Here is a 61,185-nt window from a genome sequence, read left to right on the forward strand (position 1 = left end):
AGAGAGAGGAGACAGAAAAATAACTGCCTACCTAATCACCTTAGCAGATGCATGGCTTGTTTCATGGGAGCAGAATGGCATGTTCGCTAATGGCTCTGGTTACAAAATGTGTCCTAGGGTCATTATTTATAATGGGCAGCAACAAAAAAAAAGCAGTAACAAAGCCTGGCACACAGCAACGGGCAGTGTAAAATTTTAATTGAGAGGCATTTTCTGGATTTTGGTTTTAAATGTCCTGTTGTTAAAAAGGAAAGCAGCTTTCCAGAAGATGGGCGTTCCGACAGAAGTGAGTGCCTGGCATTTGTTTGCTTGAGACACCAAAGAAAGGGATGCTCGCCAAACCTCTTCACCCCCCACCACACGCACACTTCAATTACATCACCATCAACGATAACATCTAATTATGTACCATCTGGGAGCAACTGACCACTTCCCGCGCATACACCACGCGCAGAATAATACAGGTTAGCATTCCTGTTCCAAGATCAACTCCAAAGAGCCCTTCTGACACCTACTCTGTGTTGGGCATGTGTGTGGTCCTGCAGAGACAGTCACATCCACCTGGGATCCCACACTGCTGTACGGGATGGACCCTTGGCTCTGTAGGATGCAGAGCAGGTGCTTATTCTGGAAGACAGTAGACTGGGGATCCTGAAAGGGGGGCAGGAGGAGCTCACAGAAAGTGGAGATGATTAGATGATCAGAACAAAAACAACAACAAATTTACTGTAAGGGATCTGCCTTTGGTCAGGACTAAAGAGGAGAATCTGAGGCGAGTGAGTAGAGAAAGACAGGAAATGGCGGTGATACACTACAGTGTGGTGGTTAAGAGGACACACCGTGTGTCTGTCACGCTAGATGGATAAATAGGAGCCACTGGTTTAGTTCTAATCCAAACCCGGAGGCCTGAGCCAGGGGACTGAGGGCCAAAGGACAACAGAAGATTGTTGTCCCAGCTCAAGAACGTGAAGTTGGCCTCCTCTTCCTCCTCCTATTTGTTTAATGTGGGAACTAAATGGATTGCATGATGCCAACTGATACTGAGGAGGGTGTATGTCTGTACCATATACTTTTGTGATTCTTTGCACAATCTGGTCTGAAAGCACACACACACATACTTTTTCCAGCTGTCTGGGCATCCCTTAGGCCTGTCAATTTGGTATCTAAGATGAAACCATTGCAAAAGATATATATATATAATCATGTTAATATATTGTATTAATATATTAATAATTGATATTATGAATTTTAATTAATTAATTATTGATGTATTATATATTAAAAAATAATTACTCTTGGCTTTCTATTTGTAAATTTTGATTCATTAGCAGACTGTGAAATCCAAGTAGAGTTTTTAGAAAAAAAAAAAAAAAAAAACAATACAACAAAACAGAAAGTACCCGTGTGCAGGGTTTGTATTAAGGCCAGTATTATTCCATTAGCATCTGGATAGATACCATGTGCCTGGCTCACACTGTGTATTTCTTACTGTAGGTGACAGCTCAAACAAGAGTGTAGGGCTCCGACTTAAGGTCAACTCACCGTAAAACTGCAGGGCCTGGTTAGCAAGCCCATTACATGAGTCTCCTCCTGCTGAAACGGAAGTCGCCAAGCGCTTGGCTGGCAAGCAGGGACACTTCCCCTGTGCTCTGCCATGGAATAGGCACACCTGGTATGTGATGCTGTTAATGACAACCAGCATCGATGGATGGACAGCCCATCTTCTAACTCCCCTACAAAGGCGATCAGATTGTCTTATTTTATAGATGTAGGCAGGAGGGCATCACTTTCCCAGGGCTATGGAAGTTATAGATGGTACAGTGCACCTTGAAATTCAGCAGAACCCCTGCTTTTTAATTCAGCTTGTTTCCCATGGGGCCTTGCTAAGACTGGGAACTCTGTGGTATAAATTCTCTCCTTTGGCAAAAGTCTGCATGTTGTTTAGTATTCCTGCTATCACTCCGACTATCCAAACTTCATGGCATTAAAGCAACCTTACTTCACCATGCTTAAGGAGTTGGGGGATCAGGAATTTGGTCACATTATCAAGGGGGTGGCAGTTCTCTCTATGATACTTGGAAGGTACTGGAGGGTTTGGGCATACCAGTCGTCTGGAGGCATCTTTACTTCCCTGTCTGGTGCCTGGACTGAGATGCCAGCAAGGCTAAGAGTGTTGACCTCAATGTATCTTCTCGAGGTCTTCATGTCCCTGGGCTTGGTTCTGGGACAGGTATTCCCCTTGAGAGGGAACGCTGAAGGCAAGCATGGCCATTGAGTCAGATGTACTGCCAGCCTTCTACCAACTAGCCTCAGAATGTTGCCTATCAATTTTTCCCATTGTTTTTTCTCTTGGTTGGCAAATCCATCCAGACCACCGAGGAGGAGATGCAGGCTTCACTCCTTGACATAAAAAACACCCTCTCTGACATTCTCAGTCTTCTTAGTTTCCAACCCGTGTGTGCAAGCTTCCTTGTTGTTGGGACAACCAGATCTCCCTGGGTGTGCGAGAGTACGTGGCTCAAATTCTTTGTGATGCATAGGGCACTTTGTGGTTAATAATCTACTGTTCATTATAATGATCTGTAGTCCCTATAAGAGTAAATGAGCTGGAACCACAGATATATTTACTGCCTTAATTTAGTCCCTAGCATTAGGCTTATTTTAAAGTATTCTCTCTCCGTTTGGATGGAATTTCTTTTATCAGGGCTTATCTTCAACGTCAATAAGTTTAGCACTCCTCAACAGCTGGAAGCCCAGATATTATACATCTCCCCTCCTATTAATCTTCTGTAAGTTGATCTTTATAGCTACAGAGCCCATTCATCACTGCAAGCTGTCCGCTTACATTTGTACGGTCTTCCATTTAGCTAACTGAACTCTATTTCTTTATCTAGACTAAAGTTCTTTGTCATTTTAATAGTTTATAGAGTTCTCCCTCAGAGCGGCCTCTGAGTGTCAGATTGTCCACAAAGAACAAATGGATGCTAATAATGTCCCTCGTTAAGTTTCGTCTTAACCCGTTCCTACGGCTCTTTGGTAAAGTTACCTCCAAGAATCACAAGGCATCCCGTGTTCTGTAAGACCGATTACAGTCTGGCAGTTTCTCTCTGAGGAGAGAACCAGACGCCACCCTTCATTTATGGATCTCATCCTACAGGATGTGAGAGTTGGCCTTATTCACCTACATTTTCCTGAATTTTTACAGACACTGTGCAATGGAAGGGTTTAAAAAGAATTCAGTGCAATAGAGAATTCAGTGCACAGTGAGGGTGATGGGGTCCACAGAGCAAAGTGGGGGAGGAAACAGCAAAGACAGAAGGGCAGAAGGGGCAGGGGATGGGTCCTTGGTCCAGCTCTTAAAAGCCCACCAGAGGCCCACATGCCTAAGGTTTGGTCCTCACCAGAACCCCCAACGTGTGGGAGGGGATAGCAGGAAGCTGGGGGCGCTGGGGATGTGCCCTAGAAGGGGACACCATGACACTGTCCCATCCTCTCTGCTCCTCAGCCACCATGAGATGTGTGCGTGCCTTCGCTGCGTGCCCTGTGAGTTCCCCCACCACGACCTCCAAAACCACAGAACCCAAGGGACCGTGGAGAACCTCCAAAACCTTTCTTTCTCTAGACTGGGGTTTCTCCAGTGCTTTTCCACAGTGATGCAAAGACCACAGACAACGCAGCGCTCATCAGAAAAAGCTAGGGAAGTCCCCGTCGGGTAGTGGTGGTGGTGGTGGTGGGGAAGCTGTGGTTCTCACTACAGATGAGAATGGAGCGCAACGAGCACGTGAAAAAGCCAAACCAAGGTGGAGGGTGTCTGGGTTCTAGGGCACACATGCCTCTGTCTCTCTGGACCCCAGCAAGATTGAGCATGGGAGCAAGTTCAAGTCAACCGGGGCGGGGCCAGCGTCTGGGCTGCCTAAGGATTGGGAGTCACACAGCACAGGGCAAACCTTCTCGGGAGAATGGTTTCTGCTAGCTCATTCTGAAGTAGTTTGCCTAGCATGGGTCTGGGCAATGGTGAGAATGTCTCAAGGAGAGCTAAGACTTGAAGACGGATCCCAGCTCAATCCTTACAACAGTCTGCATGCCTGACAGCCGCCCCCACGAATGTGGGGTGGGCAGGCTGTTGGGGACAGCTCATACGGAGTCGGGGCAGCAGGGCGTTTGCTGGACCTGAAGGCTGTGCCCTGGAGTCATTCGATAAGGAGAGACAGACAGGTCCAGAGGGTTAGCGCCTGCATAAAGTAAGCTCTGCAGGCCTCCGCCGAGAAAAGCCTTTCTGCTTTCCGTATTTTCATTCAGCTTCTTCCGAAGACAGAGTGGGGGTGGGCCCCTACGAACCTCTGAAACCGAGGCTGCAAATCCTTTGGAAAAGCCAAGAGCTGGGTTTTCTTCCATTGCTCCCCTCCCCCACCCATGGAAGGCTAAGTGCTCACGGGGCCTTCTCAACCTTTCTAGGCCAAGCACTCTACATACTTTAGTGCCTCCCCAGCAGACTCCAGCCACACTCCCAACGCTCCCCCACCCACCTTGAGAAAATGAGGTGCAGAGTTGCCAAGTTATTTGCCCCAGGGCACACAGCTGGAGATGAAGGGCTGAGAGACTGCAGTGTTTATATTGACCCATCTACCCAACTACTGTGGACCCCAGGCCCCACCTTCCAGACCTCTGTGGCCCACAACCTGAACTTGGGTTCCGAAAGCGAGGAAGCCCTTGGACTGTAATTAGACATTCTCTTGTTCCTTTTTTTTTTTTTTTTTTTTTTTTTCTGGAGGGACAGGCATCAGTCACACTTGGCAGAGTCTGGGACAGAGGCACGCAGTTTGGCCCTTGGTGGGTCAGTGTTGCTTAGCTCGTGGTGTATCAACAGCCCTCCTACCACCAACTCGGGGACAAGATTTTTGGTTCCCACCCAAGCCAAGCAGCACAGGTGAAACCCTTAGCCCAGGGACCAGGATGCTCAGAAAATAACATTAGTTAAGAGGACACGAAGGGATGGAAGCTGACATGGCCATCGTGTTGTTTTGAGTGCAGTGTATGACAGAAGGGAAAATTCTGACATCTCTCGAGGCTGGCGATGGCTTGTTACACTATTCTCCTCCTTTGACTTAAAAAAATAATAATAAAAAGTTTTCGAAATATGAAAAAAAGAAAAATCAAAATCTTTGCACCAAAAAGAGGCAAATGACTGAGTTAAGCCACGGAGTTACTTTTCAGAAAGAGAGGCAGATCTCACCTGCCCAACTCCACAACCTTGGCGGTCCCCTAGGTACTAGAGATAGTGCTAGAGGAGCCAGAAGAGGCGGGTCCCAAAGGGCTCAGACCCCACTAGAAGGCTCTCTCTCCCTCGCCAGCGCTTTCGGGCACTTAGCCTTCAGGTCTGTTCGCCGGTGGAGGTGGATCGGGCTGCACTGGTCTGGAGCAGAGGTGTGTCGGCACCGAGGGAGGCGGGAGCGGGCGGCTGGGAGCCAGGCAGCTGATGCGGGGAGTCTAGCATGTTCCTGGGGTTGCTGGCGGACGCGGGGGTGGGGTGGAGACGATCACGATTGAGGAGGAGCACACAGGCGCACTCACCGCCTTCCTCCTTCCCTTCCTCTTCCTCCCACCCCGCCCCCGGGGGGCGGTACCCACCCCCGGAGGGTGGCGGCCGGCCCGGAAGGAGGGCTGGGGTTGGGGCGGCTGCGGTGGGTGGCGGACGCCGCGGGCCCCTCCCCCGCGCTCCCTTGCTGCCTCCCCCAGCTCCCCGCCCCTCCTCCTCTCCATCCTCCCCATCCTCCTCCTCCCGGTCCCCGGCAGCGGCGGCTAGGGGAAGCAGCCGGCGGCACCGGGGCCGCTCAGCCTTTGTCTCGGGCCGCCGGGCGCGCCGGGCCCAGCGCCGCGTAAGTGATGGGGGCAGGGACCGGGCCGCGGGGGGCTCGGCGGGGCGGGCCCTGGCGCGGGCGCTGCCGCCGGGGGAGGGCGGAGAGGAGGTGGGGAAGCCGGGCCGGAGGAGCCTCGGCCGCGATGCGCGGGCGGCACCAGCGCGGGGGGCTCGGAGGGGCGCGTGGCCGGCTCGTGGGGGCGCCGCAGCCTCGCGCCCGCGGACGTGCGGCTTGGGTGCAAATCCTGTTTCTCCGGGCAGAGGCCACGCGGGGACGGCGGAGGCTGCGAGGACCGGCAGTCATGGAAAAACGGGAGAGGAGCCGGCCCAGCGTCACCGCCGCCACTGTCACCACCATCACCATCACCACCAACCATCACTGACCGTCGCCCATCCCACTACCCCGCCTCATCCCCACCCCCACCCCCATCTCATCTCCCCGTGCACTGCCAACTTTGTCAGCCCATTTCCTTTGCATCCGGTAACACTTGGACAGAACGGCCGCGAGTAAGCGCAGCTACTGTGCGATGTTCATCTAACAGGCCACTGGGCTGCCTCGGTCTTCCTGGCAGGGGAAGGGGCCTGCGATGCCGCCGCCCCGCGCAGACACTGATGTCTGGATGTTTAATCCTGGCGGTAGAAGGGACTGAGACACGTCTCACTTGTTAATGATGAGAGTGGCACCATAATATGTCTTCATCAGACCACAGAGTTGGGGCTTAAGACTTCATCGTTTATCTTCTAAGTGTCGAAGTATTAGTAGCAAATGAAAATTAAAGAAATGAAACTTTGACAAAACTATTCCAAAAAAGAAAAAAAAAAAAACGGGTATTTTGTAGGAAAGTCACTTCAGCAGTCTGGAGTGGACAGCGTCTTTCTAGTGCAACATCTCTGGTGAAGCTCATTATTTTGGATAAGTAGCCTGTTGTACCCCCCGGGTGCTTTCCACCCGAAGTATGTTGTAATTGCTGGGTTTCAAAACAGTCTTTTTGGCAACTCAGCACAGAACAGTGGGGACAAACATATTCCTAGAATGAGCCTGGTCATCTGGCTCCCTTTGAAGACACAGTGAGATCCTACGTCCAGTCTTTATTTCCCGTTTTTATGCGTTGCCACATGTTATGGGGAACAATACGGGTTCCTTTTTAAGAGTCTTAATCTTTTTTAATTAAAAAAAATTAAGAAGGAACTCAGAAGGCAACTCGAAGACAATTTTGAGTTCATTTTATTTGAAGTCCAGGGCAGGCAAGGTGTAAATCTCAGCAGTTTCCAGGAGAAGGAGGAAGTCGGAGAAGAGATAGAGACATGGCTGTCCCATGTGAAGGAAATGGGTCTCAGCGACAGCTCCACAGAAAAAGAGGGAGGAAGCCCAGAGTGTTCAGGGCATCATGCTGAGGCTTTTGGCAAGTATCTGAAAGAAGAAAAAAGATGAAAAAGAAAAAAAAAAAAAAAAAAAAAAGGAAAGCTATGTTTTTGTAAGTAATTCAGTAAATCCATAGCAGAGCCACACAGCCAGGAGTTTCTGGGAAGGAAAAGGAATAATTATTCCTCCCATCTCTTTGGTACAACTTAAGGTGAATCAGCCTTCCTGAGGGCTGGTCTCTTTGGCTGGATAACCAATGGATCCAGCTGAATTAACTCTTGTGTTCTGTGTAGCTTGGAACCTTCAGTTTCCATCCAAGGCCAGGGGTAGATCCCTCTTCTTTGACCAGGAGGAAGTATCTTTTCCTTAATGGCCTTGACATATTCCCGATCCAGGCTACTGAAGAGGTAGCCCTAGCTCTGTGAGGGTGGCCCTCTCCTGTGGCCTATATCCTTCACCAAGTAAAAATAGCATTTTAAAAATAATGCTGTGGCAAGAATGGCCAGCATCCCTTGTGTACATGTGTGAAATTATCCATGGACTGATTTGCTTGTTTGTTTGTCTTTGTTTTTTGAGATAGGGTTTCTTCTGTGTAGCTCTGGCTATCCCGGAACTCACTCTTGTAGACCAGGCTGGCCTCAGACTCACAGAGATCCACCTGCCTCTGCCTCCCAAATGCTGGGATTAAAGGTGTGCACCACCAATGCCTGGCTTCCACGAACAGATTTTTAAACTTTTAGAAAAGAAAAATGTCTCTGATGCTGAAGTGTAGTTTTGTTTCATAGACATCCCTGGTTTACGAAGCGGGATTTCAAAATAGTTATTTTTGTGGAGGAAGGTTTTTCTTGTCTAAAAATGTTCCAAATCCCACATTTAAGTGAGACACAGTGGGGGACACACAGGCACACTTCAGAGTAGAAACTACCTAACTGTGTTTGAAATTGTGGCTCTTTGGGGAAAATTTGGCATCTTAATGGAGTCTCATGCCTTTTTCTGTTACTGTAAATACCTTAGACAAGACACTTTATAAACAACAGGCACTTTTTTGTTTATTTTTTATTATTGAGCTATACATGTTTTCCCACTCCTCTCCCCATCTCCCCTTTATAACATGGAAAATAAAAGACCCCGGGACATTTAATGGGGTTCAAACTTCAAGCTGAGGATTAGGAAAGCAAAGTATCGGGCTACTACCTCTTACTGCTGGCTGCCTCAGTCTGAATGGGCTGATCCTGCTGCCTCTCCTCAGCATGGCTGTAGAACCCTCAGACTGAGTGCCTTCCTATCCTCAATGTGGCTGGAGAATGAATGCCTTATACTGAGACCACGTTCCTGTCTTATCTATCTCCCTAATGCTGGGATTAAAGGCATTGGATCCCAGGTGCTGAGATCATCTCTGTGTGAGCTGTCTGTCTTTAAGACTGAATCAATCTTGTGTAGATCTGGGTGGCATTAGACTCCCAGAGATCTGTATACCTCTTAATTCTGAATCCTAGGATTAAAGGTGCGTACCACCACCTCCTAGCTTCTGGGTGCTGGGATTAAAAGTGTTGTGCCTGACTTCTATGGCTTGTGGCTGACTTTGCTTTCTGAATTCTCAGGCAAGCTTTAATAAATCATAAGTAATATATCACCACACCCTTTATACCCCCTTGCCCCTCCCATGCTCCCAACTCACTCAGGAGATCTTGTCTTCTTCCCCTTCCTAGGTAGATTCATGTTCATCTCTCTTTGTTACCTGGGTTCTCTGGGGTTGTGGCCTGTAAACTGGTTGTTCTTTGCTTTATGTCCACTATCCACTGGTGAGTGAGTACATATTATATTTGTCTTTCTGGGTCTGGGTTACCTCACTCAGGATGGTTTTTTCTGGTTCTGTCCATTTGCCTGCAAATTTCAAGATGTAATTTATTTATTTATTTATTTATTTATTTATTTATTTATTTTTGCCACTGCATCATACTCCACCGAGACAACAGGAATTTATCACTCACAGATGGTACACAGTCAGGGCACTAGGTAGCATCTGGTAACAGTTTGCGCTCTGATTCGTAGATGGTACCTTTAGTCGGTCCTTGTGTGAGGCAGGGGCCAAAGGAGCTCCCTCCGGCATCTTACAAGGGTGGCAGTCCCATTCCTTAGAGTGAACTCTTATTAGATAATCATCCCCTATGAGTTCTCTCTATTGAGGAATAGACTTCAACACATGAAAGCAGGGAGCACCCAAACCTTCGGTCCCCAGAGGACTATCATTGTGTTCCGTTATACATAATGTGGTAGAGGTTTTAGCCTGTATGAGTTTTTGTATACTCCCCCCCCTCAAGAAATACCCTACAGATTAAAAAATAACCTTTGTTTTATTTTGGAGTTTGGGGCACTGGGAATTGATCCCAAGATCTCATGTGTGCTGAACACACACTCTTACCACTGAGCTATAGCGCCATATTCTCCTTTTGTTTGTTTTTTTTTTAAGTGTTTAAATACATAGGAAGCACAATCCCTCACATGCCACTTGATGCATTTTTGCTTATGCGTCTTCTCTGCCTTCAGATTACAAGCAATTCTTTCAAAATAGTTTCAAACCGTTTAACACCCGTTAGTCATTAAGTTTACTTGGCCCACAAAGGGTCCGGGGCTCTGTGTTGTATAGGTATGGGCTTTGCTACGGTGGGAATGGAAAACCGATAACGTGTGGGCAGTGCCCGCCAGGTTCAGGGTGTAGGACTGGAGAGGAGGTGGATTGTAATTGAGATTTGTTTGGAGGGGGAAATGGGGGGCTTCCAAGAAGCTGTGAACTTTTCAGCTGGGAACAGAGAAGTGAAAATTGACCAGGTATAACACAGAGGAGGAAAAGGGAAGGCATTCTCTATATGGAGGGCTCATCTGAAGTCATTGGTTCAAAGGAGCAGAGAAACAGAGGACTGAAATCATTAGAGATAGTTGGTGTTGGGGTGGTGGGACCGTCAAATGCTCAAAGGTCAGCCCTTGGAGGCTTGCAGTGGTACTCCAAAAACTGGGACAAACTTTAATGGCAGTCGTGGCAAGGACATCAGACTGAGGGCTAGTATAACTGCCCTGGGTGGTAGTGATGGATTTGAGATTGGAGGGGAGAATTAACTCAACCTCTTGCTTGACAGGGGGAATTCATGGATGACTGTTGGGTTTCTTTGGTCTTGGGAAATGCATTATGAAAGTGCTGGGGTATGGAGGAAGAATCTAGTCTACATGGTACTTTGGGCTTTTTAAGGATGACTGTGTTTTCTTTTTGATTGACAACAGCAATTTCACCTGAAGCGGGACAGGGAGGGCCGTGTGATAAGTCATTACACCTGTAGGTAAACAATGACGAGCCAGGGTAAACGACTCAGTGTCGGGAGCAGTTACATTCACTGCACGTTAGAACCTCATGGTATAGCTCTTCATTTTGTTGTTGGTTTGCTTCTTGAGAAGCTTCAGGCCTCGGCTGGCCTGAAACTCACAACATAAATCGCACTGACCTCGACCCTGAGATCCACAGCCTCAGCCTTCTGAGTGCAGACGTTAAAGGTGTGCACCACCACACCGGGTGTGTCTTGTATTTTGAGACAGCGTCTCACTCTGGACTGGCCCCAAAGTCACTACGAAACCCAGACTGACCTTGAACTCAAAGCAAGCCTTTTGCCCCCATCTCCCTAGTACGGAGATTTCAGCAAAAGCCACCGCATCTGACTTTGACACATCCTTCTGTAGATGCATGTAGCTTTGCTTGCTAGTTAGCATGTGTGGCTTCTGGAAACAGTATCTATGAGGAAGCCCTCTGAGACGCCTAAAGATTGAACACATTCTCTGCTGTCGTGCTCTGTCTGTCATTTGATGGGCAACCAGGTAGGAAAGGAGAAACAGCTTTGCAACTACGGGGTATAAATGTGAGTTAGTCTCCAAGGGAAGCAAGCGGTGGTCCACAGAGATACACTGTGCAAGAGCAGCGGTTACCTGGGTGAGATCTGAGGGACACCAAGAGGAAGAACTGTTAAAAGTTGTATGTTTGTTTGTTTGAAAGTTACAAATTTGGAAAATGCCAAAATTTGTTTGGCACGTTTGAGTCCGTTCCTTCTCTTTTGTATACGACTCAACAATCGATCCATGTTCGGTCTGCTCTGGTTTTGCTGACCTACTGAAGCCTCTCCCTTTATGGGGATTCTGTATCCTAAAGCACCCACACCATTGACACTGGTTCACCATCTTCAGCTCTGACACTGAGGGATGAAAAACCCTAGACTGCTCTATCCAGCAGATAAATGCAGCTTGAGAAAATGCTTAAATTAGCACATCAAAAAAAAAAAAAACCCGCAAAAACTGTACTAGGGATGAATTTCTAAGTATTTGAACTTGTTTGTGTGGAGCAGCTGGAAGTGTGTGTCCACTATGTCTGAAGTGCCCCAATTACATAAGTGCAAGTTACTGTACATCCAAATGACTCGGGGAGGGAAGGGCTCTTAGGAACCGTGTGATTTTGTTTGTTTTGTTTTCTTCCCAAGTTTCTTATCTCAGCTTTCAAATAATAATTAGAGCATCTTGCTTTGTTTTGCCGTGATCGGGGAAAACCCGTGGAGGGGGGAAGGAGACTTGCAAAGGCTTCCCCTTTACTGCTGTCCAAAATGAAAACGTTTCGGCCGTTTGTGGGGAAGGTCCAGGACTTTGGGTGTAGAGAAGGCACGTAGATACTGAGTGGATGGATAGACGGATTAGGAAGGCAGGCAGGTTGATCGGTGAATGAGTTGATAGATGAGAGAGAGAGGGGGAGAGAGAGAGAGAGAGAGTGTGTGTGTGTGTGTGTGTGTGTAAGTGCCCTGCTGGTGATGACATAGCTCAGTGCTTCCTGGCATCAGTTAAATTGTCACCCCTGCACATGTGTGTACAAGCTCCCATGGACACCACACACACACACACACACACACACACACACACACACACACGATGATGGGTGGACTGTCAGACGAGTGGATATATGAACGGATGTGGATTGACTCGGACGCCTCTTGTGGGAGAGGGTGAGAAGATGCAGCAAGCACCATCGACTCAGGCACCAGGCACCAGGGGAGTCAGTGAGTAGCGGAGTGTGGTGTAGACTCACTTATTAAGGAAGTTAGACCCGCCTTTATACCCCGAACCACGGTCCTATTGGCTCAGGCGGCTGACTCTGCTACTACATAGGCCTCATTGGTGTCACTGGGTCAGGTGTCTGGGCGTTGAGGCTTGGCGGCTTGGCTCAGGGAGGGAGTGCCTGCTGTGCACGCATGCCGGCTGGCCTAGACACCAGGGAGGCAGGGCGACTGAGGCTTGGGGCTTGGGTAGGCTGTCCACAGTTTCTCCTACAGCAGGTGAAATGGAGAGGTGGATGAATGAATAGATGGATGGGTCAGCCAATGGATGGGTGAATGGATGGATGGCTCAGGGGATGGATGGATGCATGGATGGATCAGCCAATGGATGGGTCAGCCAGGTAGAAGAACAAACGAATGAAAACATGGTGTGAACGTTCTGCCTAAAGAAGGAAAACAGCAGGTTTCCTTTAAAAAATAGAATTTCCCCTAAGCCGCGCCGGGTGAAGATGGACGTTATAGACATGCCGAGTTTCATTCCTGCAGAACTCCTCTGGGGATTCTCTGTTGCCTTGGGCTCCTTGTGGAAAAGGGAGGCATTACCCACCACACCAGCTGTTCCGTCTGCGATTGGGACCACGCTGTCTCATGACCACGGACATGTTAGAACTGTAACAGCGCTGTGGGGATGCATGTTAATTGTGGTTACGTAGTGAATTATACTCCGTGGTTGCCTTTAAATCTGTCACGACTGCACTTCTGCTCTGCTGGGGACATCCCAGTCATTTCTGTGTATGTACAAGACATTGACAGGCCTCTTTACGAGGAAAAGCAAAATAAAACAAAAAACAGCAAAAACTTCTGTCTGCAGTAGGCAGCACACTGGTCTTTGTCCTGCTCCTCCTGCATGAATGGCGAGTGTGAGAAGTTCATCTCCAGTATGCCAAACCTGTGAATCACTCATTAAGACAATATAAAGACACACACAGAAATAACTTCAGTTTGATGCAAGAGGGATATGACTGTTGCCACAGAGAGGACCCAGCTAGCTGTGGCAGGAAGAGGGAAGGTGGTGGGCGCATGGATGATGGACTCTGCAGAAACTCAGCCTCCTGTTTCAAAGAGTGAGGCGCAGAGAGGGGATCTGAAGTTGCTCGCGGTTGAGAGCAAATCCTCGGTGGCTTGCTTTCTGGTCCCACCCAGGGCGATGACTTAAGACAGTTGTTTATGTGGTCGCTGTTGACAGTGCCGTTACCGGTACATTCTGTTCCTACATATTCCGTCCGTTCAGTAAGTATTGCTGTTGCTATGTCTGCAGATGAGACGGGAAGCTTGTTGGGACTTACAATTGTTTCGATATGGCTTATCCCACAGGCTTCATGTGTGTTTAGAAGCTTGGTAGTCAGTATGTTGATGTTAAGAAGTAGTAGGGACATCAAAAAACTGGGTCCTGAGGGAAGACTTCAAGACTGGCCCATCCCTGCCCTCAGCTGTGAGTCTTGCCATGGGTGATTTTTCTTGCACAAGCACGCTCTCTCTCTCTCTCTCTCTCTCCTTTTTGTATGTTTCTGCCTTTGTAATGTCATCTGTCATAAATTCCTCACCAAAATCAGTCATCCCCACACCCCATACCTTTTGAAGCTCCCAAACTGAGGATTATATAAACATTTCCTTTGTTTGGGAAGCTCTCGGCCTCAGGTATTTTGTCATAGTAACAGAAAAATGGGCAAATAGAAGACCACAGAGCCAAAACCAACCCGGGTATGTCGATGACTCCAGCTCTCCCCTGAGAACTCACTGATGAAAAGTTTTTAGGAAAAAAAATGTACACAGTTATCTCAAGAGCTGTCAGCCTATGAATCCTGCCATCTTGAATCTTGGGAAGGATTGTCAGATGAGTAGAAATAGGTTCAGAGTTGGCAAGTTGCTAGCAAATAGCACATCATGTATGCATTGCCTTAAAGACAGTGTAGCTCATGGCTGGAGAGAAGGCTCAGAGGTTAAGAAAGTGTAGCCCACCACCCCCACTCCCTGGCCCACCCCCACACTTGCTGTTGATCCTGGCAGAAACTTAGGGGACCTCCCACTCAAGCCTGGGTTGTATCCTTGCAGCATCAGCGTGAGCTGTGGCTGAGCTGGCACTCTGCTGTGTTCACGAGGTGCCTCCTTGTATCAGGGACATCGAATGTGTGAAGGTGACGTTTTAGCCAAGAACCAGTGGAAATTCTCTGGGTGCAGTTCACCCAGTCCCTGTAAACCTGAGTCTTTGGAGCCATCCTCGGGAAGACAATAGCTGCATTCATTTCTAATCAGTTTACTAGTTCTCCCTAAAAGCATTTATGCAATGTCTGACATAATGCAAGGAGCCAAAGGAGAAAAGGAAGCTTGCTGGAAATTATATTTTTTTTTCTTCTGTGTCCAGTTAACCTTTTCCCAAAAAAGACTGACGTGCAAATTAGAAAGACAGATGACTTTTGAAACGGCAGTGTTGCTGAGACATCCCCTCACTTTCCTGTTAATTCCTAGACACGGACAGTCAGGATCATGCGGAATTGAATCTCTGCTCTGGGGACTTCTGTGAGCCCTCAGCAATAATGTAGAAGTCAGTGAGCCTGGTGCTTGGTTTTGTTTGGGAAAAAACGACAAATCATTTCTATTCAAAACAGGTGACGATACAGTCTAAACGAGACTGCCCAGAGCAGGTGACTTGGGGGGTGGGGAGGTGCCGGAGTGCTAGAAAGATCGTATTTATGAGTGAGTGAAGAGAGTACGGACCAGCAACCAAGACCTCTTGAGGCCATTTTACATGGTGGTTGACTCACACTGAGTTGTATTCCCTTTGTGCTTCTGTTTCTTTATCCACAAAATGGAGATTGCTTGTTGGTTTATTTCCCCAATCAGCTCTCTGCATGCTTAACTCCCCAGGGATTTGGGTGTTTCATGAATCAGTGATTCCATACTTACCATTGGTTGGTAGACTTGACATTCACGTCGAGCTTTGGCCACGGGTGCTCTCTGAGTACTGGTCTCATCTCTATATCCGGGGTGTGTTTCCTTTCCCTTCTTGACCTTGGAGTGAGGCCTGCCCACATTCCAGATACGGAGAGGTAACCCTGGGGGCTGGGAGTTCATGAACAACTGGTTAACTTTTCTGTGGTACTGCTGTCTCCATTTCTTGTTGACCTGCTTCGTTTTGCCAAGCGAGCACCTGATCAGCAGATGGGCAGGCATTGCATTTCTTCATGGATCTTTCCAGACCGGTAGAAGTAGGTTGTGCCACATGTGCTTTGGTCAGATGGGGAGGGGTCTTAATGTCGAACAGGGGGTGTATTTTATTGACAGTTATTGTGCAGAGTGAGGAGGAAGAAGAACTGGATCGGTCACCCAGAGGCTGGCTTTCTAGACTTCAGGAGCAGGGAGTGTGTGGGAGGAGTCTGTGCTCTGGTCCACAGGGCATCAGCCTCTCCTATAGGAAGGAGAAGAGGAAGGGCAGGCACATGACTTTGGCTGAGGTCCGTTTAAATTCAACAAGTCAGGTAGAAAGCAGCATACCACAAGTGGATCTGGATTACACGCTGTGGCCTGGAGTCTTGTTCCCAGCTGTACTGGGAGGATAGATAGTGGCTCAATCTCCGCAGGGACTCCCCAACAACCAGCATTTACTTACATTATGCAGAGCCCTTTACCTGATGCTCTCAATGTCACTACAGAAATGAAATCTAGCAAAGTTAAAGGTGATTGTATGTACACAAACAGCTTAAAGGATAACAAAAGAAACAAACACTTATTTGTGACGCAAATAATTTTTCTTCTCTTAACAAATGGGTATGATGAAAAATTGTTCTTTAGGGCTGGAGGATGTAGCTGAGTGGTTGTGTACTTTCTGGGTTCAGTCCTCAGTGACAAAAAATAAAATAAAACAAAATCAATAACAACAACAACAAACAAACAAAAACAAACCTCAAGACTTTTGTCAAGTGCCGTAACATGCATGGAAAAGACCAGCAACATCTATGGCTCACAGAATCTATGTTCTCTACTTTAGGTGTTGTGCAGCTCAGCCAACTCAACGTGTGCAAAGCTCTCTAGAATAGTCCATCTTACAAAGTTTTTCAGAGGCAATATGGAGGGTTGGAAAGAACAGAGTAGGAAAGAAGGGCCTGAGTGTTGGGTGTGTGTGTGCCAGGCACCCTCAGGTCAATTGCCCCTGCTGGGTCTAGGTTTCCTCTTTGGTAAAATCGGGTTTCTCAGCTCGGCAAGGCTGGCTTCCTGTACTTTCTAAGCTCTGCATTCATTAAGTGTTCACTGTGAGCCTAATTTCCCAATCACCGAGCACCACATGATGGAGACGAAAGTCATGACTATTTATATTAAACTGTTTCATTATTTCAGAGGGAAGGCGGGGAAAAGCTGTATGCATGAAGCTGTAATTACAGTAATATGGTACATTAGATTACAGCTCTCTTTTGCCCTAATTTATTGATGATCATAGCCCAAGAAAGCCAAGACTTTCCTTTCCATGTTCCCATTGCCCATACCCCACGAATCTTACCAGAGACCTGTACTTATGAATGAAAAAAAAAAAACAAAACAAAACAAAAACAAAAAACCAGAAATGGACTGAAATCATGAGCTGTGTTTCTGAAGTCATCGGTGAGTGGCACGGCGACAGGGTCTGTACCCACTTTACACCGCTCTCAAAGTGGCGCGCACCTACTCTCCCTCCCTCTGCATTTGGTGTTCGAGGTCCGTAGAGACTGTTCTCTCCAAATCTAGGAGTGAGCCGATAAGGGGCTCCACCCTAGGCCAAGGGGACGGGGAAACATCTTTACAGAGCTAACATGTTCCTTAAATATTTGTGGAGGAGATGGATTAGCCATAGAGTGAAAGAATCCCCAGTCTGGGGAAGGCTCAAGGACCTACCTACAGTGATGGTCCTCTCCCTGCTATAGGATGGTAGAGAAAGCAGGTCTATATTTCTATCTCCTGCCTCTCACCCTCTATTTATGAAGCTGCAGGGGTTGAATCCTGAGACCCCCCCACACCATGTTGATCTCATCCTAATCTTCATCACCTCCCACAGTCCCCACATGTAAGCATCAAGGTTGAATGGAACTTTCGCCCTCCTGGTAACACAATAGGGGTTAAATTTCAGGCTCTAAATAAAGCCTTGGGAGACTTATTCTCATGCCATGTAAACAAAGGTCCCAGAGGTCCGCAGCAGGCTGAGCAAGATCCAATACCAATCCCAAGTAAAGGTATCTTCCTCATAGAATGCAGCAAAGAACAAAAAACATTGTGGCCTCTGCCGGGTGCAGATGCTACCAATATAGTGTCACCAGAGAACTCACCATAGTGCCACTGGACAGAGCTTCACTCACAGAAAGGGGGCAATAAGGCCAGCATGGTCAAGTTCCTCTTAGCAGCTGACATAAAGCATCACCTCAAAAGAAGAAATGAATGCATAGGAAGTGAGGAGAGAGGGAGAGAGAGAGAAAGAGAGAGAGGACACAAAAGAGGAAGGCTAAAGTGTAGACTCCAGGACTCCAGTCCTAATGCCCGTGATTACATTAAATGTAAATGGTCTAAATATGCCAAATAAAAGACAATTGGCAGAATAGATTTTAAAACATCATTTACCTATATGATGTCTATAGGAATTCTACTCCAGATGTAATTAGATAGAGTAAAATGATACAATTGCTAATATCAAATTAAGTTAGCTCAGGTCAAAACAAGAGAGAAACAGAGAGGGGCATTACACAAAGAACACACATGCACATGCCAAACCTAGAGTAAACCCTATACAAAACCAGTAGACCTGAACAAAAATTGATACAGAAATAGATAAATCCACAACTCTAATTGGAGACATCATAAATATTTAATTTTTTTAAAAAAAGTTATGGATCTATATGTGTGTTTGTGTATGAGTTTGTATACATAAGTGCAGGCATCCAGGGAATCCAGAAGAGGATATTGGATCCCCTGGATCTTGAGTTATAGGCATTTGGGAGCAGCCTCAGGTGGGTGCTAGGAACTGAGGTCTATCACAAGAGCTATCTATACATGCTCTTAAAACCCGAGCCATCTCTGCAGTCACCACAGTTGGAGACTTCAATACTATCTCTCAGCATCAAATTAAATAACTATATGAAAACAAATATAAATGTAGGACAGACTAAATACCACCCTGTCAACGTTTATAAAATACTCCATCAATAGCAAAATACACATCCTGCTCAAGCCCCCAGGGAATGTGAATGGGGATACCTGCACCTGTGTGATGAACTAACCTGAGCAAACTTTAAAGAACTGAAAGTTTAAATGTATTTCTTTGATAAAAATGGAATCAGACTAAAAAGTTGATAATAATAAAATATTCGAACCCTTATAGGCCAGACCTTATATTTTAAAATAACTCCTGCATTAAACAAAAATAGACTAAGGCGAATCAAAATGAAAATGCAAAATAGCAAAATTTATGGAACACAGCCAAATCAATTCTGAAAGGGACATTTGCACATGGACACCTCTCAAGTCAACATTCTAAATCTTCATCTCAAGACAGTAAAGGGAAAAAAAATCTATATAAAAAGAGTGAGAGACTAAAGATCTCAGGGCCAAGCTGGCTAACTAGACTGGCCAAATCAACAAGCTCCAAGTTCAATGAGAGATGCTGCCTCAGGAAGTAAAGTGCAGAGTGATTGCAAAAGATGCCCAACACCAACCTCTGGCCTTCAAAGGTACACACACGTGCACACATACCCACACACATGTGAGCATACAAATACACACACTCATACAGAACATAGATTTTAAAAGGTTTATTTTATTGTGTGTGTATGGGGTGGAGGAGGTATACTTATCTGAGGAAGGGTGCCTGAAGAGACCAGAGGTGTTGCATCCCCTGAAATTGGAATTAGAAGTAGTTGTGAACCACTCTGTGAGTGCTGGGAACCGAACTCAGGTGCCTCTTGACTACTGAGCAATCTCTCTAGGCACACATTTTATTTTTTTCTAAGGTGTGTGTGTGTGTGTGTGTGTGTTTATGCACACTCAAATGTGTCATTACATGCATGTGGATGTTAGAGGACAACTCATGTGAGTCAATTCTCTGCCATGAGGATTCTAAGGATTCAACTCAGGTTGTCTGGCTTTGGGGTCATCAGCCTGGCCAACTAGTACGTTTACCTGCCACATTGTCTCATCGACTCCTCCTCCAGTTTCGTTTCAATTCTGCAAATTTGGAAACAGGAAAAAACAAATGTGAGGAAGACAATGAAATAAATTCTTCAAACCCGATTCTTCAAACAAAACGGTAAAAAGAAACTGTCCAGATTAGAAAAGGGCATAAACCGCTAAGAGGGCAATGAGGGAATTGCAAGAGCTATTCCAGTCAAGAAAAATGAAACCTAGATGAAACAGACAAGTTCCCAAACAAAAGGAAAAAGAAACACACAGGCCACAACAACTTCCCCTGTGCTGGACTGACTTACCAACCTGAAACAAACTATAGCCACTTCAGAAGGAGAAACCTCAACTGGTTCTGTAGGTGTTTCTTGACTAAAGACTGGTATGTAATGGTCCAGCCTGCAGTGTACAGTACCACCTCTGGGTACATGGCCCAGATTTTGTAAGAAAGCAAACTGAGCAAGCCATGAAGATTGAGTCAGCAAGCAGCTTCCCTCCATAATTCCTGCCTCTATTTCTGCTTGAGTTTTTGCCCCAACTTCTCCAATAATGGTCTGTAGCCTGTAAGCTAAATAAACTCTTTGCTGCTCGGGTTGTTTTGGGGCAGTATTTCAACACAGCAAGAGAGAGTAACCAGAATGACCTCGATATGAAATAGATCCTTCAAATGGCTCTTTAATTCTTATAATTGATTCCTAATTTAAAGTCTGTCAAAAGAGAAATCTCAGGTCAAGATGGTCTCACTAGGGGGGAAAAAAAGCTACTGAAATTTTAAAGCAAAATCGACAATTGACACCAGTTCCACTCAATGACTTCCAAAAAATATAGAAAAGAATATTTCCATGTTTAATGAAGCCATATTACCCCAATACAAAAAAACAGTCAAGAAAAATACAGGGAACGCACCATAAAAATAAGTAAAATACTGAATCCAACAGTGTATGAAAATTTTATACCTGCATCATGATTGCTTGAGGTTCATTTCAGGTGTGGAAGACTGGTTCAATTTATTAAAGCCAGTCAATGAAATATATACCATATCAACAGACGAAAGAAGACAACTCACATCAACATGTCACCTGATGTAGAAAAAAGTATCTGACATAACCCAATACCTACTCGCATTCAAGACAACTAGCGTAATTTTCCCAATGGGGCATCTGGATATCCAGAGAGTCTTAGAAGTATCAGCACATTTCATATCGAAAGCCTGGATGTTTCCCTCCTCCAACTCCGTCCCCACCCCTGTGCTCATTAGTTTTTCTCAACCTGACACAAGCTGCAGTCATTTGGGAAGAAGAAGTGTTAACTGAGAAAACACTTCCACCAGATTGTCCTGTGGGAAGCCTGTGGTGTGTTTTCTTGATGGTGATTGAGGTGGGAGGACCCAGCTCTTGGTAGACAGAGTTGAGCTGGTGGGTCTTGGGTTCAATAAGAAAGCAGGCTGAGCAAGCTATGGGGAGCAAGTCAGTAAGCAACACTCCCTCATGACCTCTGTATCAGTTTCTGACTCCAGGTCCCTGCCCTACTTGAGTTCCTGCCCTGACTTCCTTTGATGATGAACTGTGAAGGGGAAGTATAAGCCAAATAAACCCTTCCCTCCCCAAACTGCTTTGGTGGTGGTGTTTTATCACAGCAATTGAAACCCTAACAAAGAGCCTCTAAGATTAGAAGTAAAGAAGTCTATGTTCATCCCCCACTAAGAAACTTAGTACAGGGAACTCTTACCTCTGTAATAAGACAAGAAAGAGAAATGCAAGACTCACTAATCACAAAATAAAAATATCCTCTAGTCTATACTTTCCTAGAGCTAGCAAGTGACATAAGGGACAAGATTAGAACTAATGAAGTGGCATTTGCTGCTAAGCCTGATGACTTGAGTTGGACACATGTGATGGACAAAGAGAACGGATTCTTGCCAGCATACCTGTGACCTCCACATACATGCCCTGGTGCAAACTCTCCCCAACACAAAACAAAGAAAAAAAAACAATCTCTAGAAGAAAAAAATAAACACTTAGAAACTAGAATTAAGAGTGTAAAACCATCTGTAGTCATGAAAAACATTGAAATACTAAAGCCAATATAAAATACTTCAGCAAGCTATAAAATACTGATGAAAGAGATTGACGAAAACCTAAATTAATGGAGACACTCACTGTTTCCATAGATTTGAATAATCAATGTGGCAAAGCAAAGTCTCTTGAAATTGATACTTATTTTAATGTCGTTCCCTACCATATTATCAAGATGATATTCTTGTGGATAAAGATATCATTATGCTAAAATGCAGAAGGGAAGAAAAAAGAGAATCCTTTAAACAAATTTTAATTTTTTAATTAAAAAATTTCAATATACTCAACATCATTTCCTCCTTCCTTTTCCTCCCTCCAAGCTCTTCTATGTGATCCTTACCCTTGCTCTCTTTCAAATTCATGGTTCCTTTTTGTTTCATTATTGTTATGTGTATGTTCACACATTCCTAAACATATAAATACGCTGTGCTCAGTCTGCATAAAACAAATTTTTGAAAGGAATAAAATGGAGGATGGAGCCAGATGGAGCTCTGCAAATTCTAAGCCAACCTGGTCTACAGAGTGAGTTCTATACCAGCTAGGGATACATTTTTAAAGGGATAAAATGGGTTAATTACTCTACTTCATTTCGAGATTAATTACTTACAGCCCTCAAGCCTGCAGAATATTGGTAGATGATGGACTGAATTGATCTGTGAAGTACGACAACAGATCTTGGACAAACATAGTAAAACAGTTCAATGGTAGAATGATTTTTTTTCCCCCAGTAATTGGTTCTGGAGCAATTGAGTATCCACAGGCAAAAAAAAAAAAAAAAAAAAAAAAAAAATAGTGGATCTTGACTTGTCTCCTCTTCTCTCCTCCTCCTCCCACCTGACCTCCTTATCCATCTTTGAGACAGGGTTTCTCTATGTAACAGCCCTGACTGTCCTGGAACTCACTCTGTAGGCTGGCCTTGAATGTACAGAGATTCACCTGTCTCTGTCTCCCATTATTGGGGTGTCTCCCTTGCCTGGTTTGATCACAGATTGTATTGTCTGTGATTAGAAGAAAACATAACAGAGCTTTGCTGAGAACCTGGGTTTCAGAACATGAAGGGCTTTTGTAGGGGAAGGGGGACTTAGCTAACCGGGTCTGATGGGCTGACAAGTCACCTGACAACTTTCTGAGCCGCTCTGCTTTCTGTCTGCATGAACTTGAGTAAGCTAGGTACCACGGCATGTGTGGGATCGCAGTATTTGTTCTTCGGTGTCAACTTTATTCTATTCCCTATTACACTGTTATAGTTTAAATCTGAAATGCTCTCCCAAGTCTGTAGTTGAAGACATGGCTGCCAGCCTGTGGTGTTATTATTGGAACACGTAGGAGTGTGACCTAGGGGAAAGAATTACAGTCAGTGTAGGGATCAGTATGGTCAATATGCCCTTGAAAAGGAATATTGTGACCCCTGTCCCACCTCTTTCCTAGAACCCCTGTGTAGTGAGGGGTTTTCTCTGATCCCTTCATGATGCTGGTACTCTCAAGCAACCATGGACACAGCCATGAATCAAAATAAAACTTTCTCCATTGAAATGGATTTTCTCAGCTATATTGTCACAGTAACAAAGGCTGAAACAGGAAACTGGTACATACAAAAGTGGGGTTTTTGCTGCGACTATAGTAGACGATCTACTTTTTGGAACTAGTGTACGGGATTAGCATCGTTTTAAAAAAGGCAGTATGGTGGTTTGAAAAAAAATGGCCCCCAAAAGGAGAGGCACTGTTGAGAGGTGTGGATCTGTTGGAGCAAGTGTGTCACTGCGGAGGCGGGCTTTGAGGTGTCATGTGCTCAAGCTTTGCTCATTGCGATGCTCCATTCATTTCCAGCAAGTGCCAAGGCTGCCTGCACGCCGCCATGCTCCCTGTCATGATGGTAATGAACCGAACCTCTGAAGCTGGAAGCCACTGCCTCAATGAAATGTTTTCCTTTATAAGAGTTGCCATGGTCATGGCGTCTCTTCTAAGCAACAGAAACCATAACTAAGACAGCAGGAGTGCTGGACATGATGGTGCGTGCCTATAATCCCAGCATTTGCGAGGGAGGCTTAGGCAGGAGGATTGCCATGAGTTTGAGATCAGCAGGGAGTATGCAGCAAGCATCACTCTAGCCAGGCCTACACAACAAGACTCTGCAGCAACACCAAACAAAAGCACTTTGTTCCAGAACGACAGGAAAAGTGCTTTGAGAGCATCTCAGGATTCAGAGGGCTGAGGAGTGTAGAAATGTAGATTCATTTCAAAGGCTGACTTGAGAAGAAAGAAGAGACAGGGACACCCAGTTCACAAAAAGGGACCTAGGGAGATTTTCACCAGGATTTGCCTTGGCATTCAGCCACCCCCAGGAACTCCAAAGCTATTTTAAGCAGACTCGGCTACTGCTCCAGCTGGTGGTGGAGTTGGCAGTATCCACACGATGCTGATTTTCAGTCATGTAGAATATGAGAGTTGTGGGGCCGAAGAGGCTTCCACTGAGGTTTTGAAGGAGCAAGTCTGGGGGTCTATAACAGCCACTCCTGACAGAGTGAAAGGGAAGGCTCATGCTTCAGTGGAGACTCCAGCAAGATACGGGTACCATGAATAGCTGCCAAGGAAGCCATATGCAGTGAATGGAGCTTGAGAGAGAGCCACAGCCAGCATAAGGTCTAGACTTCCCAACTTTTTAGAGCCCACCTCATGCAACCATGTGCCCTGGTTGCTGGATGTTACAGGACTTAACGCTCATCCATCCAAGTGTCTCTTTCTAAGTCCCTACTCTTCCTATTGTTGTAGATGAGAGTCTCTGTAGTGTGTTCTGCTTGTTTGTCGTTTTAAACTCAGGCCCAGGTTGGTTGCCTTGAGTTCACGGGTAGAATTTGGAGAACTTCATAAACAGTGCAGGGACTTTTAAGGCTCCGGGAACACTCAGAGATGGGTTAAATGCATGTTACATCAAGACATGGAAGCGAGTTTAGGGGACCAAGATGCGGGCTGCTGAAGTGTGGAACTTAAATATCTCCCAAAGACCACATGGTAAATGACTGGTTATAGCCTGGAAGGCGGTTATAGCTGTTGCAAGGTGGACAGAATCTTTAGGAGGCTGGGCTGTTGGGGATATGCTCTTGGAAGCCAAATTGGACCCACTCTTTGCTTCATGATAGACATGAAATGGGTAGATTTGTTTCTTTGAAAGACCCTGCTGTGTGACGTTCTGCCTCAACTCAAGTCCAAAATCAATGGAGCGAATCTTTCCTCCTCCTCCTCCTTTTATTAAAATTATTATTATTATTATTGAGATAGGAACTCTCTCTCTCTCTCTCTCTCTCTATATATATATATATATATATATATATATATATATATATATATATATATATCACTGGTTGTCCTGGAATTCACTATATTGAGCAGGCTGGCCTAGAACTCACAGATACCTGCCTGCTTCTGCCACCCAAGTGCCAGTGTTAAAAGAATGTGCCACTGCACCTGGCTGTTATCTTTCCCTCTTATATGTTGATTTTCTTAGTTTTTTTTTTTTTTTCAAAATACAAAGGGCAAAAATTCAGATTTTACCTCAAGGGAGTTAGAGTTTATTCTTGAGCCAAATATGAGTGACTGTGGCTAGGAACACAGATTTAGGTGACTGTTAATCCTAAAGATTCGAGGAGAAAGAACGCCAACCCAAATCATCACGGCCAAATTAATTAAAGCAAGCAGTTAATATAAAACAAGTTTAATTTACCGGTGTACATGGGCTGCTTAAGATGGTGTTCAAGAGGTCAGCATTGGGTGTGAGAGAGACAAAGCTTTCACAGCTCAGGAGTAGGGGATTTCCAACTGGGGGATTTGGCAGGCAAAATAGACAGCTAAAGGAGCAAAACATAAGCATTACAAGTCAGTCATAATGACCTCTTGAAACAAAGATATGATTGCAAGCTGGGCAATAGGTATTCATAACAACCTTTTGAAACAAAGGTAGGGTTTATGGCTACCATTTTCTGAAACTAGCAGTACAGAACCATTTGTAGTTAAAAAATTACAGGTAGGACCTAGCCCAGTCCTTGAGAAACAAATTTAGTTGTAAACATGAATGAGCCTAGTTTGTCTTTCTTTACATCTTTCAAGCCTAGGAAGGAGGAAGCCTGGTTTATCAGTGATACCAAATTCCATCTCTCAGTGTGCAAGTGATTTCATGAAGGTTTTATAGTAGCATAACAAAGAAAGTCATACATCATATTTAAAAAAATTGTTGATGGAAACATCAGAGAGGTAAATTGCAGCCAGGTGTAGAAATCTCAGCTGTTGGCCCTAGATGCTATCTGATATCGTTCTTAATCTTTTGATGGTGGAGAACAGGGTTTGTTAATACATTCCAAAGGTTTTGTTTATCACGATGTTAGGTCTGCCTTTATCTACTAGTTACAGGGTGCTAGATCCAATACAGGAGTAGACCAGGAATGGCTTTTTAGGGGGCTAATGACAGCCCAAGATAAACTGTCATTAGATTCAGGGTCTGCAACATTCCAACCTCTCCATATTGCTGAAATTCTAATTAATCAGCCTTCGGAGAGACAGTGTCTTTGCAGGGGTTCTCGTTTGCAGCCCGTAATTTTAAGAGCTGACTAACAAGTACCATGTACCAGCAGCTCCTTTCTTACAAGGACTGAATAACAACCTATTATATATATGGCCATCTCTCAATGTCCATAGAGATGGGCTCTAAGCTAAATCCCCTTCCTTAGATACTAACATCCAAGCATGCTTAGAAAACAGTACAGTATTTGCACAGATTCTATACTCATCTTCTAGTCTATTTAAATCATCTCTAACTTGGTTAAAATACCAAATACAGTTCAAATTCTACATAAGTAGTTGTTTTGCTGTATCATTTAGGGGATAAAGTCTGAATGTATTCCACAGGGACACGGCGTTTAAAAATGCTTTCAATCTGTGGTTGATTGGATAGCTGTGGAGCCCAAGGATACAGAGGGCTAACTGAATGGCCTGCATTTTGATTGTCTGTTCTCTCACTGATGAGCACTTGGATTGTATCCACCATTGGATGTTGTGCAAAATGGTCTATGGAATGTGAATGCATGGATACTTGCTAGAAAAACATTCTTCTTCTTAATACTTTTAGGTTGGTGGCCACAGCCAGAATTATTGGACTACCTGATAATTCTGTGTGTAGCTACTTGAGAAACTTCCATACTACCAACAATACAAAAGAGTTACAGCTTGGGCACATCCTTGCCAACATTTTTTATTTTAAGTAACTATTTTTTTTTATGAGTGTGAAGTGGTATCTCACGTGGTTTTGCCTTGCTTTACTTAATGATCAGGGAGTCCAAGTGTCTTTCCATGTCAGTGTTGGCCATACCTTTCTAAGAGAAATACCTATCTGAGTCCTTCGATCATTTTCTAACAGGGACATGTTTGCTACCATTGAGTTGTGGAAGTTCATCAAGTGTTCTAGTTATCAATCTCCTGGTGGACATAAACTTTGAAAACATTATTCCTAATTTGTCTTCTCACTGTTTGGATAGTGTCCTTTGATGCACAAGAGCCTTTAATTCTCATGAAGCGTCATCCATGTCCCTTTCTCCTGCCTCTTGGATATAGCAACAATGTAGTATCTAAACCATCTTTCCCCCAAAGGCTCCCAGACCTTTTCTTTGTGGTCCCACCCTACTTTCTCTGCGGGTCATACTTGGTAAATTGTCTTTTAGCACTCCTGTGTTCCAGGAGACCAGCTAGCTTATTCCCCTGTTTATCCAGGAGCCTTGCAAAGCCCTGGGCAGCAGGGCTGTATAAACCGTGGGTAAATTAGCAGAGGACAGACTGAATAAAGGGCGACCTGCAGGAAGAATTTGGCCTCTCAGCAGGGCTATAGAGCCTCAGACCTGGCTGTTTACAAAGCTCTCTCTTCTCATCTTTCTGTATTGTCCCAGGAGGTTGATTCTCAGTGGGGCCCGGCTTTTATATAATTGTTTGCAGCATAACAATTCCATTCTGTGGCTCTCAGGCAGTGACCTAATGTCCCTCCTTCTTTAATGAAAGGGAGATGTTTTTCTGTGGGAAATCAGTGATCCACTGAGCCACCCGGGACTGCTGGTGACCCTCATAGATACCAAGGTAGACAAGCCACTTAGAAAGGTAAAGAGGGAACATGACCAGCTATTTCTGAATAGGAAATTAGTTTTATCACCCCTGGTGCGCCCTGGCTAATTTGGAGATAGGTTCACCTTGTTGTTCCGTGATAGACAGACGGCCCACCTTAGGACATCCAGTTTCAAACTCCTTTTAAATTTGACCCCCTTGTGAGACCCCAAGGCCCTCAGAACACAAATACAATACGAGATCAGCACTGGTAGCACTTATTTGAGATCAGCACTGGTAGCACTTATTTTTAGGACAAAAGCAAATGTACTGAATAGAGAATGAAGGGTTATTAATTATCCTTCCCAAACTTTCAACTCATTTTTGGATGGCTGATTCTGATATCGCTGTCAGATAAGGGATTATAGGTACCAAAGCTTAAGAACAGATAATAGGAGAAAAAAAAAATTCTTTCAATTAACTTCTTAAGCAAACTGGCAAAAGGGTGTTATAAATCTTTAACTTGATGTCTGAACATCCAAGTTAAACTTCTACTGGGCCATTCTATCCTGCCAAAACTAGTGTAAGAAGCCGTTTAGGGACAGTCTAGGGACAGAGGGCTTTGGAGTTGGCCAAACCTGGACTCAATTCTTACAACGGCTTTCCTTTACAGTTTGTTCGTTCCTGGAGGTGGAACTCATTTCTGCCTCAATTTGCCCATCTCCAAAAACAGAGAAGATGATGCGTGCCTCAACAAATTGCTATAAAACTAAGTGGAACAACACATATAAAATATATAGCTTTTGCTCACTGGGCATTAGCTCTCTCCCTCAATTCCATGGGCACCAGTAAAATGGAAAGAGACAAGGATGCCCCAAAACTCTTCTCTTAAGGTTGTGGGGGCTTGGGGGGGTTTGTTTTCAGTGCTAGAGACTGAACCGGGGTCCTTTTATGTTAGGCAAGTGTCCCACTCCACCTCAGAAGAGTGGCATCCCCAGGCCTCTTAAAGGCCATGCATGACCTGCAATTCGTTCACATTTGTTCCCGTAGTACTTAGTCACATAACTATGCCTACCTGTGGAGAAATTGGGATGTGTTATCTGGGGCCCTGCTGAGATTCTGGGGGTGCTATTGCTAAAGGAAAGAAAGCAGGGAGAGATTGGGGGGGCGGGACAACTTTGAGGACTGGATGAATCTTGAAGGAATGTATTTTATTGACAGGAGCGAGCACAGCCATGTAAGGACCACATTGCCTCAGAGCCGTGAGTCAGGTTCTGTGCTCCTAGAACTGGTGGTAACTCTCAGTTGGCCATAACTTAAACCAGGGTGTATGGAAATTGTCAACTGCAGCCTCCCGGTCCTGGATAGTGACACTGTATGCAGGTTACTTGAAGGAGCCAGGTGTTGAAGGACGATGTGTTGGGAAAGACGTTGGAAGAAAATGCTGCCATGAGGTTGAAAGAAGGAGGCCTTTTTCTTGGCTTCTTCCTGCTGTGCTCTTCCCCAAGGCTTAGTAAAGAAGCAAAAACAGTTCCTTGAGAAGCAGGCAGCGAGGCTGATCTGCTCACATCGGTAAGCAAGAAAATAGCCATGGGGGAATGACTAATCTGAAGCCATTGTACATGTTTGTGTGGCTTTCCCTCCAGTCTTCGGGTCATCTTTCAGGGACTTATCCATGAAGCTTCGTGGAGGATAGCTCCTAACTCTGAGTACTTGTTTACTAAGACTGCCGAGTGTTTATGAACATAACGAATGACTCCAGTGACAGGGAAATGATCCCACTGCTCTTGCAAGAATGAAGAAGGCCGAGCTGTGCACTCAGGGCTCCCTCAGCAATCCATCATTGTCAAGGCTTGCACTGAGGCCCTGGTGTCCTACTTCACAGCTGTGGCTGCCAGTCACTCGTCAGTCTGTCATGGAATGGGAGCAGCGGGCCCATTTAGAGACTATGAATATCTAACATTTGTGTGTCCCAAATATCTCTTCCCCACGTAGTAGGAGGCGAGGCCTTTGGAAGCTGGGCAGGTTGCAAAGGTGGAGGTCTCACAAATAGAATTAGAGTCCTTAAAAGTGAACGGCCAGCAACTCTTTCTGCTGTGTGGAGATGCAAAAAGAAGTTTATGACCAGATGAGAACGCTCATCACAATTCGGTAATACTTGTACGTACCCTGACCTCAGACTTCCTGGCCTGAGAACTGGGAAGGGTGAAACCCCGGTGTTGTAAATAGATCGATCCGCAGTAAATTGTCCGAATGAAAGAAATAAATAAGGAGGGAAAGACATGCCTGCTGCTAGGTATGGGGGAGAAAGTTCACTGTACGTATGAGAGAGACGGAGAGCATAGCCAGAAGCATCTGAGAGAGTCCAGAGTGAACACAACCCTGGCCATGTGAGGAGAGGGAGAAGGGAGAGAAGAGAGGAGCTACCCACCGAGAGACCAAGAGATTGGTCAAGAGACTGGCATAGCCAAAATGACCGAGTTATATAGGGGCCAGAGGAGTTGGAAGGAGGGAAGGCCAGCCCAGTGCCTGGTCTGGAGAGTTTAGCGTAGGGAGCAGGTTTTGCCATCCAGGAGGGCTCCGTGACAAGTAGAGACTGAGGGATTCTGGGAGAACCTGGCAGCCATGGTCCACTTTGGTATGTCAATGGGCACCTCAGTTAGGTCTGAGGCCTAACGGTAGTGGTAAAAACATCTCAGGAATGAGGAAACCGCCCTCCATCGTGCTTGTGTTTCTGCTGGGTTTCCTTCATGTGTGAGTTCCACGAATGTAAGTAGTTCATACCAGCGTCTATATTTCCGTGTAATTAAATGATTTTATAGCTAAAGTTACAGCTGTATGCCACATCGTGAGTTTACGGATGGCACTAGACTGCACACCAAACGGCCTCATAAGATTACAAAGGAGTTGAGGAATTCTTATTATATGGTGATGTAACTGTCATCACAGCATAGCACAGTGTATCCCTTGTGTGCTTGTGGGAATCTGAAAAGAAACCTACTAAACTACCAGAGTATAACAACAGAGCCCATCACACCATCATATATGGTACTTTATATTTGGTGACTGTGTTAGTCGGGGTTCTCTAAAGGAAGAGAACAGACAGAATGAATATACATTCATACATTCAATGGGGATTTACCAGCTTGGCTTATGGGATGAGGTCTTGGTAGTCCGTCAGTGTCTGGAGAGGCTGACAGAGGATCTAGCAGTTGTTTGATCCATGAGCTCGGGTGTCTTATCAGACCCCATCTGGCACTGGAGGCCCGAAGGATTCCTGGAGAGTTGCTGGTCTTCAGTGGATGGGAATTCCAAAAGTCTGTTTCTAGTACCGGTAAAAGGATGCTTTGGCGATAGGGTAGATAAACGTCCTAGCGACAGTGGGGGACAAGCAGGCAAAAAAACAAATGTCCTTCTTTGTTCTTTTGTGTGGGCTGCCACTAGAAGCTGCCACCCAGGTGTAGGGTGGGTGTGCTGACTTCAAAAAGTCCAATCAAGAGAATCCTTCACAGGTGTGCCAACAACTTGGGTTTTAGTTGATCCCAGATGCAGTCTAGTTGGCAATGAAGGTTAGCCATTAGAATACTGTTAATGACCAACCGTGCTGCTAGTTAATGAGTTACTAGGCTATTCTTTTTTTATCGCTATTTTAGATTTATTTTTCATTTTGTTCATTTTATCTAAATATTTTCTTATTGAAGTTCACTGTTGAGTGATATGCTGTGATGTACTATCCTCAGCCTCTTGCACATAGTTTCTACAGCATTTGTTATTCACACTGTTTCCATGGAGTGGCCACCTGGCCAACGTAGACCTGTGCACTGCAGCTCTCACGAAACCGTGACATTGCCGAGTGACCCGTTTCTCAGAACACATCTCCATCCTTGCCAATTGGCACGTGAATGTTCTTAGGTCAGGGTGTGCTTGAACCTAACTTGAGTCTGATGCTAAATTGAAAGGAAAAAGGAAAACACAAAAAGACTCAGAGAGAAACTGGAGATTAGGACGGAAGTGCCAAGACCAGGGTTTCCAGTGAGGATAGGATACTGTGATGGCCACCATCTTTGCAGGACTCTAGGCCTGCATCTCACAAAACACAAAAGACTTAGATTTGACCTGTAGTTTTGGACTTGACAAGCTCTCCCTCCACAGGTCGTAAGTGTGCAAGCTGTAAGAGCCAAATCTCTCACAACTCAGTCATACATCTAAAAGGTTCCTTCCCTCCAGCAGTGTGCTTAGGAGGAAATGGAGGGGTGTGTGGGGCTGGATTCTTGTTTATTTAGTCTTTACCTACTATAGGATAACTCCTCTACAGTGTCTTCCTGAAGCAACTGTCGCATCATCTTCATGATTCTGTCTCTATACCGTGTGTCCCCCTCCTTCTCTTCCAGCCCTTTCTGTTTGGTTCCACATCTTCCTATTGGAGGAGTCAACTGGAGATTTCCTTTTTATAACCTTTTTTTTCATTCTGGTTGAGTTAGCTATTATTGCACCATTTTTTATTTCTTCCTAAACCATTCAGACTTAATTACATGTTTTTCTTCTGCCTTTGGCTCAAGTGTGCTAATTAGGTAGTATTTAGTCTGTCTCAAGTTTATTATTAGACCTTTCATTGTCCCTCCATTTGCTAAATTGCAGAGAATTTGTATTTTTAGGGTTCTTTCCATTCATGGTGTTGTTATTTGAGGAAGCCAAAGAAAGCCTATTTAAAAGTAGACTTGCTTCAATATGTCTGATCCCAGGTACAAAATTCCATGTACCACACTGAGGCTGGTTAATTCTGTTGTTGCTCCCTTTGGTAAAGTTAGCAGATTCTAGAGCTTTCTCTTACATAAAATGACTTATGAAGCCACGGGCTGCGAGACCACCATGTTGTAACTCTCTCCTCCTCTCTGTGGCTTCCTGCTGTCATCATCTGAGATGTCTTGCAGTCTGTTGGTGAGGTTTACCGTGTAGGTTTTTGTTTGACGCCTTAAAATTTTCATTTCTAGTTTTATTTAATTTTGGGTTCTCTTCAATGATTAAGTTTCTTTATAAATTCTACTGTCATGTCTTGAATCATTTTCATTATTTCATTCAATGGTTTTATGTTTTCATAGACTTCACCAAATAATTTATTTTGTATCTTCTTTAAGGTCCTTGAACACACATACACAGAGATACACACACACACACACACACACACACACACACACACACACACACACTGGTTATTTTTGAGGCCCTTGTCTTATGCTTCAGACATATTACATTTCTAAGGGCCTACTGTAGTAGGGTTAGTGGGTTCTGGTGGAGGCATCTTGTCTTGGCTGTTAATGTTGCAGTTTTGTGCTGGTGTCCAAGCATCTGGAGTTATGATGGCTGAGATGGTTCTAGATCTTGTCTTTGTTGGTTGGGTGTCCCATTCTTTGGTTGGTATTGAGGTCTTTGGATCTTAGAAAACTATGGTGGTTGAAGGTTGCACCATCAGGTTTGTGAGTGGGGGTAAGAACAGAGATGTGCTAGGAGATAAGGCTGAGGGGGTGTTGGAAAGATCTAGGGGAACCAGGCTCACACCAAGAGGCGGGGTCGCCAGGGAGTTGGAGTAGGAGGAAGAGGCTCCTGCAAGTAGGCTGTAGTAGGACAATGGCTATGTCCAGAGAGACAAGGATGAAAGATCTAGGGGACCCTGGGTCTGTACCAAGTGGCGATGTCTCCAGTGAATGGCGGGCAACATGTGAGAGGGCTGGTAGTGAGACTGGAGAGATCTTAGTGGAGGACGAGAAGAATAGTGAAAATCTCAGTCTCCTCCTCGTTTGGCCACTGGGGGTCCTTGGTAGAAAGTGTGTCTAGGTACCAATCAGCATCTGGCACACAGGATGGAGATGGGCTATAAGGAAAGTGTGAGAGCATCAGCTGGGTCCAGTGCCTGGAGTTTTTTTGTTTTTTTTTTTTCCAGAGTTCAGTGTGCATGTATGGTTGGTAATTATTAGTCATGTGACTGAACCTAATCCCCAGTCCCATCTTCATCATGGAGATCAAGTTGCAGAAAGCCCAACCATCCTTAAGTATCCAGAGCTCAGTGAATTATTTTGTTAATGGCAGAGATGTCACTATCATATATTTCAAGGTCCTTTTAAAGCTCTGGGCTGGGAACATGGAAATGAAAATGGGTGATCCATGTTGCCCAAAAAGACCAAGCAGCAGAATAGACTCAGTAAAAGAAAGATTTGTAAACAGGAAGAAAAACCTAAGGAGATCACCCAGAGTACACAAGAGAAAGATATCGAGATAAAAAATAAGAGAGGGTAGAGAATACTGAGGGCTGTCCCCCATAAGAGGTACCAAGAGAGGCAAAGCATGATGACATCACGATTGCAAATGTTTAGGGAGAGTGGGGAAAGTATAGAGTTCTCGTTTCCAGAGGCCTAACTTGGATCAAACAGGACACCACAAAAAACAATCCACATTTGAGTATAACATAAGCTACAGATTTCTCAAAACGAACATCTTTGAATTGCCCAGAGAGGGAAACCAGTGAAGATTACTCTCTGCACTGTGCGATGCTCACAACTGGGTTTTCAAGCAACAATCAAGCAAGTAGACAGTGGACTGATAACCAGCAAGGGTCTAAAAACAGTTGACGTAAAACTAGAACAGGAAAGAAATTGACTCCCACTATTAAAACAAGGCGGCAATACAAGCCTCAAAGGGGATTTTTTTGGTTATTGTTGTTGTTGTTGTTGTTGTTTTTGTTTTTCAGAGACAGGGTTTCTCTGTATTGCTTTAGAGTCTGTCCTGGAACTAGCTCTGTAGACGAGACTGGCCTCAAACTCACAGAGATCCTCCAGCCTCTGCCTCCTGAGTGCTGGGATCAAAGGTGTGTGCCACCAATGCCCAGCTCTCAACGGGATTTTTAAAAAAGGAAATGGCTGGCAGACCCATGGGTTGCAGAGCAGATAATGTTCAATCATCACTCCAAGAGTTTCTTAGGGATTTCCTCTCCAGATACAACCTAGCCTTATCTGGGAAGAAAACTTCTGTAAGGGATTCCTAGATCAGGGTAGTGTGCGTAGGATTGTATTGTAGTCAGTGTGGGGAGCCTCATCATGAAAGTGAGTGGTACTGTTGCCAAGTCTGGGCTCTGGATTTTATAAGAGTACATGAGAAAGGAAAGGAAGGAAGGAGGGAGGGAGGGAGGGGTGGGGGAGAAAGGGAGGGAAGGATAGAAAAGAGAAAATGAACCCATCAGTGAGCATGAACTCATTCATTTTCTTCTGCTCCCAACTGTGATGTGACTAGTTGCTTCACAATCCTGCCTTGGTTTCCCTACAGTGATGGGCTGTATAACCTGGAATCATGAGCTCAAATCAACCCTTTCTTCCATAAACTGCCATTGGTCAGGGTATCTCAGCAACAGAAGTAAATCAGGACAAGGATTTTATTGACATTGCTATTAATGCTCCTTATTAATATAAAACAAAGCCCTTGGAACATACACAAGTGTTCATTTTAATAACTGCAGCTTTCAGTAGGCTGAGACAGTTCATATTTTTTTTTTCAACAGAACGGCACACATCTGTGGACAGATATTTAAGTCCCTCCCAGAGACTTAAGTCCATCCCAAAATATACCCAGAGAAAACTTTTCCGCTGCGACTAAAGGGTTAAAGCTCTGTGGTCCTTGACTTTGAGCACCTTGGTTCCCAGTGCCTGCAGAGCAGAACACACAGGCAGGCAAGCCTTCCGACCATGGGAGATATTTGCATGCTGATTAATTTTTTGATGGTTGGCTGAACATTTGTTTAATCTCTGGTTGAGACTTTTTGCACTCCAGGCAGAGAGGGAAAGCAGGAAAGGATGCTCTCAGCATTCGTGCCCCCCCAACCCCCCTCCCACTCTATGCGGGGCTGCAGAGGACTGGGATTGACATGGCAAGGGTAGGCATGAATGTATTAACCCCGTTTCCTTGGGAACCACAGAGTCGAGGGGAACGTGTCAGTCACATTTAGCAGCCCGTTCGGTGTAAGGCAATTAGTCCCAGGATTTGTCAGATGACAGTTCTATTTTTGAGCACTTCTTATCAATTAGAAGAATAATACCTGACGTGCAGAGATTTCTCAGCAGTTTGTGCCACAGCGTAGTTTAGAAGGAACACCAAGGGAAGCGCACAGTGCCCTCCTACAAAGGCCATTCTAATTTGTTCCCGCAGTGGAGCGTCCTGATAGATTGGCTCAGGGTTGAACACAAGCAAGGGAGAGAGGCTGCTCAGCTCAGTGTCTTGGGAATGAAAACAGACTCTGAGGTAGCACACGCAGTTCTACGGCAGCTTGCTCTGGAAATGAATGGCAGTGTAGATCGAGAAGCAGTGCTGTCGTAAGGACTGGGGGAAGGTTAGAACAGCAGTAACACAGATAAGCAACAAACGGTAGCTTGACAACACACCAGGCTGTGTGAGGCGCGTGGAGACATGTCCAGTATGCCATCCATTCTGCCCACAAAGGCTGAGGACAGGGTAGGGTGGCATCTGAGAAGGGCCTGGCAAAAAGATGCCGTGGGTGTTGTGGAGATGGCTGAGCCAGTAAATTGCTTGCTGTGCAAGCACAAGGACTTAAGTTCAAGTCTCTGACACCCAAGGAGAAAGGTGTTTCCCATGCACAGCAACACACATCTCCTATCCAACCGCAGGAGAGGCAGAGACAGAAGGAGTCTCTGGAGCTTGCTAGCCAGTCAGTGTAGACAAATTGATTCAGGGAGAGACCCTGCCTCAAAAAAGTGAGTTGATAGCAATTGAAGAAGACACTCAGTCTACCTTTAGCTTCCCTGTGAACGTGCACCCCATGCTCATGTACATGTACCTACATGTACAACACACACAACTCCATGAAAATTGCAACAAACTCTTAGAGGTTGGGTGGATCTGGGTGACTCAGTGTCCACAAATTTACAATATGTGTTTTTTGTGTGTTTCGAAGACTTAGCCTTGAGTGTCTTCATGCTGGAAAGTGAGCCAAAGACAAACAAAACTTGAACCTGATTTGCCTGATTGCAGGCTACCCTCAGTGTCCACCACTGGCCCTACCCAGACGCTGGTCCTACTCAGACAATGACTGAAGTCCATTTGCTAAAACCTGGCTTTTCTGTAGCACAAGATGCTTTCCCCCCCGAACACACAGCTCCATACAACACTTACCCATGCTCCTGTTTACCCAAGAACCAGAAGGGCCATGATTAATGTCATTTAAATCTTAAGTGGTCAGCTCTAAGCTCTCAGACCATTTACATAGCACCTGCCTTGGATCCAGCCTCCATGGGCCTCTGTTTCTTTGATATGTATTGCTTGGCGCTTGTCACAGGCTCCTCCACTCCCAAACAACTCATGCATCCCGCCACATAAACACGCACTCAAAATTCCTAGGCCCTTCTGCTAGCGCTCGCCATGCTTTCCCTTGAAGCACATCTGTTTCATGCACCTGTGATGGTTTTGCTCATGCTCGAGCCCGTGTCTGTAAAACAGGGTCTACTTGGTAGACAGTGGAGCAGGGCGAAAGCAGCTCATGAACAAGGGAGGCCACATCAAGAAAGTTCAGTGCCCAGCTGGCAGGATGGCCTTCAATCCCAACACTTGGAAGGCAGAGTCTTTGTGAGTTTGAAGCCAGCCTGGTCAACAAAGAGTTCCAGGCCAGCAGGGCTGCGTACAGAGACCATGTCTCAATAATGATGATGATGATAAATGACTGAAGCAAGAAAGCAAACAAGCAAGCTCAAAGCCCCTGCTGTGGCCAGTACCTTGGGATGGAGTCAAAGCATCAACTTCTGGGTGTGGCATTATAGAGGATGGGGTGGAAAAAGACCCTCAGGGAATTCTAAGGGATTGTGTTTTCCATTGAGGAGGATTTTTTTAAATTATTATTTAGAAAAAGTCTTTTCTCATTTTAAAAGTTAAAGTTTATTACTTAAAAACTTGCAAATTAATGGAAAAAATCATACACCCAAATAACACGGCCCATGGTCTATACAAAGTAATGGACTTCTATACAATGGGAATGGGGATGGACACTGCAGAGCTTCGCTTTAAATTTGACACTTTGTGTATTGTGTATATGGTGCTCTTATCTGTCACCAAAGCGCCCCCCCTCAAAAAAATTCATGACAGAATTTAGAACTCAAGAAAACAATTCACTTTACACCTCCTCTCATGACTCATGCCCATTACCCGTCACGCCAAAAACATCAGCTTTATTATTAATTCGTTGAAATTTCTGTACATTGGGTTCTGAACGTATTCATCCTCCTGCCAGATCTACCCCCCATTTGCCAACCCACCCAACTGTTGAGCACCCTCCAGTAAAGGCCACACACCTGATAGTACATGGGCTACACAGATTGTTCTTGATGGATTTGAACGAGAGAGAAAGAGCAGTCTGGGGTTGTGTTTGACCCTGGGAAGGCTGTGCGCAGCTTGAATTCCGGGCTGCATTTCCCACTCACCCTTCCACACTGAACGTTGCCAAGGCTCTTCACTTGCCTTCTCAGATGCCTCTTTGTAAGTTTGCTTTTGCTTGCTCCCAGAAAGCTGTCCTGCTTTCACGTGCTTCCCGGAGCCTGCAGCCAGCCTTTGGTGGGAGCCTGCGTGACGTGCTGTCGTTGACTTGGTGGGAACACACTTCAGACTCACATTCATCCCACCGACACATACCCAAGTATAATCAGAGCAGTCCCTGTCCTCTTCCTTCCTACCTGGTGACAGTGGATTGTTCACCCCTTATCGGTACTGGCTCTGCATTTTCTGAAAGAAAAAAACAAAATTTAGTGACACAGGGGCTGAGCATTCCACAGTCACCAAGGGTAAGTAAGAAGAAATACATGTGCATACACAGCTTTTCACAGAAAGATAGTATATGGATTTCTAGATCTCTGAGTATAAGTAGATATAAAGATACAGACTTATTTTAAGTGATTAGCCCATGAAAGAGTTGGGTTTTCAGGTCTTCAGTCTGAAGAACAGGCTAACAGGCTGGGAAACAACCAGGGAATGGATTGATATCAGGCTGGAATGGGTTACATATATATATATATAACCCACCTCAACTCCTTCCATATAAACCACCATAGACATCTAACTCTTACCCTATAACCCACCCCAGCCATTCAGCTCCATCAGGTGTAGCATAGCCCATCTTTGCCCACCCCTCACCCTTAATCGGACCCCTGGACCACCTTTGAAAACACAAACCACCTTCTCTTCAAAGCACCAATGAATGTTTTGTACATGTTTTACATTAAATATTTAGAGGAAAAAAAAACCCTTGCATGTTTTCTATTAGCTTCCTCAAAAGTCTGAGTTTGAGTTATCATGAACAAAGAGTCTGAGTATTGGGTTTCCCTGATCCTGCTGGCCTGGCCTGCCCCTCATTTCCTGCCATCTCCTGGCACACTAGGAAACAGAGAGCATTCAACCCTGCGGCTCTGGGCTCACTCACATCAGATAAGTAGATGACGCTAAGGCCAGCAGGAAATAATAAGGTGTGCCTTGTCCACTCCTGTAATGACTTCCTCACAGTGACAGGTGGTCTTCATAGAGCCTCTGCCTCAGCTGAGTTGTTCCCTGAACTCAAAAGCTCGCATCATACAGAAAGGGAAACACCATGAAACAATTGGAAAAAAAGCACTATGCATGACTTCATGGCTTGTAAGAGAACACCACACCCTTGATCATGGACAGTCTGGCTTTGCACACTCATAACCAGAACCAATTCTATGGCCTGTGCTTTGTGATAGTTGCTTGACCTTGTTTCCACCCATGGCCAGGTAAATAATACCTTACCTGTCACGCAGAGCAATGCTCCTTGACTCCTAGCCATTGAAGAGGTATCCCTAGCTGCCCTCATAACCTACCCAAGAGTTAGATTCCCATTTCATCCTCCCAACACAGTGAGGTACCCTGAAAAAGGCTGCTGACTGCAACTCACAGAGGCTGACCCCAGATCCCAGAGGAAGAAGTAAAAATTGTCTCCCATTTCCTCCTTCTTCCTTCTGCCTCAAAACTCCTGCTCTAGAGAAGTGGATGCCCTCTTCTTCCCTTCTTCTGGCCTGCATCATTCTTTTTAAAAAGGGGGTTCAGCATGAGACATAAAAGACTGATGTTTACCATATGTTTCTCTCCAGGGTTAGGATCTTAGCACAGCCCTATGTCTGGCTTAATCCCACTGGTTGACCCCTTTCAAGCTAAAACAATGAAGTCCTGTTTAAACCAGGGAAGGACTATCTAGCAAGGAAATTAAGGGAAACACATGAGTGTCTGAAATTTTGTCTGTGTTTTATCTGGGGTATAGAAGAGCCTCCCTGAGTCTACTAGGGTGTGCCGACTGTATGATGCTTTCCTTCTAGGCTGCAGAACTTGGGTGTCTGTTCTCTCTGAAGTCAGGTCAGGAAGGCTGCCATGTTCGTTTCTCGGCCTCCCCAGGGTTTGGCCCATCAGGAACCCAAAAGATTCTCTGCCAGTGGGCTCACTGGTTTGCCCAACACAGAGTCACATTGACCCCTCTGATCTGTACTTAAGCCCCAGAAGTGAGAAGGCTCAGGCCTAATTCCCATGCCGTGGAGCCAGCAGCAGGGAAGCACTCAGGAATCAGTAAATCGAAAGACAGTGAGGATATGACTGGTGGCCAGGGACCTATCCCTTCATGTGAGTTGCTCATGGCAAACAAGGGGCTTCAAGGAAAGAGAACAATATATATCAAGGACATAGGTAGCCAAGAGCTGTATTTGAGATCTCCCATGTAGCTGGAGAATTCTGCAGATGGGTAGACATGAGCCTGGGGACCGGGCAGATAAGTGTCTTCACTGTGTTCTGCAGTAAGATATTCATCTCCCATTAAACACGGGGCACACAGGTATGATACCATAATTAAAAACGCTGGTCCTGCAGTACATAGAAGATGTTATTTCTATTCAACTTTATTTGGAGGGGGGACTGATGTATGTTTTTATTGCTTGGTTATCTTTTGGAGATGGACTCAGCCATGCTAGGCAAGTGTCCTACCGCTAAGCGCTATCCCCAACACTGCTTGTGTGTTTGTTTGTTTGTTTTGAGAGTGTTTCATTATGTAACTCAGGTTGGACTGGAGCTACCATCCCTGCTCTCCAGCCTCAGGAGTGCTGATGTTACAGCATGCACCACCTTGCCTGGCTTTTATTCTGGTTGTCCAAGTGTTGGTTATGGTTGAATGAACCGATTTCCTCGTCTTCTAACGAGTCTCTGCCCTTGATCCTGCTGTTACCAGGGAGCCACTGGTGTGGAAATGACCTGGCCTTTTTTTCTGTCACGGATTGGTCAATACTGCACTGGTTTCTCGGCCTTTCTGATGCTGCTGCAACTCTTTAACACAGTTGCTCATATTGTGGTGACTACCCCCCCCCGCCATAAAAGTTATTTCATTGCTACTTCATAGCTGTAATTTTGCTACTGTTTTGAATCATAAATATCTACTATGCAAGATAGATGATATGTGACCCCTGAAGGGGTCGCAGTGAGAACCACTGGCTTAGAGGGTCACCTGGAGCTGCACGTGGGTGGGTGTAATCCGGCGGAGAGATGAGCACACCCCAGTTCTTCTTGAGACCGGGAAAAGAAGATGGAGGTGTGGATCTGGAGTGAGGAGGAGGAGGGATGAGGGTGGCTATAGGAATCTGCTTTGGTAATACTGGTTGCAGTAAAACTAGGGTGTCCACTGGGGGGAGGGGACGAGTGTGCTGTTCCGCCCATGAGCCGATGACCACAGACTTTGCAGCTTGGGAAAAGGGGTCTGGGGTTCTGGGGGGCTTAAAAGCATGAGAACGGGAGAGCTGCCCTCCCCCAGTCTGCCATGTGATGGTGTAAGCGAGGGAAAGATGCCCCCCCCTTGCCCCTTACCATCTGCGGCAGGCAGGAGAGCTGCTCCTGCCCCTCACCAGCTGCAGCACCCCAGCGTGGGTCCTGCACCTCTGCCTGGGCAGCACAGTAGAGCTGGCCCTGGTGGTGTGGGCGTGGCAGGATAAGTGGCCCCACCCCTTACTGCCTGCTGCCTTGGGTGAGCTGGGGGGCAGTGCTGGACAGTTCGCCCTGGTGGTGAGGATGGGAGAGAGCTGGTGGACTGACCAACCCAGCTGCCACCCAGACCCAGAACCAAGACTACAATTGGCCCACCCCAACATCCACCCCATTTATGAACTGCCGGAGCTAGATCTCCATGTCATAGGGCAACCACGGAGTATCCCAGAGGAGTCCCAGGGAGGGCCCAGCATCACTAGTGTAGCAGAAGCCAGAGACATCAAGCCAGACCAATGACTCGTTGCAATAAACACTTGCAAGTAAAGATGAATGGATGAAAAGGTTTACTGCATGACTCACTGGGTCACACCACAGCTTCCACGATGAGACTTATTTTATTTTATTTTATTGGGGAGGGGGGAGGTTGCAAGGGCAGAGGGTGGATACAAAAGGACGGGGAGGCGAGTGGGATCGGGACGCACGATGTGAAATCCACAAAGAATCAATAAAAAGTGAATGAATAAATAAATAAATAGAAAGGAAAGGCGTAGTGGGCACCGGAGGAGACTTAGAGAACTGGGAGTGAGCAACATTCTGGAACTCTCCGGAATAGAAGTGACGGCCTGGGAGGGCATATGAGAATTCTCCCCGCCCCCTTCTCTGGAAAGATCTTCGAATCTAAGCAAATGCCAGGTCGTTATTGCTACATTCCTTCAGATAACGCTTCTTAGAGGAGGTTAACGTAGAACAGTTGCGTTTTTGACTTAACTCTCAAACGGTCATCTTAGGAGACCTTTCTGCGTGCCCTCGATGGCAAACGACCCTCTTCTGGCTGCACTCAAGAGGGGCCCACTTGGGAGTGGCTAACCTGGAGGCTGGTATATGCGGTGCCGTGGCTGTAGACTTCAGATGTTTCCACCTTGACTCTTTTTGAACTAAATGTGTTCCTCATGCCAAGAAGGCACGTGTTTGATGTCGTTAGGACCCCCGAACAATTAAAACATGTTGGGAATTATTTGGAATCGAAGCAGCTGGTATTGGAATGCTCTAGCCCTAGGTTTAAATTAGTAAGCAGGCTTTCTTGATAAGAAGTGGTATTAGATTCCAGGCCCTGATTTTGCAGAGAATTTGGCGGCTGTCCAGAACAGACTAACAGGGCAGGCCACTCTGTCTCCCTCCCTTTTCTATTCTCATCTGTCACATCCAAGAAATGCAAAATGCAAACATATAGACAAAGTGTTACTTGTTGTTGTTGTTGTTTTTAAGTTGGCTGCTTTTCTTTTTTTCTTGGTAAAATATATTTTATTGGGAGAAAAGTAAAATAATTTATTCACTTGGTAAATATTTACTGGTTACTAAGAAATGGTTCCAGAAACTGTTCGATGTAACATATGTAGTAAGAGCCAAGATGGGGTATGGGACTGGCTGCTTGTGCCTACTGCCAACTCTGTCTTAGAACTAACTTGCTGTGGTTCAGCAAGAGCATATGAAGTTAGCTGTGGCTAAAATTCACTGTATCCAAGCTCCACCCAACACCATCATAGTCCTTGGAATCTGATCTGATGACACCCATTTTCTAGAAGAGAGAGAGAGGAAAAAAAAAACAGACCAAAGAAAGGCCCACCAATGCCGGGTCAATGGTCAAGTCACCTGCTCTGTTCCTGAGCGCCTTGCTGTCACTTAGTTTAAATGGGTTTACAGCTTCCGTCTGTGGAAGAACAAATATCCCTGTGGCTGATCTCTGTGTGTGTCAACAGTTGTTTCCCTGTAGTAGGTTCCTAGAGCGGACCTTCCAAGTCATTCTTTTACTGTAGCAATGAAGTAGTATTTTTACCAAGGGAAGCAATTAGGAACAAACTCCCCCACCCCAGATGCTTACAGGAGAGTCCCATAGTGATGTCAGTCAGTTTAAAAGCAGCAGTTGCCATGGGTCTGGCTGGGTGTCTTTGAAGTGAGACTCCCCCTCCTTACGTGGTGTCTCCTGAAGACGTGTTTGACTCAGCATTAGCAGACAGTTCTTTAGAACAGCTGTCAGTTCCATCTGCCCAGGACAGGGTTGGTGATCACCCTCCATGGTGGATAGTCTACCAGACTGCCCCATCAAAGATCTGATAGGTGCTTCAGAAGCTGTGCTATAACCCCAGAGGTCCCCCTGCCCCAAAGAGAAAATGATGGACAGTATTAGAGCTGGCCATGGTCTCTCAGAGACCCTTCCCAAGCTACCCCTCGACTGTGGAGGGGCCAAGTTACCCACTCTTTCTCCAGGCAGAAAAAACTCCTCACTCTGGGTGAGTGAGAAAAGTTAAATGAGATGGAAAACCGTGTGAGTATTGGCCAGGATGTGACCGTGTAGGGCAACCGTACTATCATTACCACCTTTGTTTTTGATTTACCACCTTGAACACCCCACACTTTCCTCCTCCTAGGCCTCTGGTGCCGGGGTGCAGTCAGGCATCTTTTACAATGAGTACTTATTCGGAGAAACGCATCATTGAGCAATAGTGGTGTGTGCATCAACGTTATAGAGTGTGTTCACACAAGCCTAGGTGTTTGCTGCCCATTGGCTCAATGGCGCATCTCATTACTCCAGAGCACAGGCCCAGAGACTGCAGGTAATTGTGAAGATTGGTAGAGTTCGAGCATAGGACACATAGAATAAAAACAAGGATTTAAAGGAACAGCCAGCACAGGGCACTGTCAGTGAATGGCACTTGCTGGGCTGGGTATTGCTCTCCACGGACGACGGAGGGAGTGGGGGGTGGTGGGGGGAGTGAAGGCTGGGGCTATAAACATGCTTCGGTAAGCTAATTTACCATCCACAAGACAGAAATAGTCTGCAAATCTGGGGTAAATTAAGTGCATGGTGTTTACAGACCAAAGGGGCATGCTCGTATGGTGAAACACGCAACCTTGATCTTCATGCAGGCATGGCGAGGCCGCCATGCACATCCTCGCCTCCGTTACATCACCTGAGAGAAGCCATGCTTTATGTGGCCATGAAACTCTAGTGTAGCATTTCTCAACCTTCCTAACGCTGTGGCCCTTTAATACAGTCCCTCACGTTGTGGTGACCCTCGGCCCGTAAGGTTATTTTCGCTGCTACTTCATAACTGTAATTTCGCTATTGTCGTGAATCACAATGTAAATATCTGTGAAATAGCCCATGAAAAAATACCTCATGGAAGAGTCTTTCAATCCAAAAAAAAAAAAAACGGGGTCACAATGCACAGACTAAGAACCACTGCTGTAGCGATTTCCTTCACCCTTTACTCATTAAGAGAGTCTGTTCTTCCCCCAGGAATGAACTTTTTCCAGTGCCTTCCTCCCCCTTGTTTGCCCCTGACTCACCTGTGTGCTGTTCTGGCTGAGAACTGGAGTGTCTAGTGTCCAGCAGCTCAGGCTGCCCATCCCCCCAACCACAGATGAAGGAATGTGGGAATAATGCAGGCCAGGGGCTCTGTCATCAGCCAGCCATCAATATGACAACGAATATTTACAATTACTCTCTTGCGAGGAGAGGTTGATGCTGGCCCCGGTCTTGGAGGGTAGCTGTGCATGGTGACTGATTCGGCTGCGTTTACACCTATGGTGAGGCAACATGCTGTGGCATAGGAACAAAAGCACTTGTGCATGGTAAGCAAAAGAAGGAAGAGACAGAGACCAGGGTCCAACGATCACCTTCTGATCACTCAGCAAACTTGCTTGCAGTTTACGTGACTGCTCAACAAGGTTTGGCAGCTTCTTGGTGAGGTGGCCATCTGTGAAGGGATAGGTCTTTGGATTCTCATCAGCCTCTGTCCTGGCTGCTACGGCCTCAACGCCATTCGAGAACCGGAAAAATCGTATTTTGAAAATTAGACTTAGGCAGGAATTCTGGTATAGTTTTCTTTTCTCTGGCATCATGGGATAAAATGTTAAGGAACTCAGAGTCATAGAAGGAGTTTAAAATTAGTTTCTGAGAAAACCAGGTAAAAGGAAGAGGGGTGTTGCAGCTGTGGTTTTGGAGGAAAAAGAAAAAAAAATTTTTTTCTCACAAAACAGCTCAGAGACACCTAAGGTGTCAGTATCTGGTTTGACTCCAGCATCAGCCTAGCTGTCCTCTGAGCCCCTGGGCCAGGCTGCTTGGGATGTCAAACTCAACACTGGCAGACCTTTTTTTTTTTTTTCATTTTAGCATCTTGAAAATGTGCTAATTGTCTCAGATTTTGTTAAAATATCAAGCTACATCCATTTTTAAACTGGTACCATATGCTTAGTGCCTGCAGTAGAATCCTCATACCTGGTTCGTGGACTTAAAAACCCCTGCTTAGCTATCAAGACCTCTAAATGAGTTGAGCCAGAGTGAAAATGTTGGCTTCCAATGGTGAAATTCACAGATTAAAACTCTCGGGGCTCCGCCTGGAAGCTGATAACCCTTAGGGAATCATGCACCACTGTCATCCCCTCAAAGAAAGGTGGTAACAGGAAGACACAGGAAATAGATAGTGTGTGGATATCCTCCAGGTTAGCCTGGGCTTCCTAGGAGCCTTAAAGAACTAATGGTCCTTTCTCAGGACTAGAGCCAAGTAGGCTAGCTGGCTGATTGATTGCTCACCAGCTGAAACTGTACGTGCACATTTGTTGCTCGCACCATGAAGCTCACATTGTACACTGAGTGGGTGCCCTGACTAAGGCTTCCCCTAGACGTGGAAGAGAGAAAAGAGTAAAATGGGCAAAACCAAGGTGTGAAGCTGGACACATGACCACCATCCCAGTACTCTACAGGCTAAGGCAGGAGGATCATGACTTCAAGGCCAGTCAGGGACACATAGCAAGACCCCCATCTGTCCTACTTAGGGTTTCTGTTGCTGTGAAGAGACAACATAACCATGGCAACTCTTATAAAGGAAAAAGATTAATTGGGGGTGGCTTATAGTTTCAGATGTTTAGGCCACCATTATCACGGTGGCACATGGCAGCATGCAGGCAGACGTGGCAGCATGGTGTCAGAGAATTCTCCATCTTGCACAGGCAATAGGGAGTGGTCTGAGACACTGGGTGTGGCTTGAGCATATATGAGACTTCAAAGCCTGACACCACAGTGACACACTTCCTTGAGCAAGGCCACACCCACTCCAACAAGGCCACGCCTACCATTAGTGTCCTCCCATTTTCTTTCAAACTACCACATGAGTAGGTTTTTCCTGCCGGCCTGGTCCCAGAGCAGCACCAGCCCCAAATAACACACAGAGATGCTGTATTAGATATAATTCTGTTGGCCAGTTACTAGTTTTCTATCTGGCTAGCTCTGTCTTAAATATTAACCCATTTCTATTATTCTAAATATTTCCATGTGGTCTCATCTTACCAGAGAGAGGGCCCTGGCCTCTGTTCTCTCAAGTCTCTACATGCTGACTCCTCCCTACTACTTCCTTGAATCCTCCTTGTCTCCTAGTCCCGCCCGCCTATCTTGCTTTCCTATTGTCCAACAGTGCTTTTATTCATTAACCAATAAGAGAAACATATTTACAGAATGACATCTCCCATCACAAACCATCTCAACAAACAAAGATGTGACTTGATTTCTCTTCCACAAGTCTTCCAAAGTATCAAAAGAAGGCCATTGTATTGATCAATATTTCTCATGCATAACTGGGGTTATCAAGACAATGGGCCACCTGTGTCTGCAGATCCCACCTCTCAGAGGCAACCAAATGTGGATAGAAAATATCCTGTGTACAGGGATGGAGAGTATATCAGTTTGCGCAAAACTTGATTCCCAGCAATGCCAAAAAAAAATTCCATTAAAAAAATCTACTCATACCAACTGTGCACATTTTCCTTGTAACTATTCCCTAAACAATACTGCATAAAACCATTTGCAAAGGCTTACATTGCATTCAATGTTCTAGGTAACTTGAGGGTATGGGGGATAATGCGAAGCCTCTGTGTGAAGAGACTTGACACTCACAGGGACTTGAGCACTCACAGAGTTTGGAATTCTTGAACGAGTGCTGGTGAGTGCTAAGGGACAACTGTGTATTATCAGGCGCTACAGGCAGGAAGAATGCATTTTTGCAGCATTGTCTGTTTGAAAGTCTCTCATACAAATGTGAGATGCTACTGCTGCTTCTTTGGTCATTAGATTCTGTGTAAGTGGAGGCTTGATGAATAGTTCCAGTGGCCATACCCGCTCCAACAACGCTACACTTCCTAAAAGTGCCACTCCCTATGGGATTATGGGATTATGGGAGACAATTGCATTAAAACTACCACAGGCCACTTCAATCTATGTCCTTGGAGCCATTGATGCCTGAGGTCTCAATCCTATCAGCCATGGTGATAACATGAAAACCCCTGTGGTCAGTGAGTCTATGATGCTAGACAACATCATATTCTATATGGTCCCCTACCCAAAGAACCAGGGAAAAACACCAAAAGCTGAACAAAGACATAGGATGTCAGTGAAACTGAGCCCCATCCCGTGTCTCCCATGGATCTATCTCTCTCTCCCCCCTCTCTCCTCTTTCTCTACACAAAGCTCTCAGACATGACACACTTGAAACGTTTTCAGTTTAAAGTCCCTAAATCTTCCACATTCCTCAAAAGACCAACAATGGTCAGGTTCATCACAGAAGTAGCAACACTCGGGTATCAACTTTTTCTGTCTTAGTTACCTTTGGTCAGGTTCATCACAGAAGTAGCAACACTCGGGTATCAACTTTTTCTGTCTTAGTTACCTTTGGGCGGCTTTGAAGAGAGAGTCTATTGGGCATACAGTTCCAGAGGGGTGAGTGTATTGTGGTGGAAAGCACCAGGCATGGAACTTTTGGGAGCAGGAAAGCTGAACGATCACAACTACAAATGCTAGCAAGAAGCAGATAGCAAACTGGAAAGTGTGGGTTTAAATCCTCAAATCCTGCCTTCAATGACCTACTTCCTCCTGGAAGGCTCAGCTTTACAAAGGTTCCACGGCCTCCCAAACAGCACCACCACCTGAGGGCCAACTGTTCAAACATCTGAGACTATGGGGGATATTCTCATCCAAATCATCTCATCTCCTCTCAGTATTTGCTTGCCACCTGCTATGAAGTTGAGCTGTTGCCCCTCAATTTGGTATGCTGCTTCATCATGGACACAAACCACCCAAGCCAACTGACCGCACCCCCAGGATTCTAAAACTGTGAACCCAAATAGATCTTTTCTCTTTCTAAGTTGACTGTCTAGTGTATATTGTCGTAGTGATGAAAAGTGGACCCATAAGGGTCTAATCCATATTTCAAGCATCTTCTAATTCTGTGAGAAGCCCGGTGGCTCAGGGTCTGCCTATGACATCAAGAATCCAATGTGCTCCCTTAGAGTCCCTGAGCTCTTCCTGTGCCTGTATTTACTATAAAAGGCATGACTGCCGCTCCAAGCTGGTGATTCATTTCTGGTGTAAAAGCAGGGTGTGATTTCCCAATATGTGATTATGTAAATGGCCTTTGCATAGTCCAGGCCTTAAAGACCTGGTCCTGGAGTTAGACCACTTGGTTCTGATGCTGAATCCCACAGCACTCATCCATCACAGCCATATGGGAACGGTTTCAGGACTCTCTTCCCCTTGTGCATTCTCTTATGTAGAATGGCAAAGTGATTGCATCATCCCACACACTGTACATCATCTCTAGGTGACTTGATACTATTACGATACTATTTATTATAAGCACTGTTACTGTGTATCATTTGACACTATAACAAGGGGAGAAAAGGCTGACCACACTTTGTATAGATACAATTTTTTTTTCTTAAATGTCTTCAATCTGCAGTTGGTTGAATCAATGAATTCAGAAGCTCTTGACACAGAGGGTCCCTTGTATAAATGTTACCAGTAAAAAGGAGTTAATGCTAACATTAAACAAGAGAAGTTATGTCTGGTGTTTCCTTGGAGTTCTCACTGAGAATGATGGACCTCTCAGAGGGCTTATTTAAGGCCAACTGGTTCTTCATGCAGCATTTCTAATCTAGTAGAGTATAGCTGGTTTTGTTTTTTTACTCATTACTCTTTGGGGGCCCACCACACAGCTCCCAAATAAATACTTAGGGACTTATTCTTACTTATGAATGTCTGGCCTTAGCTTGACTTGTTTCTAGACAGTTTTTGCCATCTACCTTTGGCCTCTGGGTTTTTTACTTTTCTCTATTCTATATACCTTTCTTCCTTTCTTACTCTATGGCTGCTTGTGTGGGTGGGTGGCCCCTGGTAGCTTCCCCTCCTTTTCCTTTTCTTTCTTCTTCCTTTTCTCTACTTCTATTTATTCCCCCTGCCTAGCCATTGCCCATTCAGCTCTGTATCAGACCAATCCGGTGTTTCAGACAGGCAAAATAACAGCTTCACAGAGTTAAGCAAATGAAGCATGAAAGAATGCGACACATCTTTGCGTCACTAAACACATATTCCACAGCATAAATGAATGTAACTCCACAAGAGTGGGGAGCCCTGAAGACATAACAAATGCTGGGATGCTAATGCAGCCAACCCAGCGCCAAGCTCCAGAACTGCCCAACTACGTAAAGGGCTTCACCTAGCGTAGGAAACGCACACAAAGAAGTTTCACGACTGCTAAGAAGAACAAGCAATAAAGGTTTGCTTTATCAAAAAACATCTGCAACTCGGCCCTACTTGAAAATCCCACCCCAAGAGCCTTGCCTGAGTTGAGGACTTAAGAAAGAAAGAAAGAAAGAAAGAAAGAAAGAAAGAAAGAAAGAAGAAAGAAAGAAGAAAGAAGAAAGAAAGAAAGAAAGAAAGAAGGAAGGAAGGAAAGAAAGAAAGAAAGAGGCTCCTCTCAGCTCACCTTTCTTGGAAGTTGAGACACATGGCCCAGCACCTGTTTCTAAACACAGCCACTTGATGTATTACTTTTGGCAGCCCTTGCATATTTTTTTTAAATTGCCGATAAAGTTATTGAGATTGAAATATACCATCTGTTTGAGTTTGTATGGAAGAGGCAGGTGACAAGGTTGCAGGGAATGAGAGTCAAGCTGTTTCCACAGCAAAGGGCTGCTTCCCGCTTTCCCATCTGCCAAAATCGACTTCACTTCCAGATTTGGCATTTGAGAAACAATATGTCCTCCTGGAGAAGAAATTGAAGAACCCGGTATTCCAAACACCAATGGGTTACATGAAGTAACATTCAGTGCTGTGGAGACAGAGGCTATCAATGTTCCTGCAGGACCAGTAAAGAAAAAACAAATTCTATTGTGTGGTGTGTGTGTGTGTGTGTGTGTGTGTGTGTGTGTGTGTGTGTGTGTGTGTGTACCTGTCTTTTCTCCAGTTTTGAAAAATAGTTCCAAAAGTTACAAACATTGGGCTGGTGAGTTGTCTCAGTGGGTAAAGGTGCTTTCTTCTTCCAAGCCCAGTGACTTGAGTTTGAGCCTGGAATCCACACAGTGGAGAAAGAAAACCAACTCTGGCAGGTTGCCCTCTGACCTCCACAAGTAAGCCATGCACAAGCATGTGCATGCACATGCACGTGCGTGAGCATGCACGCGCGCGCGCGCGCGTGCACACACACACACACACACACACAGCATGTTTTAAAGCGAACACATGCACCATGAGGCTGTGCTCACCAGTGGTTTGCTCTCTTATCTGTGTGTAATGGATCTGCCCTACTGGTTATTGTCACTGTGCAAGGGGGCTCAGATGCAGAAGATGCCTCCTGAAGAGACTAACAGAACCTGCAGCTGCAGTATCAAACAGAAAGTGACTGTGAGTCGTGGAGGACTAGATGATGTCTCCTAGCCATGCCATGGTATCCAAGTGTCCTTTTGATGAAACAACTCATATGAGTAATGAGATCACTTTGTGCTATATTGAACCCTGTCAATGTTTCTTTTTTTTTTTTTTTAGTATCTCCTTAGCCCCTGTGTGGTCTGAAGAAAATGTCCCCCACCACCCAATAGACTCAGAGAGAGTGGCACTATTAGGAGGTGTGGCCTTTGTTGGAGTAGATGTGGGCATGTTGGAGGAAGTGCGTCACTGTGGGTGGGCTTCAAGGTTTCAGAAGCTCAAGCCAGGCTCAGTGGCTCACTCTCTCTTCCTGCTGTCTGCAGATCCAGACGTAGAACTCTCAGCCCCTCTCTAGCACAGTTTAAGAGTCTAGTCATGGCAGGGAGACCAAGGCATCAGGAGTCTGAAGCAACCAGCCACATGAAATCCAGAAGCAAAAAGCAATCCCCCTCCACCCCATCAGTTAACTCAGTCAAGACAATCCCTCACAGACATTCTCAGAGGACAACCTTAATCTAGACAGTTCCTAAAAACATAAGGCCTATCCCTAAGGTGATTCTAAATCCTGTCACATTGACAACTAACTCCATCCATCACAAAGGTACACCACATTGAATGATATATTTTTACTAATTCAAGAGCATCTTCCACCATTAAGGTCCTAAGGCCAAGACAAGTGAGGCTTCTATCCTTGACCCGATTATTAGTTCTCAGCTGTCCTGATGCCAAATCTACCACTATCCTCCCACCCAAATGAAAGCCTGTGGGGAAACTAGCCCATAGAGACTCCTGGGCCATCAGGCATGAAGGATGATGATCAAGATAGGGGAAATATTGAATATTGGCAATCTTAAAGAGAAAGACTAAGGGAGTCTATGGGAATCACATACGAACCAGGAAAATGGAAGATAACCTAAAATTGCATTTTCCCATAGCTTCAGAGGTATTTGGGAATGTAATACAGCCACAAACAGGGATGCAGTTGACAAAGAACATAACGATACTCTTAGATTTTAAAGATTCATTGTTAAAACCAGAACTAAACCAGTGGACCACCAGTTGACCTCTGTCATCTCTGGAGTCAGACTTGCTACCATTGCCCCACAAAATCTCCCTGACCTCTGTCATCTCTTAAAGGGCATGGTTCACAGGGTTAACAGACCTATTTCTGGGCGGTGGTGGTGGTGCACACTTTATTCCCAGCTCGTGGGAGGCAGAGGCAGGTGGGTCTCTGTGAGTTCAAGGTCAGCCTGGTTTACAGAGTTAATTCTAGGACAGCCAAAGCTACACAAAGAAAACCCATCTCAAACAACAGCAACAAAATAAATAAATAAAGCCAAGCGGTGGTGGTAAACAGCTTTAATCCCAGCTTTCAAAAAGCAGAGGCAGATGGATCTCTGGTTTTGAGGCCAATCTGGTCTACAAAGGGAGTTCTAGGATAGCTAGGGTGGTTACACAGAGAAACTCTGTCTCAGAAAACTAAACCAAACCAAACCAGACCCCCAAACAACCAACTAAATAATCAAACAAAAACAAAATGGAATTAAATAAAAATAAACAAGCTGAACATAATGCGCCAGGCTGTGATCCTAGAATTTGAGAGGAGGAGGAGGTAGGAGGTTTAGGATTTGAGGCTACATGAGACTGGGAAAAAAAAAATCAATCAACAAACAAACAAACAAAAAAATTTTTGGTTGTTTATTTGTTTTGTATAGGATACAAAAAAAGGGGGGGTTTTAATGGAAAAGAAAATTGAAGCTCTAAGAATGACCTAGCATTCAAAGCGTCTGTGTTGTACTTTGGGACCAGTTGGAAGGCAATACCCAACCTACAGAGGAAAGGGTTTTTCTACAGTTGACCTGTGTGTACCTTTGGATTTAAGTGACTCAGCGGGTGAGTGTCCCACACAGTCAAAAATGGCTCAGGTATACAACTGTCACCAACATTTCTAGAAACTAAACTTCAAGAGAAAAATGCTTGCCATCAATGAAGGGAAATAATGGAATCTACTTTAAAGCTAACATCAGTGATACCAGTTGTTGAAGGGGCAAAGCTTTCCGTTCCTGGCAGTAAATACTCACTGTCTCAACGTCAAAGTGTCCATCTGTGAGATCTGGGAGAAGGTAGAAGAAAACACCCTTTTTTTTTTTTTTCAGAAACACAAAAGCTTAGAATAGACATTTTCTTAGCAAGTAATTTACAGTCCTTTTCCAGATAACAGACAGCAGTGGGTTTAAGAACAGATGGATCATGAGCAGGCACGCTACTGACCCAGTGGACAGAGCCTGTATATTACTTGCACACATGCATGCCTTTTCCCATACTGTCTGCTCACTCTTACTTTCTGCTGCGTGGTAACCTCTCTTTGGATGGCCGGTGGCATAGTGCTGAAAATGGATACGCCAAGAATTCTAGCAAAGAGTTTCTTGTTGAATGTGAGCTAGGGTAAGGGAAGTGAAGGAGGCTTGCAGAGAGACAGGAAACACATGGAGAACCTTCGAAGAGGGCCAGGTTGTAGGTGTAGGGCACAGCTGTTCCCAGCAGCTGGGGCTTTGCACGAGGATCAACCACAACCAGGCAGAAGGAAGCTGGGGCAGAATAGAGCTCGTTTCTTACCCCTCTTCATGGACCAGGGCCCATCCTTCCAGGTAAGGGCTGGATGGAGAGAGCAGGGAGTCTGGATAGGACAAGAGAGCCTCCAGCACATCTTTCAGACTCATCCACTTACAGTTCTGCCGTCTCTCTCTTTCAGCAGCTGTAGCTACTGTGAGCTCCTCATTCCTCTTTCCACCTGAGTCTTCTTTGTCACGGTCAGGTTCCAAAATAGATTGCTGGGGCCACCTCCCATTGCAATTAGCTGCAGCAGACACAGTGGACTTCAAAACACGATGCTATTGGGTTTATTCTGCATGCAAATGTGTGCGCATGACTATACGGAGTGTGTGAAACAGTAGCCATTGTAGCAATGTAATTGGCTTGCCTCAGGGTTAAAACGACAACAGTGCCACCTTCATAGAGTCTTCTGCCATCCAGACATGGTGACATGAATCTGAGGTATGAACAGCTACTCTGTAAACGAGCCTGGTGTGTTCTAGATTCGGGAGTCCAACAAAGGGAGCTGGTGAGTGAGGACACCCAGGGAATGGATGGATACACAGCACCCAGCAAAGAAATTTGGCTGTAGACCTTGGCTCCTGGACATGATTCCTGCCACATCTCTGAGAAAAAGAAATGAAAATTAAGACTGTCTTAAAGAACTGGTCCTCTGCCCTCCTTCCCAGTGTTTCCAAGAAGAATCTTACACCCATCTGAAATGTGCCCTGCCACAGAAACAAGGCAAAGGACACACACAAAGTCACTATTTGCTTATGACTCTGAGTGTGAGTTTACACCTGTCTCAAAGTTAAAACAAATGTACTTAAAGTTTTTAGTAGAAACACATTTCAATTTTTTTTCCTTCTCCAAAAGGAGATCGTAGTAAAGAAGGTAGAAGGCCAACTTTCAGAATGATGGATGTGTTCATGGCCTTGGTGGTGCTGATGTCTTTCAGGACCTATTGTTCCTGGCACTATTGAGATGTAAACACATACACCTGTTCACACACCATTCACACCTCAGGAAGGAAGGTGTTGTTGTTCCGTGAGTTAAGACTTAGGTTATAGACTTTGGGTCTGGTTAGTTTTGCTTCGTGATGTTTTTCATAATAAAATTTACTTTTTTTTTTAAATCTCCACTTTTAACTCCACAGATAAAAGCATCTAAACAAAGTATAGTCTGTAATCTCCTTTTTAAAAAGAGGAAATAAGTATTAAGGTCACAGTATAAAAAAAAAACTAATCATCTCTTCATGGAGGAACGGGGAAGCGCCACCTAGCCGGTAGTCAGGCGCTGTCCTTGGTGCTGGAGGGACATGCAGACTAATTAGAGCGCGCCAGCATGACTCCTCCCGGATTGAAGCTGGCATTCCAAAGCAAGTGGTTTGTTCAAAGCCCCATTCTATTGATTTTTTTTTTCATAAAAATGAATTCAAACTACATAAATGGTAATTCCTAAGTACCTGCAAGGTTTTCAAGTGCCCAGAGGATAACTAACTGCTTGGGTTCCCTGGAGTGCTTGACAAGACTCAACCTTTGACAATAGCAACCTTTGTCCTAAGTCAGAACTAAATGAGTCATTCTTCTCTCTGCTGCCTGTCCCTGGAAATTCACAAGGAATTGATCCCAGCACTCCCTTACAGACTAATCTCTCTGGATTCTCAGTTCCCCTATAGAAGATGGCGAGGTGTTTGCAAATAACACTATAATTCATCTTCAGATTATGTGTGACACACCGATGAAAGAGGTATGCGAACCATTGTATTGTTTAGAGAACCATGTATGTTCAGCTCAGACTCCGCTGGGGTTTTCCAAACATTTCCTGGCTTGGTTGGCTGAATGCATAGATGTGAAACCCTATTAGACCACCAGTACTTGTAAAATTTAGACCATGCCTCCAATCAACCAGGTTTCCAATATCTGACCCTATTCTCTCTTTCTTCTTGCTCTAGGCTGTAGTGTCTTACTAGGGAGCTGTGTAAACACATGGCTGCCAGAGAGACAGAACAGGAATGCCAACAATGAGTCACAAAACCGAGCTAGCCACTCCAAAGGAAGATTTCTCCCAATGATTTGAGGGCCCTAGCGATCCTTCACCATCCAATGAAAAGATGCAGCAGTCAGCAGACAGACAATGAAAGCTGCCCAAGCCCTGGGGGGTGTGCTTGCAGCCACGTCTGTCCAGGTCCAGAGTTTCTCTTCACGATGGCCTGTAACAGTACATCCATCGGGACTTACAAACATCTGCCGCTGAATGCGAGCAACGCTTTGGACCCTGGGGCCACCCCACTGTCCGCACCGCTCAGGATCTCGCTGGCAATAACGATGCTGCTGATGATCGTGGTAGGGTTCCTTGGCAACACGGTGGTCTGCATCATCGTGTATCAGAGGCCGGCCATGCGTTCAGCCATCAACCTGCTGCTGGCCACCTTGGCCTTCTCTGACATCATGCTGTCCTTATGTTGTATGCCTTTCACCGCCGTCACCCTCATCACTGTCCGCTGGCACTTCGGGGACCATTTTTGTCGGCTCTCAGCTACACTCTACTGGTTTTTCGTCCTAGAGGGCGTGGCCATCCTGCTCATCATCAGCGTGGACCGCTTTCTCATCATCGTGCAGCGTCAGGACAAGCTGAACCCACGCAGGGCCAAGGTAATCATCGCAGCCTCCTGGGTGCTGTCTTTCTGCATCTCTGCGCCCTCCTTCACTGGCTGGACGTTCATGGAGGTGCCCGCTCGAGCCCCGCAGTGCGTTCTGGGCTACACCGAGTTCCCAGCAGAGCGTGCCTACGTGGTGATGCTGGTGGTGGCGGTGTTCTTCGCGCCCTTCGGCGTCATGCTGTGCTCCTACCTGTGCATCCTCAACACGGTGCGGAAGAATGCCGTCCGCGTGCACAACCAGTCAGACAGCCTGGACCTCAAGCAGATGTCCAGGGCTGGCCTGAGGCGGCTCAGGCGGCAGCAGCAGCAGGTCAGCCTGGACCTGAGCTTCAAAACCAAGGCCTTCACCACTATCCTCATCCTCTTCGTGGGCTTTTCGCTGTGCTGGCTGCCTCACTCCGTGTACAGCCTGCTGTCTGCATTCAGTCGGCGGTTCTACTACAGCGCCTCCTTCTACGCCACCAGCACATGTGTCCTGTGGCTCAGTTACCTCAAGTCCGTCTTCAACCCCATCGTCTACTGCTGGAGGATCAAGAAATTCCGCGAGGCCTGCATAGAGTTGCTTCCCCAAACTTTCCAAATCCTCCCTAAAGTGCCTGAGCGGATCCAGAGGAAAATCCAGCCGAGCACCGTCTATGTGTGCAACGAAAACCAATCCGCCGTCTAGGGAGCAGGTCAGAGTAGGCCAGCAGACCACTCCAAATGGTCCCGGCACGGACTCTGCTCTCTAGCTTTTAGTTGTCTGCATTCTGTGGTGACTACACAAGCACAAAGGTACTCTCATTTGTTACCAGGTGATCTATCTGTGGCTTTCAGTTCTCTGATTTCCGTAAAACGAAGTGTTATTCTCTCTCTCTCCCTCCCTCTCTCTCTCTCTCTCTCTCTCTCTCTCTCTCTCTCTCTCTCTCTCTCTCTCTCTCTGTCCCTCTCAGAAAAACCATATATAGTTCTAATTGGAATCGGGGCTTGCAGGAGCTGGCCAGAAAGTGAGAGGGGATGAGGGTAAGCAGAAATCGAAGCTGGCTGAGGGTGTTGCAAGAGGAGATTCTATCAAAAGGGCATATCCCTTTCATCCCAGCCCCGCCCCCTCCCCACATGCTCAGGAGAAACCCCTGGGGGCAGATGGTGGTGCCATTGTTCACTCTGATGTCAACATTCATCACAGCTGTATCTGCAGGGCCTGGGTATGGCACTGAGGTCTCCATAATGTTCAACTGTGTGTTTCTGATCATGACAACTTAACCCTTCCTTTCTGGAAAGAAATGGAAATCATATCGGTCCCCAGTGTGGCATGGTGTGTGTGTCTGTGTGTGTGTGTGTGTGTGTGTGTGTGTGAGAGAGAGAGAGAGAGAGAGAGAGAGGCCCAGAGCTCAAAATGGACTGTGTGACAGCTTAACTGAAATGAGAAGTCCACCTGCATACCTGGGCATGTGCCCGCCCCTCACACACCCGTCTAGCCTGACAGTGTCTGTTCCTCTGTCCCTGTCTGTCCTTTGGCCGCTTTGTTTTCCTCCTTTCCAGTGTGCTAAGAACATGCCTAGCGTTACTCGTCCACTGGACAAGTATTTGTAGTGACTAGCTCTCAGGAGCAGCCAACAGCGTGGCTTTGTTTACACATCTCCTCTGGACAACCCAGAGCCTCGGGAGGCTCCAAGCCCACATCAGCGCTGAGCCGGAATCGCTACAGGGACAGAACAGATGCCCCCACCCCAAAGCTGGGCTTATACCACCCGTCCATCTCTGTTCCTCCTACCTCACTCGTGTCCACTGCTGCTGTTAAATCCTCTTGCCCAGGACCCGATCCTGGCAGTGAAACTCCTTAGAGGGAACATTTGGCTTGTACCCCTATGCTTGGATACTATGCTCGTGGCCACCCATATAACCAAGAGCTTCCGCTGTAGGAAGGTGAATTCTGCACGTTTAGGACACAGCAGTGTATCCATTGAGCTCTCTTTACAAAGTCAGACCTGGCGAGAGGGAGAAAGTACGAAACTATGATCCCGGGTCTGACTCTATCAGGGACCAGTCAGTAATCGCTTTCATCTCATCTTCTGTCAGCCTCAGTTTACTCATTTGTCAAGGGAGGAAGCAGGTCTATGTGACTTCAGTCCCCTTGGTTCTGCACTTGACTTGATCATAGCCGAAAGGCAGAGGAGAGGTAGGTCCCCTTGATTCTAAACTGGACAGTTTTCTTCCTGGAATCACCAGATCCCTTGTGTTCACTCACCCATCCATACAATGGGCATCTTGTTAAGTAAGTGCCTATAGGATTAGACGTGCTGTGAGAGTAACAGTATCAAAAAAGGAAAAGGAAAAAAATAAAAAGGCTGGAATACACCCCAAACTAGTTGTCTGATTCCTCTCAGGGTGTGAGAACTCTGCCCAAGAGCACAGAAGTTTCAGTTGGCTTCCTTTCTTATTTCTTCCCAAGTTACCCTCGGAGGCAAGCTCCCTCCTCTCCCACCCTCCTCCTGCGGTATTGGTGACGATGGAGGCGGTGAAGGAAGTTTTGGGTGTGATGAGAACATAGCTTACCTTAACCTCAGCCCAGGGAAGGGTCTGTCAGGAAAACGATTGATCAGCTTTCATCAACCAAGAGGAATAGAGAGAAAAGATGGGACTCATTAAGGCTGGTGTCACCAATCCTACGCCTGTCCCAGTGCCACAGCAAGGCTGGGGTTGGCCTCAGCTTCCGTGGGTCAAGTTCACAGGGCCCGATGGTGCCCAAGGGAATTGCCAGACTACTGTTAGTGGGTGGAGGGGGCAAGCCAATGAGTATCTCCCCTCCAGTGTTATCTTAGAGAATTTTTATTCAGGAACCTTGAAAAAAGAGAAACCACAAAACTGAATGAAGGTACCAAAATTTACATCAATGTGTGTTATATGATACATGTTGGATAGTAATATATATGTTTCAAAGTAATAATTTTGTATATATTTTAAATAAAGTATTATTGGTCTTTCAGTGTACAAAACCATGTTTTTGCCAGAACTTTTTTTCTTTTCTTTCTTTTTTTTTTTTTGTATCGAAGCTTTCATAAGCCTGGAGTCCTGTGCCCAATACCAATTCATCAGGCTGTTCAGACCATGCAAATGCAGGCTTTATGGTTCTAGAAGCTGGGAAGTCTGAGATAAGGAAGTAGCAGGTTTAATGCATGGTAAGGACCACTCTCTTGAGTCACAAAAGGCACCTAGTTGCTGTGTCATCCCGTGACAGAAGCAAAAGGGGAGAGAGGTTCCTCTTGTGTGTGTGTGTGTGTCTGTGTGTGTGCATGCATGTGTGCATGTGTGTGTGTGCCCATGTATGTGCATGTGTATGTATGCATGATCATGTGTGTTCATTGTGTGTGTGTGTAAGAGTGTGCATGTGAAGGCCGGAGGTTGACATCAGCTGACTTTATTGTTCCCCACATTAAAAAAAAAATAGAATGAAGATGCTAATCCTGTTCCAGAGAGTGAGACCCTCATGACAGAATCACCGTGCCCCCCATGGCTCCATCTCTTAACACTGTCACACCGGTGTGAAGCAGCAGAATCAGAAACACTGTATAGCTATAGCAATTCCAAAGACACAGCGACCTCCCTGACGTGGACAGCCTGTGAGTCACCAGCAAGGCTGGCAAGGCTGAAGTGGATGGAACACTGAGGTGACACCCAGAGCCTTTCAGAGCCCCGGGTGTCTCGCTTGCTGGCTCCGTGCAGAGGCTGTTGTTTTACACCTGAGCCAAAGAGCAGCTTGTCTTGACTCTGACAGCAGCTGTCACCTCCAGTGTGGGGACCTCCCCTTGCTGGGAGAGGGAGTAAATAAATGCCCAGTGCTGGTGCCCTGCGCTAAGGCTTCTGGGGACGAGGCCTGCTTTGCTTTGGGACAATTCATTTATGTCTCATTCTCTTTGGCCCACAATTTAGCCAGGTCCTGAGATTAACAGGATCTGTGATGTCAGAGCAGCTATGTACGTATGTATGTACGTGATTTTTTTGTTTGTTGTTTGTTTTGTTTTTCTGTCAAGGGCCTGAGGAAGAGAAAGAAACCCCTCAGTCATAGGAATGACTAATTCCCTTGCCATGGAGATGCCTGGGCCACATGGGAGAGCCCCAGGCATGACACACAAAGCCATACCCTCCAAAGGTACGGGAACCATTTCCCTATAGATAGCCACATTCAGAAATGCTCTGACTCTTATATAAAGTGCTGCAATGCTTAAAGAACCAGTGCGTGCCCTCCTGGATACTCTGAAGCACTTGTAGAAGATCCGAATGCTGTACAAGTACTCAATGTACTGCACTTTTTTTTTTTTTAAGAATGAGAGGGGGATATCTGTACATATTTAGTACAAAGGATTTTTTTAAAAATATTTCCCATCCCTGGGTGGTTGACTCCATGCATATAGAAGCCAAGGATATTGTCCTAATTATAACGAATCCCCCCAAAAGCTATCACCTTTTTTGTTTTGTATTTTGTTTTTTTGTCATTTATTTGTGTATGTGTAAGAGAAATAGGTACAGCAGATGTGTGAAAGTTACAGGA

General features: G+C 45.7%; 2 protein-coding genes across 2 annotated transcripts; both read left to right on the plus strand.

Moving 5' to 3' along the window:
• Positions 1–5,492: 5,492 nt before the first annotated feature.
• LOC127236705 (proline-rich proteoglycan 2-like) lies at positions 5,493–6,650 on the plus strand. The gene is made up of 2 exons (XM_051204462.1): positions 5,493–5,876; positions 6,119–6,650. The coding sequence occupies exons 1-2, from the start codon at positions 5,493–5,495 to the stop codon at positions 6,524–6,526; spliced, it is 792 nt and encodes a 263-aa protein (XP_051060419.1). The 3' UTR covers positions 6,527–6,650.
• A 49,517-nt stretch (positions 6,651–56,167) lies between these two features.
• Positions 56,168–57,517, plus strand: Gpr45 (G protein-coupled receptor 45). Its single transcript, XM_051204247.1, has one exon. It carries the CDS (start codon positions 56,203–56,205, stop codon positions 57,322–57,324), a length of 1,122 nt encoding a protein of 373 aa, XP_051060204.1. The 5' UTR covers positions 56,168–56,202; the 3' UTR covers positions 57,325–57,517.
• The last annotated feature ends 3,668 nt before the right edge of the window (positions 57,518–61,185 follow it).

This window comes from Phodopus roborovskii, unplaced genomic scaffold (assembly GCF_943737965.1).
Source record: "Phodopus roborovskii unplaced genomic scaffold, PHOROB, whole genome shotgun sequence".
NCBI classification, from domain to species: Eukaryota; Metazoa; Chordata; class Mammalia; order Rodentia; family Cricetidae; genus Phodopus; species Phodopus roborovskii.

Bases quoted from the DNA above. Each gene is read 5' to 3' on its own strand.
- Gpr45 (XM_051204247.1), top strand. From the start codon at position 56,203: ATGGCCTGTAACAGTACATCCATCGGGACTTACAAACATCTGCCGCTG.
- LOC127236705 (XM_051204462.1), top strand. From the start codon at position 5,493: ATGTTCCTGGGGTTGCTGGCGGACGCGGGGGTGGGGTGGAGACGATCA. The intron at 5,877-6,118 runs GTAAGTGATGGG...TTCTCCGGGCAG, and splicing joins CGCGCCGGGCCCAGCGCCGC to AGGCCACGCGGGGACGGCGG.